This window comes from Ascaphus truei, chromosome 11, assembly GCF_040206685.1.
Source record: "Ascaphus truei isolate aAscTru1 chromosome 11, aAscTru1.hap1, whole genome shotgun sequence".
NCBI classification, from domain to species: domain Eukaryota; kingdom Metazoa; phylum Chordata; class Amphibia; order Anura; family Ascaphidae; genus Ascaphus; species Ascaphus truei.
The window spans coordinates 33,185,944-33,257,667 of NC_134493.1; the positions used below are offsets into that span (position 1 = coordinate 33,185,944).

The following is a 71,724-nucleotide window of genomic DNA, read 5'->3' on the forward strand; positions in this document are numbered from 1 at the left end:
CGCTGCATAATGGAAATGCAGCACTATATATCGAATACATACGAAGAGCTGGTCAAAACGTGCAATATTTGCCACATTATAGCTATTCAGGTAATGTTCATTCCTTTTGCCCCTTATAAATCGGAGATTAGATGCATTTGTTCTTTAAAGGAAACACTTTCAATTTTAATAGGATGCCTTTATTTTTAGGCAAAGAACATGTAAGGCTGCGCTTATAGTGCCGGCGACGCGACATCGCGTCAAAACAAATGCATTTCCGCCATCGTGTGCGCTTATAGTAAGCGTGGCGCGACAGCTTGGTCACAATCGCTGGAAGTCATCTCTATTTGATTTTTCCAGCAACCGTAGCCTGCTGTCGCCGCCACTATAAGCGTTGCCTAAGGCCCGGGCCATAGAAGGGTGAGGAGATCCGAGCCACGCTGACGCTGAGGCTCGCCTGCTGAAATCTGGGCGATTCCATGCCCATACAGGCGAGCCAGCGGGCGCGATCGGAGCCGGGGGGAGGTGGTTGGAGGCGAGGCAGTGACGTCGCTGGGCCAATCGCCTGCGACGCACTGACTTCGAGGTGCCGTGACGATGACACTGCTGTGCTGTGATTGGAGGTTTTCAGCCGACAGCGTGCTGAAAAACAGCTTGGCGCTCGGCTGAAAACTCCCAACTCGTCAGCACGCCTGCGGACGCTCGCGTGAGCCCCCTCTCAAGGCATCCTCATTGAGGATGCAGGGGCTCAGCGCTGAGCGTCCGCACGGCTCAGCGCGGCCTGTCCTTCTATGGACTCGGCCTAAGAGGTTAAATTGAAGTGGTACTTTGCCATTGGTTTGTATGTTGCTAAAACATTACAGCTGTTTCATTTTTAGTGAGAAATAAAATTGATACGCACTTAATATTATGATGTGAAGCAGACTTGCAAAATACAGTCAATCTGAATAATTCCATATTTCATTAGGGCACGATGGCAGTCGCAGTGTTTACGTGTTTCTTGTTTTAACCTGGTTAACCTTCTTTTTTTTTTTCTTTTCTTTTTTTTTTTTACATTTGGCACAAATAAGATAGATGGACAAAAATGTCTTATTTTTTCAACTTACTATTTCCTGACCTATGTTTACAGAGCCAGATGTGTGATACCTGTGGAATCCAATTGCACTTACGATGTGCTGGGAAATACTTTAAAGGACAAGCAGAGCCACATTGTCCTCATTGTAATGAGGTTTGGCCTTATGAAATTCTAAGTAAGTTGTGTTTCTGTGTGTTGTTATGTTCTAGTCCAGGGTTGCGCAAACTGGGGGACCCCACCAGAAGCCGACGGAGAACAGGTAAGGGGGGGAGAGCAGACGGGGGCACAGACTGAAAAGTTTGCGCACCCCTGTTCTAGTCTGATGGAATGTTTATCACTCTATTTATAACCAGGGCAATGCATTGCACTTCAGGTAATGTTTACAATGCAAATGTTGCCTCGGGTAACAAAACAATGGTGATGAGTCTTGTTTGTGGATGTAAAGGCAATATGAAGCAGGAATTTTCACAAATCAAACGTACAAGGATACCGACTGCTGTGGGTTCTGAAGTTAATTTTGTGTCTTATTAGAAGGCTACCAACTATGCCATGAAAGAAAATGCTGAGTAGGTGAACACGGCTGTTTTTTATCGCAAATGTTCCGTGTGTGGAGGAGGGCAGGAGTATTGTAGGTCTTGAGGAAGGTTTTGCTATAATGTTAGTGTCGAGCAGGCTGAAGATTACAAATGTTTAAATACTGTATGTCAGTGAGTTTACTTGGAAGTCTTTAATCGCTGAACAAGCTGCCTAATGCAGCAACTGGTAACTGTGGGGGAACCTCTGTAAAAGAGGGAAAGCAAAGTTTTAAATAGTATCTGATTTTTGAGACTGAAATAGGGTTGAGAGACTGGTATGAGACATGTGAATTCTTGGCGTTAACTGAAAGTGCCGAAGTAGCCGATTGCATTGCAGTCATCCAAAAAAAAATCAACTTGGATGATGTTTTTCTGCGATTTGGCTTGGTATACTAATTTTACACTTGGTATTTTCTTTTTCTTTGTCTTCAAGATGTTAATTCTGGAACTGTTCTCATTCACACAGATGTAACTCAGTCCAATTCGCAGAGACCCACGTCTTCTGAAAATGTGACACCCAGAATTCAACGAGAGCAAAGAGGATCTACAGCTATAAGAGTACCTAGGACACGACTGCATTAAGAAAATGTTTCATCCTCAGAACTTGTACATATAGTTCATTTTTCTTCAAATACCCTTTAGTCTTATCGACTTTATTTTTTGTGTACGAAGACATTTCTCCAGGCCTGTGTTGCCAAGAGGGTTAACGTATTTGTTTATAATTCAACCTTTTTTTTTTATTCCTTATTTTTGTTGTATGTTGTAACATACTATTTCCAAGAAATAATTTGTAATCAAACTAGTTCGATCTCTTTGATCATTTGTATACATGCTGCCCTACTTACAGTAGCAACATTTATTGGGGTTGCAATAAAAGGAAATGGGTTTACTTCTCTCACCTGGTGTAAATATGTTTAATATATTAGATTTAGTCCTGTAACTAGCACATCAAACACACATTTAGGGGAAATAAAATGGCCATATTTGTTTAACCCTCAGAGTAACACATGAAGTACGTCATAAGTGCCGGCAGCCTGCCTGCGACCACGCGATTGCTACAACAAGCAAAGACGTGGCTGGGCTCCGGAACACCAGTGGCATGTGACTGCAAGCCACGACACAGGATTAAAACGCAGTGACTATTGTTTCCTTTAAAAATGCTTTCAGAATGATCAAAAGGAAAAGTAATGTCCGTTTTGTAAATAAAATATTTTTGGACAAAGTCCGTCTATCCGTTTGTTCAGAAGGGTGAGGACAAGTACATTTAGACACCTATTCTAAATAAAGCAAATATCATCAACCAGTAACAGACAACGATATTTAGCTTGTCCGATCTACAGAAATTGAGTCATTTTGTTTTTTATTTCAGATAAGGTTTACAGTACTTTCTGTTTTCTATTTGCTAGGTGAATGCAGTCCTATTGCAAAGTAAATTCATGTTTGTTGGTACACTTCAACATGTCAATATAAAGAGGAAAAAATAAGGTACTGCATACAAAATTTTATCAATGTATAAAATAGCAGAGCGAGGTTACCCAGAGTAGGCAAGAATGTCACCTGTCACGTATTGCTAAATGCGTATAGAGCTTCAGGCATTCCCGATTTGTAATTCTTTATCGAAAAAGTGATTTATTCTACGTAGCAAAAACCCACGTTTCAGCCACAAAGGGCCTTCATCAGGGCTGGTTTGACACTTTAACATTTACATTGACCTTTCTTTGTTTGTAGAGTTTTATTGCTTTACATACATATCTTTTGATTAATTTAGCATTCATTATGCGTTAAAGCTGCCATAAACCCTCAATCGGCTGCTTTGTGATATTTTAAACCACCCCCTAAATTTGTGGGATTTCGCCGCCCCCCTCCCCCCCATCTTCAGTGTATTCTAGTTTTGATACTGTAATAATGAAATGTAAAAATAAGTGTTTATGACCCTTTGGAGTTGGCGCCAATGACCTGTAATTTCTAGGCGTGTATGTAGCAAGTAACTAGGTGTAATTTGAGTCTTTAATGTGTAATCACCCTTAAAGTAGCGGTCTATTGATGGCTAGCTGTTTGATTAATGATGCCACCAATTATTTTACGGACAAGACAAAGCACAGAGCACAGCAAACAATTTACCTTTAGGGACTGACAAAGTGTCTTATCACCCAAAGATGATAAAGATTGTAAAAACCCACCCAAAGTATTTTTTTAATTTTTTTATTACTCGTATGTTTTTTGACACATATTAAACATGCCCCTGTCCTTGGCTGTTTGATCCTCTGTGGGACTGCCCCCTTTAGCAATAAATCAGGCAGCCGTGCCTATTCTTGGGATCTAGTGACTCACACTGAGCTTTAATACCAGGTGACTGCACATAAATGGGAGGGAAAGATGACATTTTATTCATTACGTCATTTAAATAAAGCCACAGGGGACAGTCACAATAAAAGGGCAACTGGCACTGTTCAGCTGCTAACCATGGGGTGGACAACTCCAATCCTCAAGGGCCAACAGGTTAGGTTGTAAGGATATCCCTGCTTCAGCACAGGTGGCTGTTGGTGGCTCAGTCAAAGACTGAAAGTGCCAGTGAGCATTTTTGTACATTGAATTTTAGTTCTACGCAGCATCTTGTCTTCAATGTAATTTGCTTCTTATATAGCACTACAACGTATGCAGCACTGCACCCACAACTGCAGGCCGGACCTGAGTTTACAATCTAAATCTTGGTTTCTAAGACCCAAAGATCTGGCTCAGAGTCCAAGCAGCATTTTACTTCAAGCCTCTGAGAAATAAATACAGAGGCTGACCCACACAGAGACTAAACAGTGTTTGTTTCTCAAAGGGATTATCTTAATCCCAGGATTAAATCGTTGATATCGTAAATTTCTGCCCAGTCCCGTCACCTTGAGGCACAAGCGACATCACTGCTTTTTTTGCACCAACAAGACTTTCAAATTATTTTTTCATATAACTATAATATTTTAGGGTTACATATTGCTGTTGGTCTTTAAAGTGTGCTCATTACCTCTTTATAATAATCTTCACGTTTGCCTTTTGAACATTTGCTCAATGTTTTCGCTGAACGGAGGAGCGGTTAAAACAAAGCGAGATAAGGAACCTGCCAATGTGACCAAACTAGTGACCTGCCCCCAGAGAAGTTACAAAGTACTGTATTTCCCCATAATTCCTAGGAAGGGAAACAAGTTGAAAGATAGACATCTTGAGTGTATTAAAAGTCCAGCAGCTACTGCAGTAGTATTATTTATCATTGACTAAACTGCCAATCGGCTTCCGATAACATGCTTGCTTAATGGCAAGAAATTACTAAAAGATAATGGGATTCAGGAGGCACTTTTATTCAAGGTTCAAAAAAAAACAATTCGCATAAAATCAACCTGCATCAATTTTATTTGGGAGTGTTTTTAATGAAAAGTGAACATTTTTTGTACGGCTGGTGATAAATCCACAAAGAATGCAAATATAAAAATATCTAACGCAGGTTCTCATTCCCGTCTCGACTATTGTAACCTTCAAATGTCCGGCCTTCCTGTCTCTCACCTGTCTCCCCTACAATCTATCCTAAATGCTGCTGCTCAAATCACTTTACTCTGTCCTAAATCTGTCTCAGCGCCTCCCCTGCTGAAATCCCTCTCCGGGTTTCCTATCAAATCCCGTATCAGACACTCAATTCTCCTCACTTTTAAAGCTTTACACTCCTCTGCCCCTCCTTACATCTCAGCCCTAATTTCTCTCTATGCACCATCCCGACTCTTGCGTTCCGCTCAAGGATGTCTTCTGTCTACCCCTTTTGTATCTAAACCCCTCTCCAGCTCCGGAGACCCCCTGCTTCCCATCCCAGTAAATGGCGGCTCTGGTGCGGGGCACGGCTGCTTTTAATAACACAGCATTATTTCCCTATCCCTCTCCTCTGGCAAAAGCCGTATTTCAGGGTCCTAATAGGAATTAAGCAAAAATGTATCGGAAGATAACGCAATGTTATTCTACTGTACAATAACGGGATGGTCGCCATATTTATAGACATGCAGTACGGAGGGCTTTAGTTTTTCCATACAATAAACTTTGTGACTATGGTGTGAACTCAGGGAACATAACGTCCAGTTCTGTTTTAGGTAACGTCACGTTATGTTGCCTGATTTATTGGTACTTCGTGCATTGGATTTATTTGCCAGTGGTAAAGTTTTTAACCAGCTTTATAAACCTTACAAGTCTCTCACTGTGTCATGCGCAAAGTACATCTATGAAAAACTCAAAAATTAATTTATCCTCGGAGTGCACTTACAAGTACCTGTTGGGTCATTTCAAAAATGCTAGTTTGCCAAGAGCTAATCGGACCGGCGTCTCCAAGCTGAAATGGGCATTGGGTCACAGAGGGGCCCTCGGTTAGGGGAGGGGGTTAAGGATAATGGCTTCAGGGTGAGGGGTTAGGTTTTTAGCCTAGGAGATTAGAGTAAGGGGTTAAGGTTTTTAGGGTAGGAGGCAAGGAGTTAAGGTTTTTAGGGTAGGAGGTAAGGGGTTAAGGTTTCTAGGGTAGGAGGTAAGGGGTTAAGGTTTTTAGTGTAGGAGATTAGGGTAAAGGGTTAGGTTTTTAGGGTAGGGGTAACCTTAGTATTAGGGGTTAACATGAGAGGTTTTTAGGGTAAGGGGTAAGCTTAGGGATTTAGATTGGCGTCGAGCGGTCCCAGCAGCGAGGTGTGTAGGTGCTAAATGTCGGTGGAGATTTGGGCGCACCAAAACCGGCCGTGACCAAATGTCCTAGACGGCACCAAGAGGCTTCTGTTTACATCAGCCGGAGGAAGCCGGGATGGTCCCGGGTTCTCACCCAAAGCAACCACATGATGTGAAGGCTGGATGTCCAGTGGCACAGTATTCTGGGCCTCCGGCAGGAAAAACATGGCCCACATGAACATTTTATCAGGGAGATTTGAAAATGAAGGAAACCTCTTGATCTTCAGCATGAATTGAGATGAGGGATCTTTGTTCAGGTATACAATTGCATACATATATTTTATAGCAAATTACAGGGTCATCTTCTTCATATAATAATTATAAAACTTTATTTATATAGCACTTTTCTCCCGTTGGGACTCAAAGCACTTCACAGTTACAAAAAGGATAAAAGAAGAAAACAGTTAAGGTTATAAACGAGACCAAACACAAGGAAAGATTCAATACAGGATGGGGCGGTGCTGTAGCTATTAAATGCCGGATGGGTTGTGGATCATTAATTAAATGCCTGGGTAAACAGGTAAGTAATGAGCCTGTTTGTATAGATTCCCAGAGAGGGGGCGTCTCACACTGTATGAGGCAGACTGTTCCAGAGAGTGGGAGCAGCGCGGCTAAACGCTCGGGCCCCGAAGGATGTCACAGAGATTCTGGGAACTGTTAGGAGTCCTTCTTCTGCAGATGGAAGTGAGTGAATGGGAGTGTAGGGAACCTAGAAGCTCTGTCAGATAGCTGGGACCCGGGGCATGTAGGGCTTTGAATGTCAACAAGCCAATCTTTAAATAAATTGGCCACTTGAAGAGTTAGTCCACATGCTATCTGGTAACAACTACTACTGCGATTCATGATTTTTAGGTCCAATAATGTACATCGAACATTACCCACAATTTTGAAATACCTTCAACCCGCTCATCTGTTTGCTAACCAACCAGGATAATGGTTTAAAGCAGGGGTGCACAAACTGGGGGGCGCGAGATTTTCTGGAGGGGCGGCGCGGCAGTTACAGAGGCCCCGCTCTTCCCCGAAGGCATTTAAATTAAGTGCTGGGGATCGCGCGAGGCCTCTGTAACTTTCCTTACCTTAACTTTCCAGTGAGACGTCGCCAAGGCAACCCGGCTTCAAATGACCCCATGGCGTCATGTGATGTCCCGTTGCCATGGCAACGTGAATTCACATGACCCCACGGCGTCATTTGATGCCGGAGCCGAGCAGGGGGGGAGGGCGCGAGCAGGGGGGGAGGACAGGCAGGGGGTCCCAGGGAGAAGAGTTTGCACACCCATGGTTTAAGGCATAGTATTGTGCTTCGTTTACCATGTTTTATTTACTAAAAAAGTGTCCAGCCACTTAATTGCCAAAGTAGCCAGTAACACATTGCAAAGAGAAATGTATTCAGGAGTAACTATTTCAATGTAATGCAAAGTAAACAATATCTATTACATACATTACATTCAAATGCATGTCATTTAGATATAGAAGTGAGATTTGATAAAGTGTTTCGTTCGTGGCTTAAAATATTTAACCGATAGTGAAGATGTGTGTCTTTTTTTTGGTTTTAACCTCTGGCAGCTATGACAGTGCTACCTTCATATATGAATTCTTCTCGTTGTCAAGCATGTTATGCCAAAGTAAATGGCTAATTGTTTTGCTTGAATCCTTATTGGCATCGTTTACCAAGAACATGGTCTCTACATGTGGGGGGCAGGCAAAATATGACATATTTTCAAACTTCAATGGCTGGAAGTTTGGTGTGTTAAGAAAGTTAATGAATGAGAGGTCCTCCGGCGTGGAAGCAAATATTGCTTCTTTTGATGCTCTAAGTGGATTTGCTTTGCTTTTGCCGGACACAATGTTATCTCCATACATGTCTACGCAATTCTTCAACTGGTCAGATAAGTCGAATGTCAAAGCACAAGGAATACCGATTTTATCTTGATCACGCAGTGTTATGTTCATGTTATTTTGAATATTTGCTAGTGCTATGTTCTCACCTTTGTCATTTTGATAGGATGAGTCTTTAGCGAAGGATGGATGTTTTATTTCCATTGGTATACTATTACAGTCATCATCAGAACAGCTTTCAGTTAACGGGAAAGCTAGAGATCCCTGGAAAAGCTGACTTGCAAGATCCTCCTCCCAGTTTGTTTTTGTATCCCTGGTATCTCTCATAGTGCTGAACACATCTGCTGTGGGATCAGACTCTTCTATATTCTGCCTTAGAAGATTATCATAAGATGTATACCCTGATTCTAACATAGTGCAATCTGCCGTTCCAAGAGAATGACTCATTGATGGTTTCTCTTGTTGAATTGCTTTTTCAAAACATTGGTATTCAGAGAACCCACACATGGAGGTAGGATGTGTTTCTGCTTCGATACTTTGCACTCGGTGGTTATGTAACAAGTCGTTCTGGTTAAAGAATGAGAACCTGTCAGATTTGGGTGTTAAAGTAGCCAGAAAATCCACGTTATCAGAAGCAACATCGTACAAAGGCAAACATGGCTTTCTGTTGTAATAGGGGCTACCATTAGGGTACCTCTGTAGATGGCTGTTATTAATGCCAACAATTCTGCTCATTGAAAATCTATTAAAAGAAAGGGACAAAGCAGGTTCCTGGCATGTTACATTTCCAACAGTCCTCTCTGTTGAGCTAGATACAGCACTGGCAAAGCTGTTATAGCCAGAATCTAGGAATATGTCAGCTTTACTTGTGTCGTCTGCATAGTTCTCCATAAGGTAAGCTGCCTGGGTATTGGCTAGTGACTCCTGATGATTTTTAGACCATTGGTCAAAGTTAAAAATCTTGGACTGGTCGGAATGAGTTTGCAGCTCTGCTGGTGAATTGTCACAGTTATAGCTGTGATAACCAGATTCAAGGGAGTGTTCAAAATGTGTTGTCACTGACCCTTCTTCTTGACAAATTTCCCTGAGAAAAGAGAAAGTATCTAAATTACGACACGCAAGTTGATTGTTAATAAAAGGTGTTGGAGTATTTGAATGCTGTACATGATCCTTTTCAGAGTTCTCATCCGTCGTTGTGTCCACATTCAATGAGTGGCTTCCTAAAATGTCAAGGAACATTTCTCCGATGATAGAATCAAATTCCAATTTGTGAGCTGGATCCTCTTTGTCTTCATCGTCTTCGCTTACTTCAATGCTGGAGGGTTGGTGATCATCTTCGGCAGGGCATATTTCAACAAATCTTTCAACAAACGTAAACTCTGGTTCAAGAACCAATCGGGGAAGGTCCCCACTTTGTGGAAGGTTAAGGTAGCCATTGGTATTGTAGTTATCCAGCCTCTGGGTAGATTGGTTGCAGGTATCGTTGTAGTCATGGGCTCTGAAGATCAATTTTCTAAGCCAACTACCACTGCAGAGAAGGACAAAAAATAGCAAAGCATGATTATTTCCTAATGAAGGGCAGAAAAATGGTCCCCGCTGTGAGGAATGGGAGCTGGCACTTACCAGGGGCGGCTTTGGGTTTTTTCAGTTAGCGGTAACATGTCGGGGTTCACATCTGGTTTTAATACTGATCCCTAAAGAAAAATGAGCAACAATACAGCTGTAACAACCGTATCCATGTGAAAGCCAAGAAGTCTGTTTCCCATTTTGAATCCTCCAACTCTTATTGACACTTTCAAGGTGCATTTTTTTTCCAAAGTACTCTTAATGTAATGCCCTTTAACCCTTTGAATGCTCCATGACGTGAGCACTATGGCATCGGCCTGGCACTCCAGGGACCCAGTGACGCAGTGGCTGCATCATGGGCTTCCTTTCTTACTTTGTATTGGATCTAGCGTTCTACGCTCCTGCACAGTTCTTAACATGATCTACCAGGCAGAGGGGAAAGGGTTCAAGTGGATTTCCAACCTTGTATGCATGTATGTATATCTTTATATAGCGCCATCCAGGTACATAGCGCTTCACAGCAGTGATACACGTGACATAATATTAGGACACATAATGGGAATTGAGCTTCAGACATGAAAGCAACAATAGGAAATGGAGTTGCTGCCCTGAAGAGCTTACAATCTAACCTTATTTTTATTTGATTTTCCTGTTTTTGATTCAAATTTACAGCAGCAGTCTGCTCTGGCTGTTTGTTTTGTGTTGACGGATGGATTGGGGGTTAATGATTTTAACCTGAGTTGGTCTATGGCGGGACACCCCACATCCTGAGATATCGTTGCTTTTGTCCTGGGGAGGGGGGGGGAGGTGGAGGAGAATATTTCCTCCCGGGCAGAAAATAGCTTACTTGTCATGCTCCACCCAGGGGCAGCCAATAGAAAGCTGCAGCATCATTGCAACGCCATCTGGGGATGATGCAACTCTCTATTGGTGTCCTGGCAGCCATCTTTGTCTTGTTATGGGTCAAAACTAGGACAACAAATCTACAAATACCTTGGTTACCAGGGTGTGCAGAGGGTAACACACTGGAGATGTTTTTTTAGAAGCAATAAATTAGAAATACATTTATTGGCCAGCAGCTTTAAACAGGAAACAGCTTCATATCAGCCAAAAACAACCTCAACACAAGGGATTATTAGTAGGAAATATGAGAATATGGTTTGAACTTAATTACAGTATATACAACAATACAACATAGTAACATACAAAGTACAAATTAGTAAGTACTTTAGGCATCCACACATACACACGCATACACATCCATTAGCTGATTGCATTTTCCAAACCTTGTTGACTTGCTGCCTAAGGGTACTTGTGCTTTAGAAAACCTTTAACTGATATTCTGTATCCTATATTGTGTAGCCAGTATTTCGGAGAACGTACAATTTGAGCTGCCTCCTATCCACGCCATGGAAATAAACTTACGTGCAACCTTTGCAGTATCTCCGCAGCCAGGAGACTTTTTGCCGGATCTGGAATATTATTCCACTGACCTTTCTTATAACTGCAATGAAAAAGTAACATTTAGACTTGTAGACTTCAAGAGCGATCAGCTATGTCCAAGCAGAGTAACCAGGCAATGCGTTGTCAGGCCTATGCCAGAAAGTGGGTTAACAAACTCCTGTTTTAACTGGATTTGTATTTATTTTAACCAGTGCATCGGAAGTCACGAAAATCATTCCTTCATTTTCACACAAACAACATAAAACAACAAGTAATATAACCTGGCACATTGCCGAGCACTGGTGCATCAATGTGGCAAAATAAATAATAGCTAAGGATAGAAGTAGTTGTTTTACCTGCTGATAATGCAGAATATCACACCATAAACCGCCTGCGACAGCAAGCTCTAATTCCTATGTATGCAGCTATGTTACATAGTATACTCACATGGTAATGCAATAATAGCATAATAAAATCAATGCAACGACCAGTGCGCCGGAAAATGGAACAAATATCTTCAATAGTTCATAGATAGTGTAATCTAAAGACAGAAAAAATGTGTGAATTGCTGTAATAATGGCAAACAAACAGCCAGAATACAAAGGCATCGAACTTAATCCTCTTAACATCTTCAATCGCAAACGTCCCATGACAACAGCATCTCTTTGGCAACTACCCTTGACACATCTTGTGGCCAAATGCCACGTTTTCAGCACCAAAGGAAGTTGCATGTGGCCGCGAAACGCATGTCGGGCAACTAGCAAAGGGATGTCGCAGTTACAAGACTAAGATGCGAGGAATCGCCCCAAATACTTTGCACAGAGTTTCTTACACTGCTGTCACATCTGCAGCAACTCCGGTCAGAGACCGCCCCACTGACGCGTCACACGGCGGACCCATGCGCACACGCACGGCCAGGGCAGTACACGCACGCTCAGAAAGGAGCTGCCAGCGCCTCCCACAGGGAGGGAACTCGGCCCGCGTGACGTCAGCGCTCCGCGACGCGCATCGCGCACGCGCGCGGGTTGCTCGGCAACCAAGGCACTCACCAGGAAAGCCTGACCTGCAGGCTGTTTCAGATTACTGCCGCCCGGACATCATTGGAGGACCGGATCACACCCCTGCAAGGTAATTGGATCCTTCCCACATATATACCTGCTCCTGTCTGGCATTCCTTGCTGAGCATAAACTCCTGTTTATGCATTGTGCTCACCGCTGCTGTTTAGTTTGCTGGAACTTTGCTTGGTCTGACCTGTCTGTTCTCTGATATCCTGATCCTGGCTGTTCTTTGGATTCCTACACTCTCCTGCACTTTGACCCCGGCTTCGCCCTCGACCATTCTACCTTCTATTACCCTGGACCTTGGCTACGGAAATCTACCATCCTCTACTCTCCAACCCCGGAACACGGCAAGTACCCTGACTACCCTGACCTCTCCAACCCAACGACGCGGTACGACTTGGACTACGCATTCCGGACAGGACTGCGTGGTTGTGGGTCGGTGTCTTTCTATCCCCACCTCAGCCCCGCGGTCTTCCGTCCTGTTTGTGGTGAGCGCAGCGTGACAACTGCAGTGCTATGCACACCTATTATTATTTCCCTTACTGCTCTTGAAAGTTGGAATTGATCTTTTAGAAACAGAGTTAATGTCACCTAATTGGATAATGGTCATTTATTCTTCTCAAATCTTCAAGTCCTTCAATATGTTTATTGTGCAAAATAAAGATGAAAAGAAGCCTTGCTTCAACAATTCCTTTCTGATTATGTTTCACATTCTGTGGTGTAACTGTGCTTGTGAGAGGGGCTATTTAATTACAACAGGGGAATGGGTGGGTGTGTGGGGGGGAGGAGGGGAGGTCATGATTAAAATTTAAGGTGGAAATTCAAGAGGTTTGGGGAGAGGGGGTTATCCCCCTTTTTTTACGGGTTGGGAACTGGGTGTCTCAGGAGCTGATCTGTGCTATTATCAGCTCTGAGGTCCCCGATTACTTAGCGGTGATGTTACTGACGCTTCAGTCCCCTCGCGCCCCCCGCAGGAAACAAAATATCCTTTCGAATCTCTTGCGTCACTCAGGCCAGTAGGAAGTTGTGACGTGAACCGTTGCAGCTGCCTATTAGATGGCCTTTTAAATGCCCGCACCAAAACCAGTAAGTGATAGATCAGGAGTGGCCAACTCCAGTCCCCAAGGACCACCAAGGTTTTAAGAATATCCCTGCTTCAGCACAGGTGGTGCACTCAGAACGACTGAGCCACTGATTGAGCCACCTGTGCTGAAGCAGGGATATCCATAATACCTGAGCTGCTGGTGGCCCTTGAGGACAGGAGTTGGCCACCCCTGTGATAGAAGTACCTTCAACGGTAAGCATCTTGGAAACCTGGAAGTCCCCAGAGCTGATAATAGCACAGTTCAGCTCCACGGACCCCCCAGTTACCATCCTGTAAAAAAACTAAACGGATGGGGAGGGGGGTGCAAAAACAGCGGCATTGCTGCTTTAAGACTTCAGCAGTGAGATATCACCAGTTAGAAGTATGTATGTTGCTAGATCCTATAGAAACATTCTATCTTTCTGTCATCTATATGTAGCTGAAAGTTATGTGAAATTATCCCAATGTCTACGGCTGGGGTGCGCAAATTTACCTTCATGCGCCCCCCTTTCTCCTCTCCCCTCCGGCTCGCGCTCCCCTTCTCCTCCCCCCCCCCCCACGGCTCCGGCGTCAAATTACGTCACGGGGTCATGTGATGTCACGTGACCCTGCCGCGTCATTTGACACCGATTGCCATGGAGATGCGTCGCTGGAACCAAGGTAAGTTAAGAAGTTACAGAGGTCTCGTGCGATCCCCGGCATTTATTTTAAATGCCTTCGAGGAAGCGCGGGGCCTCTGTAACAGCTGCGCCCACCAACCCAACCCCCAGAAAATCTTGCGCCCCCCACTTTGCGCACCCTTGGGCTACAGTATGTGGAACTCCCTATAACATAAATCACCCAAGTAACAAAGTGGCAGCTTCCTGTTTCATTTGTTTTTTTTTTTTTAAATGTCTATAACTTCGCTAAACTTATTTTTTTTAATATATACAGTATATATATATATATATATATATATATATATATATATATATATATATATATAAAAATATATATATTCACTTGCTACACTTATTTAATCCTTTTTTCACACTAAACATATACAGAATTAATTTGCACATTTTAACACTACCATTCACTCACTAGCGCTACTAATTGTTTCTGTGTTTATATATATATATATATATATATATATATATATATATATATATATATATATATATATATATATATATATACCCCGTTAAAAAAGAAGAGAACATAAAAAATGTTTTGGGTGTACAAAAACCTTACCATTATGCCACTCAACTTCCGGACTCCAGTCACTCCAGGTTCCGTGATAATAAGCTTTCTCGCTTGGTTTTGATCTGACTTTTACAATATAATCATTTCCTGGTTTTAATAGCGAATTATAGATTTTTAATTCGGGTTCCATTTGGGAGAGTGAAGTATTGTTTACCTAGTAGGGTCAAATAAACATGCGTGTAAATAATATATATAGTGTCATGTATCTTGCCCGTGAGCACTTACGGATGGGAAACTTGGACCCTAAATGCGAAGATAATTCAAAAGATTCAGACAGCGCAAAGAAGTATGGAGAGATGCATGCTGGGTATTACCCAAACACACAGGAAAAGAATGAATGCGATTGAGAGCAAACGCGAGGGAAGAAATTAAAATGGCGGATGGGCCGGACACATCACAAGAAGAAATTACCATTGTTGGACAAACACGGTACTCAACTGGATTCCAAAAGATACCAAAAGACCAAGAAAAATACCAAAAATAAGATGGGAGCAAATTTGTTGGAGCGACGTGCAAAGGAGAGGCTTGAAACTGCTATATAAACAGGAAACAAAACATTGTTATCTAAATATTGTGACAGCCCCACAAAAATGTTCTATATAAATAATGATATCACTATGTGTGTTCACACGTTATGTGTTAAAGTTCCCGGGAGTGGAGCATTTGGAGAGCAGGGTGGGCCGCTGCTACACACCACAGTGTTTGTGTGTATAAAGGCCAGGGTTTGTGCTGAGCTGTGGTCTCTCTCACCTGGTCTGATCATTAGAGAGATCAGTATTGAAAGCGTCCTGCTGCTGTCTCAGAGGAGCTCTTTCTACCCTAAGAGCTTGGAGGCTGGGCTGATGTCAGGGAGGTTCAAGGGGGGGTCTTGGGGGAGACTCGAGGGAGGCTCAGAGACTCAGAGGGAGGCTTGGAGGGAGGATCGGGAGGAGAGTCGGGGGAGGCTCAGAGATTCGGAGGGAGGCTTGGAGGGAGGATCAGGGGGAGACTCGGGGGAGGCTCAGAGACTCGGAGGGAGGCTTGGAGGGAGGATCAGGGGGAGACTCGGGGGAGGCTCAGAGACTCAGAGGGAGGTTTGGAGGGAGGCTCGGAGGCAGGATTGGAGGGAGGATCAGGGTGAGACTCGGGGGAGGCTCAGAGACTCAGAGGGAGGCTCAGAGGGAGGATTGGAGGGAGGCTCAGAGACTCAGAGGGAGGCTCGGAGGGAGGATTGGAGGGAGGCTCAGGGGAGGCTCGGAGGGAGGATCAGGGTGAGACTCGAGGGAGGCTCAGAGACTCGGAGGGAGGCTTGGAGGGAGGATTGGTGGGAGGATTGGAGGGAGGCTCGGGGGAGGTTCGGAGGGAGGATCAGGGGGAGACTCGGGGGAGGCTCAGAGACTCGGAGGGATGCTTGGAGGGAGGCTCGGAGGGAGGATTGGAGGGAGGCTCGGGGGAGGCTCGGAGGGAGGTTCGGAGGGTGGATCAGGGAGAGACTCGATGGAGGCTCAGAGACTCGGAGGGAGGCTTGGAGGGAGGATCGGAGGGAGGATCGGGGGAGAGTCGGGGGAGGCTCAGAGATTCGGAGGGAGGCTTGGAGGGAGGCTTGGAGGGAGGCTCAGAGGGAGGATTGGAGGGAGGATCAGGGGGAGACTCGGGGGAGGCTCAGGGACTCAGAGGGAGGATTGGAGGGAGGCTCAGGGGAGGCTCGGAGGGAGGTTCGGAGGGAGGATCAGGGGGAGACTCAAGGGAGGCTCAGAGGCTTGGAGGGAGGCTTGGAGGGAGGCTTGGAGGGAGGCTTGGAGGGAGGCTCGGAGAGAGGCTCGGAGGGAGGATTGGAGGGAGGCTCAGGGGAGGCTCGGAGGGAGGTTCAGAGGGAGGATCAGGGGAGACTCGAGGGAGGCTCAGAGACTCGGAGGGAGGCTTGGAGGGAGGCTTGGAGTGAGGATCAGAGGGAGGCTTGGAGGGAGGCTCAGAGGGAGGATCAGGGGGAGACTCGAGAGAGGCTCAGAGACTCGGAGGGAGGCTTGGAGGGAGGCTTGGAGTGAGGATCGGAGGGAGGCTTGGAGGGAGGCTCGGAGGGAGGATTGGAGGGAGGCTCGAAGGGAGGCTCGGAGGGAGGTTCGGAGGGAGGATCAGGGGGAGACTCGAGGGAGGCTCAGAAACTCGGAGGGAGGATTGGAGAGAGGATCGAGGAGAGGCTCGGAGGGAGGATTGAAGAGAGGATCGGGGAGAGGCTCGGAGGGAGGATTGGAGAGAGGATCGGGGAGAGGCTTGGAGGGAGGATCGGAGGGAGGATCGGGGGAGAGTCGGGGGAGGCTCAGAGATTCGGAGGGAGGCTTGGAGGGAGGCTTGGAGGGAGGCTCAGAGGGAGGATTGGAGGGAGGATCAGGGGGAGACTCGGGGGAGGCTCAGAGACTCAGAGGGAGGATTGGAGGGAGGCTCAGGGGAGGCTCGGAGGGAGGTTCGGAGGGAGGATCAGGGGGAGACTCAAGGGAGGCTCAGAGGCTTGGAGGGAGGCTTGGAGGGAGGCTTGGAGGGAGGCTTGGAGGGAGGCTCGGAGAGAGGCTCGGAGGGAGGATTGGAGGGAGGCTCAGGGGAGGCTCGGAGGGAGGTTCAGAGGGAGGATCAGGGGAGACTCGAGGGAGGCTCAGAGACTCGGAGGGAGGCTTGGAGGGAGGCTTGGAGTGAGGATCAGAGGGAGGCTTGGAGGGAGGCTCAGAGGGAGGATCAGGGGGAGACTCGAGGGAGGCTCAGAGACTCGGAGGGAGGCTTGGAGGGAGGCTTGGAGTGAGGATCGGAGGGAGGCTTGGAGGGAGGCTCGGAGGGAGGATTGGAGGGAGGCTCGAAGGGAGGCTTGGAGGGAAGTTCGGAGGGAGGATCAGGGGGAGACTCGAGGGAGGCTCAGAAACTCGGAGGGAGGATTGGAGAGAGGATCGAGGAGAGGCTCGGAGGGAGGATTGAAGAGAGGATCGGGGAGAGGCTCGGAGGGAGGATTGGAGAGAGGATCGGGGAGAGGCTTGGAGGGAGGCTCAGGGAGAGACTCGGGGGGTTACCTTTTTCTTACTCCATACCATGTTTATTTAATTGGTAAGCGGGCTAGCCACCCAACTGCAGATAGGTTAGGAACAGCATAGTTACAGCTCAGTTGAGTGCAGGTTGTTTTATTTCTGTTCTATTTCATGTTATGCTGCAATCCCCCTCTGTGGGAAAATCAAAGCACACAAAAGCCTGGGAACCTAGAAACCTGGTTTCTCGTCTCTATTATTGCCCTGGAAGACCATGTGTTATAACAGGCCCGCACAAAAGTCACAACGCCCCAAAGGACTTTTGTCCCAATACATTATTGGCCATAGATAGGAGGTGCAAGCTCACTAGAACCGGGGCTAGAAGGCTGCGGGAAGACCTTTGCTTCATAAAGTAAATTTCACTTGGAAGTACGTTACCTCTTCTGGGTTTTGCTTGTTGGAACGGTGAACTTCAAAGATCAAGTTGGGCTCCAGATTGTTCTCGGTCGGATACCCTTTGTGCCAGCGCACCATCACACCGTCTTTTTCGAGGTCAACTGTCACGTTTGTTGGAGGTTTGGGTTTAACTGTGTGAAATGCACATTACAAGCAAAAGGTCAATGTTTTGGCAATCACAAGCATCGCGACATGCCAAACAGACAGAAGAGAAAATATGCTGCAGAACTTGAAACTGACTCCAGCCTGGGAGCACGTGGGAGCCCGGCCAAGGAAAAGTACTGCAAAGAACTGCAGGAAACGGAAACAAACATGCGTAATAATGCATACGTGTCCTTCCTATATAGAGAACAAATGTTACCTGTGGCGCTTATACCCAATAAAGTGCAGTAATAAGGGTCCTACAAACTAGGATCTTAAATGGAGTCCAATGGACCTATTAATCACATATAAACTAGGTGATACAAGCTTACAGTGACATGTGTCCTTCCTATAGCCACAAAATCCCTACAGTGCAGGTTTTATATACTAAAACGGACACATTCAGTGGTGTTACGGGCTCTGGAGAACGGCAGATACATAATAAGTTGCGATCCTTTTTTTTCAACTTCAATTTGTATGGTTATTTTGATATAAACATTACACATGTGGGGGGAGGGGGAGGAGAGGGGTAGAAAATAGGGGAGGGGGGAGGAAGCTTTTACATCACAGGGGAAATACATTATGTAGGGAACGTGTTTATACTTTTTAGTTAATGGTAATCAAATCAGGAGACAGCCACTTAGTCAGGGAGAGAGATCGGCCCATAGGTGTGGCTCCTTTCTTTTCTCTCTCCATTGTGATCCCCTATTTTAAATCTCTTATGTAAATGTTGAGGGGGGAAAAAACTGGATATGGGGGGGGGGGGGGGAGGCTCTTAAAAGGATTGAATTGAAGTTTACATGTGAGGTACCCGCGTAAGAGAGCCAAGGTTGCCACGTTTTTGTATATTGATGGCAGGTATCGTTTAGGAAGCTAGTCAGCTTTCCCATGTTTCCAGATGTGCCACATTTTGTTCCTAATGCCAGAAACAGATGGGATTTTGTTTTGCTTCCAGACTCTGGCAATTCCACATCTTGTAGCTGCGGCTGTATCTGTGATCAGCTTGTTTTCAGCTCGTGATCTGTTTTGGATGGGTTTTTTAAAGAGGAATATGCCAGGGATCCATGGGTATATGCAGGGTATGCCAGGTGTCCAGTATTGAACCAGACTGTCCTGTATTTGGACACACTGTCCAGTAAAAAATGAGAGGTAATACTGGACATGTATGTGTATACCGGTATTACCTCTCTGAACAAGTATGTATACGGTCTTACTTCTCTGGACATGTATGTGTATACCGGTATTACCTCTCTGAACAAGTATGTATACGGTATTACTTCTCTGGACATGTATGTGTATACCGGTATTTCCTCTCTGAACAAGTATGTATACGGTATTACTTCTCTGGACATGTATGTGTATACCGGTATTTCCTCTCTGGACATAGTAACCTGACCGGCTTGGGGGGCCGCAGAGCAGGGCTGTTGCTTGGAGTCTGGGCAGCTGCCTCCATCCTGATTGACTGCTGCTGGGTAATGTAGCCAATCAGGAGGATGTGTCAGGAGCCTGGGGACGGGGCCAAGGTGAGGAGGAAACAACATGGAGCAGAGAGAAGTGAGAGGGGTGTGTGCATGTGTGTGTTTGTGTCTTGAGCGCATCACACCTTTCACCACTGTGTCCAGTATTTTTGTTGAAGCCATCTGGCAACCCTAGACCATATATGTAGTTGTAGGATTATTGGGATCCAGGTTTTTACCTGCCTCCATAGCTTTGAGATTTGGGGGCATGTCCACCACATGGATGAATGAGGCTGATTGCTGACAACCCTTGGGGCAGAGGGGGGAATACCCCGGGATGTATTTTGAGATGGCTAGTTGAGTTTTATACCAATGCATCATTACTTTGTAAGCAATCACTTTGGTTGATGGGCATATTGAACAGCTGGATACCGCATTGAAAATATCGTCCCAGTTGTCTCTTTCTAACTCTTCCCTTAGATCTGATTCTCATATTCTAATATGCTTTGTGCATTTATTTGCATATTTTTGCTCCCGTTTAGATTTGAATCAGCGGCTGGACACGCCCAAAAGAATCCAGTTGGCTCCAGGAGTGGGTAAGATATTTGGAAGATTTATTTAATCTATATGGACTGCCTTCATTACTACAGAATTTGGTGAGTTTTGGACTCTTAATATGCAGCTATCTCCAATGAGGTGCAGCAAAGTGAGTATGTCATCATCTTTTCTGTTACCTTCAGGAGGGTTATGCAATATTGAATTTGTTCACTCACCTAGTAGTACAGCCACGCCATAGTTGAGCTACATCTGCATTTATCCTTTACGGATAGAAGATAACATTCCAGGACTGTTGGGGCCCCATTATCCTCATATGCTGAACTCTCATTTGAAGGAAGATACATATTTATCTGGATGCTAGGATTTTATCTGTTGCTAATTGGTCAAATTGTTTCATTTTTAAGTCAGCGCTGACATCTAGAAGTCTAGTGATTTGGGCTTCATCCCAGTTCGCAAAGGCCTGGTTATCTACGCCTGGGGGAAAGTCTACTTCCAAATATAGGGGCCACTAGGGAATCTTTTGCATGATATTTACATTTGCATTTCTCCGATAGTGTCAGAGAATGGCTAGCATAGATTTGTAGTTGTCCTTTCTGGTTTGATCTACAGTAGGAGCCAAAGGATCCTCTCTATACCTGGGGGATGCCTAGAGAGCTACCCTTCTTCTGAGGGATAGGTTTGCTTGCCAAGCTACCCACTGGCTTGATTGGGCTGCTCTATAATTTGACAGCAAACAGGGAATGCCAAACCCTCCTGCTCTACTGGGGAAGTTGTGATACTTTGTAATGGACTAACAAAATAATGTTTCAGCGACGTGCTCGTTTTACAGACCTCACAGATAATAACTTCTTGGTGAGCACTTCATCAACTTGGAGTTTGCTTTTGGAGAGATCTGGGAGGGTATGTATCAAGGCGTCCCAGCTAGGGAACGGGTGCAATAAAACAGCACTTAATGTATCGAAGGGAAAACAAAAATGTTTCACTGCATTTGTCCTTTTGATAGATCTGTGACATTTGTGGATCCAGCGAAGGCAGCCGTGGCACTTTCCCCCTAACCTGTATAAATAAACCCTGTAAACGTGTCCACACCGTGTGAGTTTTAACTTTGGCTTGTGGTGTATTTTCTTTCCTCTTTCCCTGGCGGGCGCTGCAGGGACAAGAGCGGCCCCTCGATGGGGCCGGGCCCACTACCAGGGTTGGCCGACGCGTTGCGCGGCCAGATTTTTCTGAAGACAGAAAAACTGTGTTCAGATCTGGCGACGGAGCGCTGGCCACGCCCTCCGGCGGTTCAGCCAATGAGGGCCAACCTGCCGGGTGACTTCATGGCCGCACCCCCCGCTATGCCCTCTCTTCCTTGGTTTCCCCCCTGCAGCTCTACACAGGCCAGGGAATAGAGCTGCACGCGCCGCCAGCCTGGCAGACGCGCGTGCAGCGCCGACACCGGGGACGAAGCATAAAGCTCACAACATGTTGTCACACGTATTACTGCGGTAACGTGCAATGTATATGGATGGCACTGTACAAATAAAGATATACATACCTGTCTGTGAAGGTTTGACAGTGATGTTCTGAACTAATGTCCCATTAGACTCAATCTCTATAGTGTATGTATCAGGTTGTAAGAAAAAGGGAACTTCAATCCAGCAGACACATTTATCAGGCAAAACAGCACCACCAAGATTCATGTTCTCAGGAACACAAACTTCCGCTCTGAAATGAGAGCCGAGAAGAGATGCCTCAATCAGACTAATATCTATTTACTTTGTTTCTGACCAAATTACAACTCGTTGGATATCACAGTTTCAATGCTATGTAAATTTGGCACTTTATTCATTTCTGGACCGCTTGTATATAACTTAATCTGCAAAGCACTGTTGTGTCTGCCGTCAACCCTTTGTTCTAGTACAGCTACTACCGCACATTAAATAAGTTATGGAGGATAAAAAAGAAGTGTGACACAAGCACTGCACCGTACATAGTGTACAGCGGATTAACATCATACGTGTGAGCACATTCACGTCTCAGCCAATTCTACAACCCTACTCTTCCCCATTATCTTGTAGTATACAATGCTTCCCCTGCAGCCAGGGATTCTGGCAAATGACATGCAAATGAGCGCACGGTGTCACCTTTTGCTTCTTACCCACTTTAACAGCTACTAGAAATCTAACTCCAAGCAGCCTACAGTATGTACTAAGATTATATATTTTTTAAATTGTGAGTCACAAAAATGTACGTGCCAAAAACGAACCCAACCTTCATGACGTATGTTGTATGTTTGAAGACTTTTATACATATAACATATCATTTGGGGTTTTAAATCATTTTTGACACATCGCGTCCTTAAATGCCGGATAAATCCAAAACAAAATTCTTTTAAAAACATTTTTTTTTTTTTTTTTAGAACTGGTGTTTGTAAATATAAAATGATTAGTGTAACATTATTTAGAACAGCCATACTGTGAAAATATGAAGAACAAGGTGGTTCTGGCGCAGCAGCCAAAAAGTGGATCCCAAACAATGAATATTAAAAATAATTCTTTATTGATCCATCTAAAAAAGTGGAGGCACTAACCCTCCTACGCGTTTCGTGTTCCAAAAAAACACTTTATCCTTGATAAAGTGTTTTTTTGGAACACGAAACGCGTAGGAGGGTTAGGTGACTTGCCCAAGGTCACAAGGAGCTAACACCGGGAATTGAAGCAGGCTCCCCTGCTCAGTGCTAGTCAGTGTCGTTACTCACTGAGCCGCTCCCTCTCCTTATTTAATAAAATATCAGTGCTGCGTCAAATACACTTTTGAGTTGCTACATAAACATTTAATCCTGCGGTAACACTATTAACAGCCTTTGTAGGGTTTACACCAAGTTGAACTTGCCTCACTATTTTAACAGACTCTTTTGGCGCACGGAATCGCTTTTTTGGGGGGTTCATACTTTTAAGATCTGTACTGTAACGCAGTCCATCTTTGTGTGCCGATTGACGAATATCAGATTAGTACGCAGGTGCAATTTTACGTGCAATTTCCCTGCACCAATTCTGAGCCAAAAACGTTTGTGGTGCTTAGTAAATAGGCTCCTGAGTTGGTATATATGTATGTATATATATATATATATATATATATATATATATATATATATATATATATATATATATATATATATATACACAGTGGTTGACAAATCACCAAAAAATCTACTCGCCACACAAAAAAATCTACTCGCCACCTAGTACAAAACGTGTGCTGCTTGGGCCAATATTTACTCGCCCGGGGGTTAAATCCACTCGCCCGGGGCGAGCAAATGTATAGGTTTGTCGAACACTGTATATATATATATATATATATATATATACACACATATATATATATATATACACACAATTCCAGCAAGCTCAAACGCCCACACCCACCTAATCTTGACTATATGTAATGTCACATAGAGTGCCACTGGGCTGTGGCAAGTGAATATAACAAACAACAGGGGGTGAATATAACAAGTGAATATAACAAACAAAGGGGGTGCCCAGTGCTACATCCAAATGACAAAACATACATGGTAATAATTACAAGAAATAATGCTTCAGTACTAATAATAATGCTAATACTAATAATAATAAAATATGGGTTTTTAGTTAGATATTTTGGCCAAAGCATCATAAGCCTGCACACCAAATCGTCAAGGTAAACAAGGTAAACAATAATAAGTGCAAGTCCTACACACACACACACATATATATATATATATATATATATATATATATATATATATATATATATATATATACATTTAAACACCACAGATAGCCTTAGCTAAGACAGGGCTTCTTGACGCTTGATCATAAGGCACTTTTCATAACCAGCTTCGAAAAATAGAACTTACTTAGAAGGCTCCCTCGCGTACATCACCTGGAAATCAGAGCTGCAGTCATTTTTGACGTTCATTCTTTCCCAAGAACAAAACATTTCGGTGTCATAGTCATTAAAACATTCCAAGTTGCTTATGAGACGGTCACTCTGAGCTAAAAAAGGTAGAAACAATAGCTTATTTGCAATGAAAAATTCACGGTTTCACACAAAATTATTAGTTAGACGAACTGTAAGCTCTTGGGTGCCAAATAAACATACAGGACCCATATAAGCTCATATTGAACCCCCAAAATAACTACAACATATATATATATATATATATATGCGCATAAGTGTCAAGGAGGAGTGCTACTGAGTATGGCAATATATATTTAAAACCAGAGACAGAACATGAAACACAGACAGAGCTCAATGCTACATCCAAAGATGCTCTGTCTGTGTTTCATGTTCTGTATGTTTTGTTATTCTTGTTCAGCTGGTCCTGGCTGATTTGGAGGGTGGCTTCTCCTTCCCTAGTTTGAAGCTCACCCCCTCCCACTTTTAAATAGTTAAAGCTTACTCCATTCCACTTTCCACACTTATGGGAACTTGCGTGCAGTTTGATTGCGACAAATCTAATACAGAGTGCTTTTCCTGGTATTATACAGGTTAATAAGAGCTTCAATCAGACTTAGAACTATGCAACTAATTTTGACAGATTTATTATAAATCATTCTTCCTGGTAATGTACAGGTTATTAGGAATTTACATTAGTGTTAGGACCCTTGAGACGTGGTCTGCCGTGTAGTGGCTCAAGGGCTTATAACACTTTGGCCAAAGAGTTAAACTAAAAGACCATTTTATTCAAAAGATATATATATATATATATATATATATATATATATATATAAATATTATATATATATATATATATATATATATATATATATATATATATATATATATATATATATATAGGCACTGTACTGTGTATTTGTGTCTTTGGATGTAGCACTGGGCTCTGTCTGTGTTTCATGTTCTGTCTCTGGTTTTAAATGCCAAATAAACATTACGAATAAGAAAAGGAAAAACCAAAATGTTTTTATAGTCACTTTAAGGTAAAAGAACACTCTTTGACAAAGCGCCCAGAACGTGCGAAACGCGTCAGAGTATTGTTTGCCGATATCCCTGATCCATGATGTCACCCATTGAATAAATTTTTTTAAATCAATTTTTGTTGTTTTGAGCCCAATCCTTCCTGTTGCTTTGCCCTCTGCCTTGAGACCATACATTTGTCATCAATTTGCTGGAAGGGCGCTATGGAGCCAAGGAGCTGCTTTATCTAGGTGAGTGCTACCCAATTGGGGTTGTTTTTCTTTCAACACACCGTGATCTTGGACATTTATTCAATCAATGCGCTAGTGGTCACAACTTACTAGTGGGGAGAAGAACCGGTCAGACCAGCTTCATAGGCTCTATGTGTCACTATCCATTTATCCCCACCTGCAGTAAGACTTTTCTCCATTTATTATTGAGTGGTAACACTGATTTATGTTACATAGGCATTACAAGATCATGTGGATACAAGAATTACTTAAACACCCCTACAAGCATCACTTTGACTTGACTCTCAACCATTGACTTTATATATTCCTTAGGCTGCGTCGCCGCTGGCGCTGAGCGCGCGGTGCTTGACGCTTTTAATGACATAAGTGTATATGTGCAAGTCCCCGCTAACGGGCACGCACGCTCACTCAAGCTTGGCGCTTGAGTAAACAAAAAAATGTAACTTGGAAGCGCGCTCAACTTGCCCGCAACGCCCCCCACCCCCCCTGCGCACGCTTGCGAAATAGCCAGGATTTCCGGCGCTCATGGTTGGAGAGCTGGTGACGTCACCGCTCTCGAGCTTGAGCGTGGTCAGCGCCAGCGGGGCCGCGGCCTTAAACAAACTCTGTAGCATCGGTTTCCAGACCTTCGTTCTACATTTACCTAAGGTAAAAGTTGCGGGCTAACCGAGCAAGCGGGAAAGTTTGAAAATGTTATTTACAAAAGCGCAGAGCGTGTGTGCCCGCGCAAGTGCGCATCGCGTGAGCCGGAACTTGCATATATATATATATATATATATACATGTAGAGGTATCAGTACCGTGTTAGCCGAGCTTCAATAATCAAAAAAATAAATAGATGATACCGTTCTGTGGCTAACGAAATGCTTTTATTTGTGCGAGCTTTCGAGATACACTGATCTCTTCTTCCGGCGATGTTACAATGAATGAAGCAAAAGGTAAACTTAAAAACAGTGTCTCTTGGAATGTTATCTGTGCTGTTCCTTCCCCTGGTGTGGATGTGTTTTATGGCTAGAGGTGTCAAAAGGTTACTGTGAAAGCAAGTTAAGAAAGAGTGTGTATGTGTATCAGTGTGAATAAAAATGAATGGAGAGACCACAGTATATACAGTGCTTTACACAAGGTGTGTGTGGAGTGGGACTGGATATAAATGGTGTGGGTGGGTGTGGAAATGTGAGAGTTAGTAGCACAACTAAAAGTGTGTGTGGATACTTAGTGGTCCCTATTGGTGTATAGGGATGGAAAAACAAGGAGTATTAGTATGTGTGAGAGACAGCTGTGTGTGCAAACATATAGCACAGTATGTACAGACATGGCCTTTAGCGCTTATGGGACGAGCGTTCACTACTGTGCACCAGGAACTCAGAAAGATTAAGGAACCATCTGATCAGCATCTGTTACAGCAACAGGAGAAAGACAAAAGAGATGATAGACTGCATTCTGGAGACAGGAGAAATACACACAGACACATGGAGAGGACTCCAAACATTCCATGAAAAACTCCTGAAGGGTCTTATTAGCAATAAGGAAAAGAAACTGCACAGACTGAGGCTAAGAATGAGATACTCTGCAGCAGCCAGCACAACGACTAATAATACAAACATTGACAGTCACCAAGAGCAGGACTGCACTGTTAACCTCTCAGGTTACACACCTAATCAAGCAGAGTCCTCAGTATTATCAAAGGGTCTCACATTCTGCCCTACCAAACCTATGGACAAGATTGAGCTGTGCAGTGACCTGGAAGAATTCTTCAGAAGGCTGCGTCTTAAGGAGTTCTTCCACAACAGACACAACCAAGATTATGCCAACACTGCAGAAGGAGAGCCGCTGCACATGAGTAGGGAGAAGCAAAAATCCAACTGGATCCCACAAACTGGGCGCAACCCCACATTGGACCGGTACATTGAAAGCTTCAGACACAGCGCCAAAACCACCATCCTGGACAAAGTAAGGAAACAAACATATAATCTGACACTGATGGAGAGGAGAGCCATAGAATCGCTAAAGGCCAACCGCAACATAACAATCAAACCTGCAGACAAGGGAGGAGCAGTGGTCATAATGAACACCACAGACTACCTGCGGGAAGCACACAGGCAACTCTCTGATTCAAAGTACTACACCCAACTGCAGGAGGATCCAACTAAAAAATACATGCGAGAACTCAACAGGATCATTAAAACACTCCCGATCCGCACAAGAGAACAAATTCTGGACCTGATACCAGCTAACCCAAAACCTGGCACATTCTACATGCTCCCTAAAATTCACAAAGAGGGCAACCCTGGGCGCCCTATTATCTCTGGATCTGGCACACTTACCGAGAATATTTCTGGCTGGGTGGAGGGCATTCTAAAACCACTTGTCAGGAACACACCCAGCTATATCCAGGATACCACCGACCTACTAAACAAACTGAATGCTATTGGCCCCCTCCCAACAGGAACACTACTAGCAACCATGGATGTAGAGTCACTTTATACCAGCATCCCCCACGAGGATGGGATTTCAGCCTGCAGATACTTTCTGGGACCGCAGGAGCCACTCACAGAGACAGTGACTAAATGCATCGAATTTATTCTGACCCATAACTACTTCACATTTGGAAATGACACATACCTTCAGACAACCGGGACCGCTATGGGTACTCGGATGGCGCCACAGTATGCCAATCTGTTCTGCGCAAAACTGGAAAGTGACTTTCTGTCCACCTGTCACTTGAAACCCCTTACATACCTTCGCTACATCGATGACATCCTCCTGATTTGGACCTCTGGCGAACAGGACCTCCTACAGTTCTATGACAACTTCAATACTTTCCACCCGACCATCAACCTCAAACTCACCCATTCCCCGGATGAAGTACATTTCCTAGACACCACCATTACTATAAAGAACAACCAACTACAGACCTCTGTATACCGCAAACCTACAGACAGAGCCAGCTATTTGAGGGACAACAGCTTCCACCCGACACACACCAAACATGCAACCATCTACAGTCAAGCCATACGATACAACCGGATATGCTCCGACACAGCAGACAGAGACCAGCGGATTAAAGCCTTGCGATCAGACTTTATAAACCGTGGATATAATCACAGAATTGTAGACCAGCAAATTCACAAAGCCACCAGAATACCAAGAAGTGATCTCCTTGAATACAAACAGAAGGAGACAAGCGACAGGGTACCTTTGGTGGTCACATATAACCCACACCTAGGAGCCCTACGCAAGATCGCCAGGAAACTACAACCCATCCTCCAGGAAGATACAAGACTGCAACAGGTCTTCCCTGAAGCACCCTTATTATCATACAGACAAGCCCATAATCTCAAGAATATTATGGTGAGGAGTAAAGTATTCAGCAGTACAACTGAATGCGGGACAAAACCATGCCAGGACCCAAGATGCAAAACCTGCGCAATGCTCTACACAGCGGACACAATACAAATACCACACAGGAATCGGGAATACAAAATCAGAGGAAGGTTCACCTGTTCTTCCAGCAATGTCGTGTACCTCATCATGTGCATGAAATGCCCAGGGGGCTGCTACTACATAGGTGAGACAGGGCAGGGGCTAAACAAGAGAATGAACCTGCATCGCCACAGCATCACACGCGGTACAAGAGACAGTCCTGTTGGCGAACATTTCTCTGCCTCTGGCCATCAGATGAACGATCTGAGGGTTGCCATACTCAAAGGTAATCTTAAAACCCCGAAAGAGAGACGGTTGCATGAATACAAATTTATGCAACTGTTCGGGACACTTAGCAGTGGCCTAAACAGAGATCGAAATTTTATGAGTCATTACTGACAGTAGTGAACGCTCGTCCCATAAGCGCTAAAGGCCATGTCTGTACATACTGTGCTATATGTTTGCACACACAGCTGTCTCTCACACATACTAATACTCCTTGTTTTTCCATCCCTATACACCAATAGGGACCACTAAGTATCCACACACACTTTTAGTTGTGCTACTAACTCTCACATTTCCACACCCACCCACACCATTTATATCCAGTCCCACTCCACACACACCTTGTGTAAAGCACTGTATATACTGTGGTCTCTCCATTCATTTTTATTCACACTGATACACATACACACTCTTTCTTAACTTGCTTTCACAGTAACCTTTTGACACCTCTAGCCATAAAACACATCCACACCAGGGGAAGGAACAGCACAGATAACATTCCAAGAGACACTGTTTTTAAGTTTAGCTTTTGCTTCATTCATTGTAACATCGCCGGAAGAAGAGATCAGTGTATCTCGAAAGCTCGCACAAATAAAAGCATTTCGTTAGCCACAGAACGGTATCATCTATTTATTTTTTTGATTATATATATATATATATATATATATATATATATATATATATATATATATATACAAGTTACCGCGCCAAGCGCTGCCAGCTCAGCGAGCTCAGCGTCAGCGGGGACTCAGCCTTAGACAGTTGTATGAAGGGAACCATTTTTTTTAAATCCAAAAATGTAGACGTTCTGCTGATGTCCATGTGAAGAAACAGCTACATGGATGTCAGTAACGCAATGACATTAACTGCAGTCACCTCTGCTGGCAGAACGGAAACCCACACACATTGCTAAAGGCGCGATTCACCGTCACTAACCCCCAATTTTTTGCAGGATTGGAAGCGAGTGTTTCCCGGGCCTGAAGCGCGCTATTTTCAGCTCTGGGGACCCACAAGTTGCCGGGATGCTTGCTGGTGAAGTTGCCGGGATTACTTCCTGGTGTCTAAAGGGGATTTAAATTGCCGTCCAACAGGACGTCACGACCGATGGTGTTGCAGTTTCTCATTGAGCTGAGATTTGACAGCCATTTTGTTTCCCCTAAGGGAGATTTAAACCCGCTAACTTCACCAGAAAGTATCTCGGGAACCAGGAAGTGATTAGAATGATGACCCTGGACTCAGGAGGACCGCTGGTTCCCACCATGTACAAAATTGGGTGGCCCTGAAAGCTTGCACACTTTTTAACCACACGTTATCTATTAAAGATATCACTTCTAACGTAGTTAGTCTGTGTTTAACCGAGTAAGCATGGTACTGCCATCAGTTCACTACCATCCCTAAGCGACTGCTCCTTAAGCCTGCTCTCTAAGACTGCTCTCTAAGCCTGTTCTCTAAGACTGCTCTCTAAGCCTGCACTCTTAGACTACTGTCTAAGCCTGCTCTCTAAGCCTGCTCTCTAAGCTTGCTCCCTTAGGCTGCTCCCTTAGACTGCTCTCTAGTATCCTTCTCTTTTTTCTGTTCTTAGAGACGAGTATAACACTTACCGTCACTGAGTGCTTCAAAGAATAAAAGGAGCCACAGAAAGCGAATCACTGGTCCCCGCTTTACTCCCATCCGGAATGTTCCACGTGTCTTCATTTCAACCCAGGACGGGATCTCAGTAAAACCTGTGGGTTACACTGAAGTGTTATCCAAGGGCCACCAACAGGTCAGGTTTTCAGGCTATCCCTGCTTCAGCACAGGTGAGCCACCTGTGCTGAAGCAGGGATATCCTGAAAACCTGACCTGCTGGTGGCCCTTGAAGACTGGAGTTGGCCGCCCCTGCTCTAGAGGAACAGCCTTTCTATCATGAACATAAACAATGGCAGTAAACTTACATTAAATAGCCCCCCACCAGTCACAGTGGCCATGTGGATCTGGAGAGGGAGGTGAGCGCCTCATGTCCCTGCGTGACTACAAACACGTTCTTTCTATTTCAGCAACACATATTTCCTCTTTAGCTCTGACAGAGACTCTAGCTCAGCCCCTTTGGCAAAGCCGTCTGTGTTTTCCTGTACAGTAAGTTCTCATGACGTTCCCAGCAGTGACACGGTGTGCGGGGAGGGACGGTACCAAAGCTGCCGTCCCACTCACTTTATTCTCTCTTTCTTTTTGCCCGTTCCTTTTATTGTTTTTATAGGTTTTTTTTTTTCAACCTGATTTGTCTCTTGCAATAATAAGTCCTGCACTAGTATACATATATATATATATATATATATATATATATATATATATATATATATATATATATATATATATATATATTAAGGTCGAAACAGCTGTCTGTGGGTGGTTTTCTGGGTATGCACCTTAGCCCTGGCTGTGCTCAAAGCTGTGACCATGCAGCAAGCTTAAGCCTATAGGGAACCATGTTAAAAATGTTTTTTGAAGCAAAAAGTGGCACTGAGTGCTCATTTGCATGTCATTTCCCAGAATCCCTTGCTGCAGTGGAAGTGCTGTATGCTGGGTGATAATGGGGAAAGGTGGGGTTGCAGACCTGCCTAAGACATGCAGATGAGCATACAGTTGTATTTGCATATATATTTATATATATATATATATATATATATATATATATATATATATAGCAAATGTGAAGAGGAAAATGGGGAAAGGGGCATTTCTGCGCTAACTGGAACTGCACAGTGAGAGGAATGACAATTGAACAGTAATGTTGTGAAACACAGAGGGGTGCACCATATACTAATTGTGAACAAATACGAACTAATACATGTTAAAACATATGATAACATGCAACACAAACGTTTGGAAGGGGGGGGGGGGGGGGGAACGGGAAGGATGGGGTGGAACAGGGGGGAAAAGGATAAAAAGCCCCTAGAGACAGGAGAAAAAATATAAAAGTGTCTTGATACTGCTGCTGGGTTCCGCTGCCGGTCTCCAGGACAAACCACCTTCCCCTCAATCTGTGAAACAAAAAGAGAGCAGCGCGGCTCCCATAGCGTAAAATTGTAATTTAATATTAAAAATGTCGTGTAGATGAATCACGGACACTTACAATGTGCAGGTAAAAGTGGGGAAGGAGCTAGTATTGGACTTATTATATCCATTTACCATTCATGAACTATCTATGAACTTTGTAGTTTATTAGTCATCAGTTATACGATTCCATTTGGAGCCGGCGTTTGGACTATTCCATGGTGACGCGGGAAATCTGACCTCTGTGTCAGCATCCTGTCACGGGGAGGGGACCCACACTCTCGCGAGATCTATTCCCAGGAGGAGACTAGGTGCGCGCGCACCCACCTGGCGTTTGTAGCAAGAGTGTGTAGGACATCCCAGCACCATCTCTCCACAGAGGCACCATCGTGGTGACTACAAACGACCTCATATTCATGTCTTTATTTTACCTGCACATTGTAAGTGTCCGTGATTCATCTACACGACATTTTTTATATTAAATTACAATTTTACGCTATGGGAGCCGCGCTGTTCTCTTTTTGTTTCATATATATATATATATAGCAAATATTACTGTATGCTCATTTGCATGTCTTAGGCAAGTCTGCAACCCGCCTTTCACCATTATCACCCAGCACACAGCACTTCCACTGCAGCAAGGGATTCTGGGAAATGACATGCAAATGGGCACACAGTGTCACCTTTTGCTTCAAAACCATTTTTAACATGGTTCCCTATATATATATATATATATATATATATATATATATATATATATATATATATATATATATATATATATATGTTGTCCTTTTGTTTTCACACCCTGTTAAAAAAACAGAGCCACCATGGTGAATTGTATTCAATCTGTTTTACCTGTGGACCCTGATCGCTGAAGCTTTGGAATTGCAACCACGTTCTTTAAACAAAACGTCCTGACTTTGTCAATCATGACTTACATTAACAAGCTAATAATCATACATTATAATATATTTACTTATACAGCACTAATGGTTTACTCAGCGCTGTACAGAGGCACAGTGAGCTCCAACGTGCTTACCATCTAATGTTGGTGTCTGCGGCATGGGTCTCCCTTTATTCCATTTAGATTGTAAGCTCTGTAGGGCAGGGACTCTTTAAATCCTTCTGATTAACGTCTGGTCTATCTTTGTATGTTATCCCCCTGTATGGCAAAGCGCTGTGCGCATTGGTGGCGCTATACAAACCTATCCATACATTATTATTAATAGATTTTATTTGGATGGCGCCAACATATTCCGCAGCGCAGTATGACGTGGGAGGGAGGACAATAGACAGTACAAACTGAGGACAAACTGAGACAGTAGACAGGTGCTGATGTCCCCAAGGAGCTTACATAGCGGGGTATGGTGACTTCCCCCAGGAGCTTACATAGTGGGGTACGGTGACTTCCCCAAGGAGCTTACATTGCGGGGTACGGTGACTTCCCCCAGGAGCTTACATAGTGGGGTACGGTGACTTCCCCAAGGAGCTTACATTGCGGGGTAGGGTGACTTCCCCCAGGAGCTTACATAGCGGGGTACGGTGACTTCCCAGGAGCTTACATAGTGGGGTACGGTGACTTCCCCCAGGAGCTTACATAGCGGGGTACGGTGACTTCCTCAAGGAGCTTACATAGCGGGGTATGGTGACTTCCCCAGGAGCTTACATAGTGGGGTACGGTGACTTCCCCCAGGAGCTTACATAGCGGGGTACGGTGACTTCCTCAAGGAGCTTACATAGCGGGGTACGGTGACTTCCCCAGGAGCTTACATAGTGGGGTACGGTGACTTCCCCAGGAGCTTACATAGCGGGGTACGGTGACTTCCCCAGGAGCTTACATAGTGGGGTACGGTGACTTCCCCAGGAGCTTACATAGTGGGGTACGGTGACTTGTCCCAGGAGCTTACATAGTGGGGTACGGTGACTTGTCCCAGGAGCTTACATAGCGGGGTACGGTGACTTCCCCAGGAGCTTACATAGTGGGGTACGGTGACTTCCCCAGGAGCTTACATAGCGGGGTACGGTGACTTCCCCAGGAGCTTACATAGCGGGGTACGGTGACTTGTCCCAGGAGCTTACATAGCAGGGTACGGTGACTTGTCCCAGGAGCTTACATAGTGGGGTACGGTGACTTGTCCCAGGAGCTTACATAGCGGGGTACGGTGACTTCCCAGGAGCTTACATAGTGGGGTACGGTGACTTCCCAGGAGCTTACATAGTGGGGTACGGTGACTTCCCCAGGAGCTTACATAGTGGGGTACGGTGACTTCCCCAGGAGCTTACATAGCGGGGTACGGTGATTTGTCCCAGGAGCTTACATAGTGGGGTACGGTCACTTCCCCAGGAGCTTACATAGCGGGGTACGGTGACTTGTCCCAGGAGCTTACATAGTGGGGTACGGTGACTTCCCCAGGAGCTTACATAGTGGGGTACGGTGACTTCCCCAGGAGCTTACATAGTGGGGTACGGTGACTTGTCCCAGGAGCTTACATAGCGGGGTACGGTGACTTCCCCAAGGAGCTTACATAGCGGGGTACGGTGACTTCCCCAGGAGCTTACATAGCGGGGTACGGTGACTTCCCCAGGAGCTTACATAGCGGGGTACGGTGACTTGTCCCAGGAGCTTACATAGTGGGGTACGGTGACTTGTCCCAGGAGCTTACATAGCGGGGTACGGTGACTTGTCCCAGGAGCTTACATAGTGGGGTACGGTGACTTCCCCAGGAGCTTACATAGCAGGGTACGGTGACTTGTCCCAGGAGCTTACATAGCGGGGTACGGTGACTTCCCAGGAGCTTACATAGTGGGGTACGGTGACTTCCCAGGAGCTTACATAGTGGGGTACGGTGACTTCCCCAGGAGCTTACATAGTGGGGTACGGTGACTTCCCCAGGAGCTTACATAGCGGGGTACGGTGACTTGTCCCAGGAGCTTACATAGTGGGGTACGGTGACTTCTCCAGGAGCTTACATAGCGGGGTACGGTGACTTGTCCCAGGAGCTTACATAGTGGGGTACGGTGACTTCCCCAGGAGCTTACATAGTGGGGTACGGTGACTTCCCAGGAGCTTACATAGTGGGGTACGGTGACTTGTCCCAGGAGCTTACATAGCGGGGTACGGTGAATTCCCCAAGGAGCTTACATAGCGGGGTACAGTGACTTCCCCAGGAGCTTACATAGCGGGGTATGGTGACTTCCCCAGGAGCTTACATAGCGGGGTACGGTGACTTGTCCCAGGAGCTTACATAGTGGGGTACGGTGACTTGTCCCAGGAGCTTACATAGCGGGGTACAGTGACTTGTCCCAGGAGCTTACATAGTGGGGTACGGTGACTTGTCCCAGGAGCTTACATAGCGGGGTACGGTGACTTCCCAGGAGCTTACATAGTGGGGTACGGTGACTTCCCAGGAGCTTACATAGTGGGGTACGGTGACTTCCCCAGGAGCTTACATAGTGGGGTACGGTGACTTCCCCAGGAGCTTACATAGCGGGGTACGGTGACTTGTCCCAGGAGCTTACATAGTGGGGTACGGTGACTTCCCCAGGAGCTTACATAGCAGGGTACGGTGACTTGTCCCAGGAGCTTACATAGTGGGGTACGGTGACTTCCCCAGGAGCTTACATAGCAGGGTACGGTGACTTGTCCCAGGAGCTTACATAGCGGGGTACGGTGACTTTCCAGGAGCTTACATAGTGGGGTACGGTGACTTCCCAGGAGCTTACATAGTGGGGTACGGTGACTTCCCCAGGAGCTTACATAGTGGGGTACGGTGACTTCCCCAGGAGCTTACATAGCGGGGTACGGTGACTTGTCCCAGGAGCTTACATAGTGGGGTACGGTGACTTCCCCAGGAGCTTACATAGCGGGGTACGGTGACTTGTCCCAGGAGCTTACATAGTGGGGTACGGTGACTTCCCCAGGAGCTTACATAGTGGGGTACGGTGACTTCCCCAGGAGCTTACATAGTGGGGTACGGTGACTTGTCCCAGGAGCTTACATAGCGGGGTACGGTGACTTCCCCAAGGAGCTTACATAGCGGGGTACGGTGACTTCCCCAGGAGCTTACATAGCGGGGTACGGTGACTTCCCCAGGAGCTTACATAGCGGGGTACGGTGACTTGTCCCAGGAGCTTACATAGTGGGGTACGGTGACTTGTCCCAGGAGCTTACATAGTGGGGTACGGTTACTTGTCCCAGGAGCTTACATAGCGGGGTACGGTGACTTCCCAGGAGCTTACATAGTGGGGTATGGTGACTTCCCAGGAGCTTACATAGTGGGGTACGGTGACTTCCCCAGGAGCTTACATAGTGGGGTACGGTGACTTCCCCAGGAGCTTACATAGCGGGGTACGGTGACTTGTCCCAGGAGCTTACATAGTGGGGTACGGTGACTTCCCCAGGAGCTTACATAGCAGGGTACGGTGACTTGTCCCAGGAGCTTACATAGTGGGGTATGGTGACTTCCCCAGGAGCTTACATAGTGGGGTACGGTGACTTCCCCAGGAGCTTACATAGTGGGGTACGGTGACTTGTCCCAGGAGCTTACATAGCGGGGTACGGTGACTTCCCCAAGGAGCTTACATAGCGGGGTACGGTGACTTCCCAGGAGCTTACATAGTGGGGTACGACGACTTCCCAGGAGCTTACATAGCGGGGTACGGTGACTTCCCAGGAGCTTACATAGCGGGGTACGGTGACTTCCCAGGAGCTTACATAGCGGGGTACGGTGACTTCCCCGAGGTCACAAAGAGAACTGATTGCTGGTACACCCACTTCAAAGGCAGCATTCTTGCCACTAAAATTCTCCTTCAACCCCAACTATACTACAAACAAACAAACACACAAACAAACAAACAAACAAACAAACAAACAAACCACATTGGTACAGTACAGTAGTTCCAGTATAAAGCTGAGTGCTTATATTAATACGCTCTCAGCTTTAACCATAGTTTGCACTAGGAACTTTATCTGATTAAAAGCAAATATCTGATCCCAGGTAATAAAGGAACTGGTTTAACTTGTTACAACCTGACTGCGGATCGCGCCGATGTTTCCCTCTGGAACAGGCCCCCCCCCTGACTGCGGATCGCGCCGATGTTTCCCTCTGGAACAGGCCCCCCCCCTGACTGCGGATCGCGCCGATGTTTCCCTCTGGAACAGGCCCCCCCCCTGACTGCGGATCGCGCCGATGTTTCCCTCTGGAACAGGCCCCCCCCCTGACTGCGGATCGCGCCGATGTTTCCCTCTGGAACAGGCCCCCCCCCTGACTGCGGATCGCGCCGATGTTTCCCTCTGGAACAGGCCCCCCCCCTGACTGCGGATCGCGCCGATGTTTCCCTCTGGAACAGCCCCCCCCCCCCGCCCCTGACTGCGGATCGCGCCGATGTTTCCCTCTGGAACAGCCCCCCCCCCCCCTGACTGCGGATCGCGCCGATGTTTCCCTCTGGAACAGCCCCCCCCCCCCCCTGACTGCGGATCGCGCCGATGTTTCCCTCTGGAACAGCCCCCCGACCCCCTGACTGCGGATCGCGCCGATGTTTCCCTCTGGAACAGCCCCCCCCCCCATGCCTGCGGATGTGTTCTCTGCTAGAGAACTCTACAGTATGAAGGAGCAATCCACCCAAACTAACCTTTTTACTTCTTAATTCACGGGGGGGGGGGGAGGGGGGCAGGAGTGTGTGTGTGTATTTGGGGGGGTAGTGTGTGTATTTGGGGGGGTAGTGTGTGTATTTGGGGGGGTAGTGTGTGTGTTTGGGGGGGTAGTGTGTGTATTTGGGGGGGGGGTAGTGTGTGTATTTGAAAATGACAAACTGTTTTGCACGGAAAAACAATGAAAAAAACTAAATAAAGGGACTTATTATTGTGAGATGCATTTTAGTCCCCCACATATTTTGTAGTGTGTTAATGCTTGTACAGTATATACCTATTAGTGTGTGTACAGTATATGTGTTTGTGGGGGTGTAATATTCATGTATGTGTTGTATGTTAATGCTTATACAGTATATACCTATTAGCGTGTGTACAGTATATGTGTTTGTGGGGGTGTAATATACATGCATGTGCTGTATGTTAATGCTTATACAGTATATACCTATTAGCGTGTGTACAGTATATGTGTTTGTGTGGGTGTAATATTCATGCATGTGCTGTATGTTAATGCTTGCACAGTATATACCTATTAGTGTGTACAGTATATGTGTTTGTGGGGGTGTAATATTCATGCATGTGCTGTATGTTAATGCTTGTACAGTATATACCTATTAGTGTGTGTACAGTATATGTGTTTGTGGGGGTGTAATATTCATGCATGTGCTGTATGATAATGCTTGTACAGTATATACCTATTAGTGTGTGTACAGTATATGTGTTTGTGGGGGTGTAATATTCATGCATGTGCTGTATGTTAATGCTTGTACAGTATATACCTATTAGTGTGTGTACAGTATATGTGTTTGTGGGGGTGTAATATTCATGCATGTGCTGTATGTTAATGCTTGTACAGTATATACCTATCAGTGTGTGTACAGTATATGTGTGTGTAGGGGTGTAATATTCATGCATGTGCTGTATGTTAATGCTTGTACAGTATATACCTATTAGTGTGTGTACAGTATATGTGTGTGTAGGGGTGTAATATTCATGCATGTGCTGTATGTTAATGCTTGTACAGTATATACCTATTAGTGTGTGTACAGTATATGTGTTTGTGTGGGTGTAATATTCATGCATGTGCTGTATGTTAATGCTTGCACAGTATATACCTATTAGTGTGTACAGTATATGTGTTTGTGGGGGTGTAATATTCATGCATGTGCTGTATGTTAATGCTTGCACAGTATATAGCTATTAGTGTGTGTACAGTATATGTGTTTGTGGGGGTGTAATATTCATGCATGTGCTGTATGTTAATGCTTGTACAGTATATACCTATTAGTGTGTGTACAGTATATGTGTGTGTAGGGGTGTAATATTCATGCATGTGCTGTATGTTAATGCTTGTACAGTATATACCTATTAGTGTGTGTACAGTATATGTGTTTGTGGAGGTGTAATATTCATGCATGTGCTGTATGTTAATGCTTGTACAGTATATACCTATCAGTGTGTGTACAGTATGTGTGTGTGTGGGGGTGTAATATTCATGCATGTGCTGTATGTTAATGCTTGTACAGTACAGTATATACCTATCAGTGTGTGTACAGTATGTGTGTGTGTGTGGGGGTGTAATATTCATGCATGTGCTGTATGTTAATGCTTGTACAGTATATACCTATTAGTGTGTGTACAGTATATGTGTTTGTGGAGGTGTAATATTCATGCATGTGCTGTATGTTAATGCTTGTACAGTATATACCTATCAGTGTGTGTACAGTATGTGTGTGTGTGGGGGTGTAATATTCATGCATGTGCTGTATGTTAATGCTTGTACAGTATATACCTATCAGTGTGTGTACAGTATGTGTGTGTGTGGGGGTGTAATATTCATGCATGTGCTGTATGTTAATGCTTGTACAGTATATACCTATCAGTGTGTGTACAGTATGTGTGTGTGTGGGGGTGTAATATTCATGCATGTGCTGTATGTTAATGCTTGTACAGTATATACCTATCAGTGTGTGTACAGTATGTGTGTGTGTGGGGGTGTAATATTCATGCATGTGCTGTATGTTAATGCTTGTACAGTATATACCTATCAGTGTGTGTACAGTATGTGTGTGTGTGGGGGTGTAATATTCATGCATGTGCTGTATGTTAATGCTTGTACAGTATATACCTATTAGTGTGTATAGTACAGTATGTGTGTGTGGGGGTGTAATATTCATGCATGTGCTGTATGTTAATGCTTGTACAGTATATACCTATCAGTGTGTGTACAGTATATGTGTTTGTGGGGGTGTAATATTCATGCATGTGCTGTATGTTAATGCTTGTACAGTATATACCTATCACTGTGTGTACAGTATATGTGTTTGTGGGGGTGTAATATTCATGCATGTGCTGTATGTTAATGCTTGTACAGTATATACCTATCAGTGTGTGTACAGTATATGTGTTTGTGGGGGTGTAATATTCATGCATGTGCTGTATGTTAATGCTTGTACAGTATATACCTATCAGTGTGTGTACAGTATATGTGTTTGTGGGGGTGTAATATTCATGCATGTGCTGTATGTTAATGCTTGTACAGTATATACCTATTAGTGTGTATAGTACAGTATGTGTGTGTGTGGGGGTGTAATATTCATGCATGTGCTGTATGTTAATGCTTGTACAGTATATACCTATTAGTGTGTATAGTACAGTATGTGTGTGTGTGGGGGTGTAATATTCATGCATGTGCTGTATGTTAATGCTTGTACAGTATATACCTATTAGTGTGTATAGTACAGTATGTGTGTGTGTGGGGGTGTAATATTCATGCATGTGCTGTATGTTAATGCTTGTACAGTATATACCTATTAGTGTGTATAGTACAGTATGTGTGTTTGTGGGGGTGTAATATTCATGCATGTGCTGTATGTTAATGCTTGTACAGTATATACCTATTAGTGTGTATAGTACAGTATGTGTGTGTGTGGGGGTGTAATATTCATGCATGTGCTGCGGTTCTCGGAATATTTTGGACAATTACATTTTTTATAAAATGGTTCTCCTTCCCTGAGAGGCTGCAGACCCCGGCCCTAGGGATAAATAGAAAACGTCGGTCTTTCTGACACAGAATCTGTTTTGCTAATTCATAAAACAAAATTGTGCATAACAAGGAGAGGTTCTCTGGCTGCCATTCTCTCATCTGACCTGGTTCAGGATTAATCTGTGTTCCCGTATGGAAAAAGAAGCAAAGAAAAAACCCAACCCCCCCCCCCCCCAATAAATAAGTAAGACAAAAATAGGTCTCTTTAAGTAAGTTAATGACAATCCGTGCAGCCACTGCTTTAAAAGGGTCCTGATCTGAATGATTTGCTGTTTGTATTCGGGGAGAAGGTAGAGTAGCTATTCCAGTGCAGCAAGAATGTGCCATTTGCATAGGCTGGGCTTCCCGGGGGAGTGCCTTTGTAAGCATGTCAGAAACCCAGTAGGAATATGAACGTAGTCATTTCATTTTGGCCAACGCTCAACTTGTTGAACTTCGGATATCCACCTATTTGCCAAACAAAGCACAAACGCAGAGCCCCGTATCAGGCGTATTTAGCCTGCTTTGCTTTGGGATTTGAGCGTATGAAAGAGTTGCATGACGGGATGTATTATATGTCACTTTTGGAACCATTCTTGTTTTGAGAAGTCCCATGCTAGTATAAAAAAATATATATCTATGTAATATATTTTGCTTTTTTTTTCCGCGCCCTGTTAAAAATCGCCACCATTGTGAACTTTCTTAAGTCTGTTTTACAAGTGAACCCTGATCACTGCTGCATTGGAGTTGCAGCAACGTTTAAAAACAAATGTCCCGGAGAAGTGACTAATGTGAGCGGTTCGTCCAATGTCACTTAGACAGAGCTTTGTGGATCTGGGCATTAGATTGTAAGCTCTATGAGATAGGTGCTCCCCCTTCCATGTGTTTACCTGTCATTAAAGATGCTTGTCTTTGGATTAATTTACATAGTCTTTCGCTCACTCGGGTACCAGATGGGTCAATTCAGTCGCTGGGCTGCCTGGCAGGCAAGGAGTTCATTATGTCTGAATTATAAAGCGAAGTACACATGGGGGGTCTATCAAGGCAAAAGTGGAGCAATTCTGGGACACAATAACAGCACTGCATGTATCAAAGAAAAAGGTCCCATTAAAATCAATAGGATTTTTTTCTTCAAGACATTTTTTTTTGCCCCAGAATTGCTGCACTTTTGCCTTGTTACAAACAGTAAACCCCATGGCTGTAATTGTGTAGAAATCCAATAGTAATTTCTAATATTATTATTCCAATTCTCCTCCTCACTTTTAAAGCTTTACACTCTTCTGCCCCTCCTTACATCTCAGCCCTAATTTCTCACTATAAACCATCCGACTCTTGCGTTCCGCTCAAGGATGTCTTCTCTCTACCCCCTTTGTATATAAAGCCCTCTCCCACCTTAAACCTTTCTCACTGACTGCCCCACACCTCTGGAATGCCCTTCCCCTCAATACCCGACTAGCACCCTTTCTATCCACCTTTAAGACCCATCTTCAAACACACTTCCTTAAAGCTGCAGTTCAAGCTCCCGTTTTTTTATTTATTATTTATTTCTTTACTTCAATAGTTTCATGTGGGCAATCTGTACTTACCTAAAGAACTGTATAGCTGTCGGTCAATTAGTTCTAAGAACAAGCATGCTTGTTAAAATAGAATACAAGAAAATTGGTCTTTCAAAGTTGTTGTTTTTTTTTTTAAAACAGAAAATGCTAAAAGTATTTTTTCTTACTACAGAACTGATTTATTAAAAAGAACACACATGCAGGATATAGACTGAACTGCAGCTTTAACAAAGCATATGAGTAGCTCTGTGGCTGATACTTCACACCTCATACATCAACCGTGACCACGCACTTGCAGACGCACTTACCAGAACGCCCCCCTACTGTCTCTCTACGTTCTTCCTACCTACCAATTAGATTGTAAGCTCTTCAGAGCAGGGACCCCTTTTCCTAAATGTCACTTTTATGTCTGAAGCACTTCTTTCCATTATGTGTTATTTTTTAATTATTTGTTATTTATATGATTATGTCACGTGTATTACTGCTATGAATGTCCATTAAAAGGCGCTATATAAATAAAGATATACATACATACATACATAATTATTTTATTTATTTACACTATGTTTTTTATTACTAGGTATTTAAACAGTGCACACGGCCATTTAAGTGTCTGAAGTCTTTTATAATTTTTTTCTGTGAGCAATTAGGGTGTGAGTTAAAATGTAGCCCTATTCCTCAGAAAGCAGAACTTTCGCCACAATGCCCTCTGCTTCTGTTATCTCTGCCTACGCATATCTGCAGCCTGTGTCTCTGCATCCCGTGGTCTGTAATGGTTTAAAGTGAATATTCTCTCGTCATACACTTGCAGAGTACAGAGCAGGGGAGCTGAACTCCAGGCCTCAAGACCCCCCAATAGGTCAGGATTTCAGGATATACCTGCTTCAGCACAGGCAGCTCAATCAGTCCCTGCTTCAACACAGGTGGCTCAATCATTCCATGCTTCAGCACAGGTGGCTCAATCAGAGGTTCAGTCTTCGCCTGGTTGAGCCACCTGTGCTGAAGCAGGGATATTCTGAAAAGCTGACCTGTTGGGTGAGGGGGGGGGGGGGGGCTTGAGAACTGGAGTTGAGTGCCCCTGCTATAATGTACAATTCCCTTTGCAGTTGTTAAAGCGATAAATCCCCCAACTCGTGTTTATTTTTACCCCCATTTTTAAAAAAAAAACAAGCATGGAACCAGGAGTTCTCCAGAGCTGAACCGCGTCATGTTATTCACCGGGGACCCCTTGGATTGAGGAATACTTACCGGGGAAGAAACCGGGGTTTGTTCTCAGGGGAAACTAAATAGCTGTCAAATCCAGGGCCAGCAGGAAGCTGGTTCAAAGGGGTAGAGGACCTCACTGCAAAACCCCAAAAGTTGTTTGTTGAGGGGGAAATATCCGAAGGTAATGGGGGTTGTACCAGAGGGGACAAGAGAAACAGAGATCCAAAAAAGATGGTGCACACCTCCTCATAAATAATAGAGATGATGACAAATAAAGACAATATTTGAATGGGTATAATTAAAATAGAATAAGACACACAATAGTTTGTGTAGTGTTGGCGAAATTTTAAAAAAGGGGGTGGGGGAGTTACCCTCCTGTTGGCCAGTAACACCGATGATGTGCTCTGCCACTGTCCTTTCATCAAATAGAGGGATAGGTAGGCATACATAGCTCTATTCTCTCTCAGTTATACAGCCAGAGTGGCTTATTGTCTCAGGACATCTGCCTTTAAACCTGGCGACACCGTTGCAGTTGACAATATACTGCACTGTATATCAGGAAGCCGGGTAATAAGTAACTCATTCTCTGAACAACACAGGTGGCAACTATGTTGCCAAGAGGGAGGATTAATCTACGCAATGTAATAGCAGCAACAATGTTATTAAGTAGGGCGTTTTCATTGTATACTAGCTGAGAGACCCGGCGTTGCCCGTGAGTTAAATTTCCCGCTAGGAAAGGGGGGGGAGAGGGGGGGACAGTGGACAGGAGGGGGGAACAGTGGAGGGGGGGGGACAGTGGACAGGAGGGTGGGGGGGCAGTGGACAGGAGGGGGGGAGAGACAGTGGACAGGAGGGGGGGAGACAGTGGACAGGAGGGGGGGGGAGACAGTGGACAGGAGGGGGGGGAGACAGTGGACAGGAGGGGACGGGACAGTGGACAGGAGGGGACAGGACAGTGGACAGGAGGGGACAGGACAGTGGACAGGAGGGGACAGGACAGTGGACAGGAGGGGACAGGGACAGTGGACAGGAGGGGACGGGGACAGTGGACAGGAGGGGACGGGGACAGTGGACAGGAGGGGACGGGGACAGGGGACAGGAGGGGAAGGGGACAGGGGACAGGAGGGGAAGGGGACAGGGGACAGGAGGGGACAGGGACAGTGGACAGGAGGGGACAGGGACAGTGGACAGGAGGGGACAGGGACAGTGGACAGGAGGGGATGGGACAGTGGAGAGGAGGGGACGGGACAGTGGAGAGGAGGGGACGGGACAGTGGACAGTGGACAGGAGGGGGATGGGACAGTGGACAGGTGGGGGACGGGACAGTGGACAGGAGGGGGACGGGACAGTGGACAGGAGGGCGACGGGACAGTGGACAGGAGGGGTACGGGACAGTGGACAGGAGGGGTACGGGACAGTGGACAGGAGGGGGACGGGACAGTGGACAGGAGGGGGACGACAGTGGACAGGAGGGGGGGACAGTGGACAGGAGGGGGGGACAGGGGACAGGAGGGGGGGACGGGACAGGAGGAGGGGCAGGGGACAGTGGACAGGAGGGGACGGGTACAGTGGACAGGAGGGGACGGGACGACAGTGGACAGGAGGGGGACAGTGGACAGGAGGGGGACGGGACAGTGGACAGGAGGGGACGGGCAGTGGACAGGAGGGGACGGGACGACAGTGGACAGGAGTGGATAGTGGACAGGAGGAGACGGGACGACAGTGGACAGGAGGGGAGGGGACGACAGTGGACAGGAGGGGACAGAACGACAGTGGACTGGAGGGGACGGGATGACAGTGGACAGGAGGGGACGGGACGACAGTGGACAGGAGGTGACGGGATGACAGTGGACAGGAGGGGGACGGGACAGTGGACAGGAGAGGGACGGGACGACAGTGGACAGGAGGGGGACGAGACAGTGGACAGGAGGGGGATGGGACAGTGGACAGGAGGGGACGGGACAGTGGACAGGAGGGGACGGGACGACAGTGGACAGGAGTGGATAGTGGACAGGAGGGGACGGGACGACAGTGGACAGGAGGGGAGGGGACGACACTGGACACGAGGGGACGGAACGACAGTGGACAGGAGGTGACGGGACGACAGTGGACAGGAGGGGGACGGGACAGTGGACAGGAGGGGGATGGGACAGTGAACAGGAGGGGGACGGGACAGTGGACAGGAGGGGGACGGGACAGTGGACAGGAGGGGGATGGGACAGTGAACAGGAGGGGGGGTGACAGTGGACAGGAGGGGGGTGACAGTGGACAGGAGGGGGGTGACAGTGGACAGAAGGGGGAGTGGACAGTGGACAGGAGGGGGGGTGACAGTGGACAGGAGGGGGAGTGGACAGTGGACAGGAGGGGGAGTGGACAGTGGACAGGAGGGGGAGTGGACAGTGGACAGGAGGGGGAGGGGACAGTGGACAGGAGGGGGTTGAAAGTGGACAGTAGGGGGGGTGACAGTGGACAGGAGGGGGGGGACAGTGGACAGGAGGGGGGGCAGTGGACAGGAGGGGGGGTGGGTTGCTTAAAATTTCCGGGTCCCTCCTCTTCACTCCCCCTGTATGTTTCTCGGCTCCCCCTCTCTCTACGCTCCTGACCCCCCCCCCCGTAGCTCCGGTCCCCACCCTACAGTGCCTGACACACACACAGTGACACACACACACACACACACACACAGTGTCCCACAGAAAAAACTGGCCGGAGATCGTTGGAGAATCTGACTCAAGCTTCACACGGAAGACATCGGAACCCCCCCTAACCCAGAAGACAGCACACCTGCCTTTTGAATTTGCTGGGACTCGCGACGGCCCCAAAAGTCTGCAGTCTAACCGGATGGTGTTACCAGCCCTGGGAATCTGCTGTGACGTTGCTCCCTTACCAACGGAGCCGGGGACTGCCCCAAGAGTCTAGAGAAAAACCGGATGGTGGTGATTATTATATATCACATATGCTTGATTTTATTGCATTTTTGTAAGTGCGTTTTTTACCCCCCTCTCTCCCCCCTCCCCCTCATTAAATACTTTTATACGCTATGGGCGTGCGCTCTCTCCTCTTTTTTCCTTTTTTTTATCTTGTGGACGTGGTTGGTCCATATTGAGAGCTGCCGGAGACCCTGCATACCAGCACCTATACCATTCATTGGACTATTTGAGGACTGGTTTATCCTTTTTTGCCTTTTTTATATATACTATTGTTCATGTTTTTGTGGGCCTGATACTATTATAGGTCCACAATACCATATATGTGTATATATTGCCTATATAATTAAGATATTCTTCTATATTTACATCATATTGTTATAGCATATATATATATATTTATTGTATATGTTCTTTAGAGGCGCAGCTTTTTTCTTTGATGTATATGTATATATATATATATATATATATATATATATATATATATATATATATATATATATATATATATATGCAAATATAACTGTATGCTCATCTGCATGTCTTAGGCAGGTCTGCAACCCCGCCTTTCCCCATTATCACCCAGCATACAGCACTTCCACTGCAGCAAGGGATTCTGGGAAATGACATGCAAATGAGCACACAGTGTCACTTTTTGCCTCAATAACCATTTTTAACATGGTTCCCTATAGGCTTAAGCTTGCTGCATGGTCACAGCTTTGAGCACAGCCAGGGTTAAGGTGCATACCCAGAATATATATATATATATATATATATATGTGTGTTACAAAGAAATAATACATTGAGTGTTACCTCTCGTTTTCAAGTATGTCCTGGGCATAGAGTTAAGATGACAAATAATACATGTTTACAAATACATAGTTACATAAGTGAACAGGGTACACATTATATACAAGACATTGCATGCACAGTTAGAGATAATATATATTATAGTCGCATGTAACAGTTACAGACCAGGTTAAAATGTGAGACAGCTTTAGTTTTGAAAGAACTTAGACTGGCGGTAGCTGCGAGAGTCTCCGGTAGATTGTTCGAGTTCTGGGGTGCACGGTAAGAGAAGGAGGAGCGGCTGGATACTTTGCTGAACCTTGGGACCATGAACAGTCATTAGGAGTCAGATCTCAGATGATAAGTGCTGCATGTGGTCGGGATGAGGAGCTTGTTCAGGTAGACTAGCCCAGAAAGTATTTGAAGGCAAGACAGGAGAGATGACCAATCTAGTTCTTTGAGCATTTCGCAGTGATGTATGTTGTAGTTGCATTGGAGAACAAAACGGCATATTGAATTGTAGAGGGTATCAAGTTTGCTAAGGTGGGGTTGGGGTGCCGAGCCGTATACTATGTCTCCATAGTCGATAATTGGCATTAGCATCTGCTGTGCGATACGCTTTCTGACCAGCAGACTTATGGAGGATTTGTTCCTATAAAGTACACCCAGTTTGGCATAGGTTTTATATGTCAGGGTATCAATGTGCATCCCAAATGTTCAATGGAAGTCAAACCATATGCCCAATTATTTGAAACTAGTAACCGGAGTTAGGGTGGTATTAGCGTTGGTTCTGATCTGGAGCTCAGTCATTGGAAGCTTTAAAATGTTAGCCTTGGTTCCAAATACCATTGTTACAGTATTGTCAGTGTTTAAAAACAGTTTGTTTTGGGAAATTCAATTTTCAAGTCTCAAAAATTCAGATTGAAGTATGTGTTCAAGGTCGGAGAGGGTAGCACTGTCTGCATATAAGATTGTGTCATCTGCATATGTGTATTGAAGCTCCCTTACAAGCTGTAGGAAGATCATTGATGAAAACATAGAAGAGTAGGGGCCCCAGGACAGAGCCTTGCGGGACACCACAGGTGATATCCAGGGGGTTGGAGTTAAAGCCTGAGATTGACACATGTTGGGATCTACCTGATAGGTAGGAATGAAACCAGTTTAAAGCATGCTTCCCTATTCCAGAGCACTTGAGTTTGTAAAGCAAGATAACATGATCAACCGTATCGAAAGCCTTTGCAAAATCTAGGAATATTGCACCAGTGAGTAGTCCCCGTTCCATTCCACACTGGAACTGTAGTTACCGTGGAGTGTTTGGGGCGAAAGCCAGATTAGAATTGGCTGGGGAAATTTGTCTTGGTATATTAAGCGCTTAATTGGGAGTGGACACATTTTTCCATGACTTTGCATAGTATTGGGAGAAGAGAGATTGGCCTGTAGTTTGAGACAGTGTTTTTGTCCCCACTTTTGAAGATTGGGACAACTCTGGCAGTTTTCCAGGTCTTAGGGATATGGCCTGCAGACAGAGTAGAGTTGACTATGGAAGCAATTGGTTTGGCAATGGCTAGGGCAACAAGTCTTAGAAAATTACATTGCTGTAAATCAGGTCCACATTGGCTGCTTAGTTTTAGTTTGAGGAGCACTTGTGTAATTTCCTCTTCAAATACTGGGACAAATTGAAAATTGTGAGCAGTGTTGGGAGAGGTTGGGGCTATAGGGGTACTCTCAGAATTAGGTTCTTCATGTTTGTAGTTTGGGTTGCGTTTCGCTAATAAGTTTGTAGCGCACCACACAGAGTGTATATATATATATATGTGTATATATATATATATATATATATATATATATATAAAATAAAAAATGACTAGACGGTACAGTTCTGTGGCTAACAAAATGCTTTTATTTGTGCGAGCTTTCAAGATACACTGATCTCTTCTTCTGGCGATGTTACATTGAATAAAGTAGGCAAGGGGTTTAGTCAAAAACAGAGCATCTTGGAATGTGACAATAGCCCATCCTTCCCCCTGTGCAGTGTGTGATTTATGACTTGAGGTGTTAAATAGTCCCTGAATGTGAGAGATGTAAGAGTGTGTGTGCCCACAGTGTATAAAGCGCATTGGGCTATGGGCATGGGTTATATAAGGACTGTAAGATTTCTGTGAAAATACATTCATATCATCAATGTGAAATAAATAGCTTTTTAACATTTGTATACGCCCAATTCATAAAAGAACAAACTTTTTGACATCTGTATGTGCGTTTACTATAATGGCATGTATTCGTTATGGGTTAATACAAATGTCCATTGTTTTCTCAGCTGTTTTGGTTTTAAATATGTAGTGAGGAGGGAGCACACAATTGTGGGTTCTGTTAGAGCCCCTTATATGTTTTACTCCTTCTCCTTTGTGTTACACGAGGACGTATTGTGTCCCTCATTCCATAGTGAACCATTGCAATTTATTATTACGGTATTTAAATTCCCTCCACTTCTCTTCCCAGCCTGATGTCACATCTCTGTCTTTAGTGGAGAAGTGGATGTCATCACAGCAGTGTTCAAAGCCTTAACCCACTCAACCTTCAACCTCACTGTTTGCGCCATACATTTCCTTCCCACTGCTTCGTGAAAGTTTGTTTATTCACGATTAACCCCCTGCCAGAGGCTTTCTTGGAAAAACATCGTTTTGAATCTTCCTATTCCGTACGTGACATTTCCTAGCAAGCTAATAAAATTGGTTGCAAACCGTTGAGGCTGTTGCAAATGATGCAAAGTCCCAGTTGGTTGACTCTTATATTCCGGGATTGGCACCGTGGATTCCTGAGGTGCCAGCGACACATTGCTTTGCAAAGCCTTGCTAACCCCTCTGAAAACCAGCGGGTTAATCCTTGCCCTATGAGTGTAGGCTTATGTCCTACATAGTGGTATTTTGCATCTAGGACTTCTTAGCCTCTTTTTTAGTATATGCCCCTCAGTAAACTTGGGTGGAGTATCAGAGATAGAACATCAGCACTTTTCCCATTTAAATGCCTTTGATATTGTCCCAGACCGCCCTCATTTGGAAACTAGTCTCTTCAGGTCCTTGTGAGAGGAGCGTAAAGTAGAACATTTAGAGTTTAACTACAACAACTGAATAAAACAAAAGTAGATATAGAGATCGGTAAATGTACACACTTGTGGGAACTTCTACTTCTTTTGTTAGTGCAGTTGTCATGGATCTTGTATCGGTCAGGACACACAATAACACATGTCTTTCTTACTTTAACATTTTAAAGTAACTTTATATAGCAATTTCCCTGTTGCAGACACCTCTAGTACTGTCCTTCTGCACAACTGGTAATTACCAACCACCATGGGCAAGAGATCACCTACAAATTAAATGTGCACTGTGGCAGTTAGGTTGAGATAAAGTCTATTTGTATGGACATCAATGTTGTGTTGGTATGCCTAGTGGTACTCACTTGACAATGTATTTAAATGTAACAGAGCAAGTGCCACGTTTGCTGAAGACTTGTAATTATTTCTGCCTCTGAAAATAGCTACATGCCCTTTGCAAAAATCTTGTTTAAACATGTCATTTTAATTTGCGACTGTTTCTAGTCTGATGCTAAACAGAAATAATATTCATGTACTGACAGCGCGCATGAAGAATAGTGTTATGCTTACATAGCTACGCTTTGTATATTACTGCAAAAGTGTTCAGCTGCTTACTAGTGATTCCCTCGTAATATTATGAAACAGCAGCATGGACAATATTTATAGAACTGGACAAACTATATATGGAAAACTCCCACTTCATTGGCATACCTCCAAAAAAAATTGGCGTTATGGGTGTTTGTTATAGAATACAGTCCCTTGTGTTTAAAGCAGCAAAACATCTAAAATCTTATTTAAAATAAAATCTGCTCTGTAGTATTAGATAAGTGTGTTGTTTTTATTCAACACGTAATGCCTTTTTAATGCATCCATTGATTTCTATAGCAGGTTTTAACCCACCTACCAAGCAGTGCAAGATCTTTGCAACACTTTCGTTTGAGATAATGTGTTGCAAATGTTCCCAGCAGTTTGAGTTGCAATCTGTAATAGATAATGCTGTTACTTTAGTTATATAAGGATATATTGTAGCTGCCGAATAGCAGTGACTGAAGCAACCATTATGCTAGTCACACAAACTGGATTTGTGATTTAACGATGAGCAAAAAGCAGGGAATGTTACAGGGCAGGAAGAACTCTGACAAAGGTTCCATTGCAGCATAATACACACACACACACACACACACACACACACACGATTCAACTATTCCTTAGCTGGACTATTCACAGGAGGCATTCAGAGTATCTGTTTGAACTAAAGTAAGATTTGGGAATTTAGCTCAGTCTGCACCAACGTACTGCAGGACGCTGGGCATGAGATGCTGAATAAGAGGAATTGCAAGTAAATGGGAATGCTTGTTTAATGGGCGACAGCTGTGCAGAGGGAACTGGACATGGCCTTGTAGTTGCGGTGGCAGCTACGTATCAGTGTCTTGCTTGGACAGGTCCAGTATGAAGTGTGTATCATGTCTCGTTGAATATGGATGTACTTCTAGAAGTAAAACATGTTTGATGCTAGCATCAATTGGCTTCTTCCTGACTTACAGTTGAGGTACAGGGGAGGCTCTCTGTTGCTATTAAAAATGTAACATATGTAGAAAAAGACAAGACTTTAGGTTTATAAAATGAATATTTATTCCAACTTTAAAAAACCCATCCGTAGCCTAATGTGTACAGGTATGAAGCAATGGACACAAGTATAAAATACAATGCGAGGCGATGAGAGGAACCAGGAATAATTGCCAAGTTTCAACGCAACTACATAGTAGATTGATACGGAAAGTTGTAAAATTCCCAGAGAGCGTTTGTGGCATTTAAAAAAAACCCCCATAAATAAAAAACACCAGTTATAGGAACGAGAGCACTTCTGGAACTAAAATACTTTACACATAGTAAACAGAATTCCCCCTTCAGGATTTGGTGAATGGCTTGAAAAGACTTCATTTCCCCGTGGCTTTTATTGTCTTGAGTTGAAATCTCTTGTATTCCTCCCTGCTGGCAGTGAGAGCGCAAGCAAGTTCCTGGGCTTCTTCCTGAGGGCTAAGAAAAAGAGATTTTACTTTTCAGCCTCACTTCGACCTTTAAAACATTAGGCTTCCTTCCTGTGTAAATTAACAAGTATACAGAGTGTGACAAGCTGTTATCTTATCGGATGCCCAGTAATAATTACAGCTTCTCAAACTCACTGCACACCAACACCCCTTATTGTTAATAAAAAGACAACGTTGAACACAATACTAGAATACAAAAAAACCCCATTCACGGCTAGAGGGGTGTGTAAAGCAATGTGTTGACTATGGTAGCAAAGCATTTAATATTCCTTGTTTAAAAGCAGCAACAAAAAAAAAAAGTGAAAATCCTGAATAGCGATTTTTTTTCTCTCTCACTGAATCAGTACAGTAGTATTAGATAATACTTTGCATTTTAATGATTTTTTTAAAATGTACTTTGGTTGCTACAGCAACCTTTTAGAAAGTCACATGCACTTCCTCTTGAAACAGGCTCTGACATACACTTTTTGACCTGTGCCCTTTGGCAACAAAGTATCACAAACAGATCTGTTGCCATGTTCCAAAACAGCAGACTGTCTATTACTCTGAAAGCTGTAACAATAAATGTGTTACACTTTGTAATATAATGTTATATATTAGCTGCATTTCACAGACAGCAGAACAGAGTTAGAAGGCGGCCATTTCGTTAGTCACACAATCAGGATGTTACAGATTTATAACAGGAGCACCAAACGATTGCCAGCTTAGGTAAGAATGTAGAATTATACATTGCCGCACGCTTTACATATACAAATAAGAAAATCAGGGGGATGTAGTATTGCTGCTTTAATCCCTATAAAAGGCATAGGAAGGACCTCAGTACTGACGTGGTTAATATTAAACTCGGGTGAGGAGAGGGAAGTAATTTGAAAAGGAAAAGGCCAAGTGCTGGACTAAATGATTACAGGTCCTATACTACAGTATTTTAGTTTGCCTTAAAATAACATACCTAAAAGTTGGCTGTATTCCTGCATCCAATAAAGACAGTTCCAAGGCCCTCTGCAGTGCTTCATCCTCAGGCTTACCAGAGACAACAAGGAGACAATGTAGATTAAATCACTGGCTCATCTAAGCGCTATGTACATTAATGGCGCTATACTATATATAAAGACATACAATACAATCTACACACATTAAGGATTTCATACAATTTAATGCAAAGTAATAGAGTACGTCAGTGTTAGGCGATACCTTTTTTACTTGGACTAAATTGATTTTAGGAAAAGTTTGAGCGTTCTCTTCCACAGGTCAAGCAAAAATTATATTATATTTTATCTTCACCTGAGGGGGCGTAGAAATCTTGAAAGTGTGTCCTAAAACATCAATTGTAAGTAGCACATCATACGGATGTTTAAAAAAAATCAAGGTTTAAAGAAGTATTTTATACAAGTGTTTCCACATATTGTTCATTTGCTAAGGCAGCTAGTTAAAAGCGCCTTCCTAAAGGTGGCCAGGCACATAAATAAACGGCTGCGATACCTGCAGGTGATCTTTACATGGTCAATATTAGATTTTGAAAGATGAAGCAGAATCCTGCCCATTCCACCTTAAAAATAATAAGAAAACAATGCTGCGCTCCACGTTTCCCCTAAATCTCTCAATAGAAGCAAAAGGCGACCCCCTCAAGTTTTAGAAACATCTTTTCTTACCAATCCATTTTGCAGGGCAACTGCACAAGAAACTCTGGCTCCTTCAGGGACAGGCTGATTATTGCTTCAAGAGAGAACATAGAATTATTATATATTAATATATTATTATTATTAATTAGTTTACGGATACATTCCGACCGCCATAGTTTCTTGTTACAGTTTTTGAAGACCAGGTATTCCCACCAGCTTACACCCCCACAAATACCTTTTCTGCTGAGGTTTCCAATCTCTGCAGCGTTCTGCGTTTGCCGGCCCCGAGACTCCATCGCCAGTAGATGCATCTTGTTTAGAAGCCTCTTGAGCTCTGCACAGAGCAGCAAGTCTACAAACAAGGAAACAATACAACAACGTTCAGAAAACTGCCCTCAGTGCAGGAAGAAAAAAAGGACAGATTAATGAACCGTGGATAAAATCATCTGCAATTAACCATTTAAGTGCCAAACTCTGAAGCGATCACTGTCACGGATGACAAAATGGAAGAGGATGACGCCGCTTCTGAGCAGAACGCGCACTCTCCTTGTGACAGGGTGAAGTCAGGAACTGATAACTATGCCTGGGAAACATACATCCGAGTCCTTCATCCAGCACTCAGAAGGTTAAACCAGTAAGAATACTTGGGCAATCAGGAAGTAAGCTGAGACAGCTGACAACCAGCTTGATAAGGAGGCTACTGGCTGTCTCAGAATACAGAGCTGTCCTGTGCAAGCTGCTATCCAGAAATATTTCCTAAACCCTCTCTAGGGACAGAGATTCCCAAACAAAGATACAGTAAGGACTTTAATATTGTTCAATAACTGTTGTGGTATATGTTTAGGGATTGGGAACTGGACAAAACCAGCCAGCCTGATAGATAGGGAGATCTTGCTAACCATTCCAGGCCCTATGGGGAGTAGGCGTTCTTTTTATGAGTTTTGTCTAAAAGGAACAGTGTGCCCAAATGTTTGTGTTGTGGAGAAATAAAACCACTCAACATTTAGTTTACCCTGAAAATGCACGTGTGGACTATTGTCTGACCCCCCCACTCAAAAAAAAACAAATATATAGGGCCACTGGAGGACAAGACCATGACATATGTCAAACAGCGCCCAAAAGGTGACGAAAGGTCCTGACACTATGTTCAATGTTCCTTGAATAAAACTACTTTTGGAAGTGAAACTTCATTTTGCCTACAGATTACCGCTGTCGTTTTGATTTTCATATTTGGGAAGTCCCATACACAAAAGTAGTTGGTTCTAGATTTGCTGCTGTATATGGATTTTTCGGGTGTCCTATGAAAAACACCAAATGACTGCGTAGGCAACTACAGAGACTGACACATGTATAGTGGCCTTTAATTGTTAACTACATTCTCTTCCGTACAAAACCTGCAGTTCACTATATTTAAAGAGAAACGGAGCACAGACATGCCAGAAGAATAAATGCATTACCCGGTTTTAGAGATTGTTCGAGGGCCGGTCTTACAGTTGTGATCTAAGGGATGTCGGTGCGATAGGCAGAAGTTATTGTGACACTGGTCGCATTCGATCTTTAGAAGCTCTTTCTTTTTGCATCCCGCTTTTAAACATTTATTAGTGAATATCTGGGCGAGGGAGGCAAATAATTTCATGAATGTTAACAATGCAAATAACACAATAAATCACCCCCCCCCCCTCTATACACACACACACACGTAAATGGTTCAGCAAACCGCAAATTAACTTATTTAATTAAAATCTTTCAGTTTGGTTGAACATGCAACAGCAAAAATAATGTAAATTTACAGACACTTTATGGAGCAGTAAAGTTTTTAATTAAACATTTCATTCAATATCCTGTGGCGTTTTTTTTAAAATTTTTATAAATCAGCCGTGTAGCCGTGGAGTCGTGCAGCTCCCCCCTCTCTATGCCCCTTGTAATTATGGTAAATGTATTAAGCTTCCTTGGGTTCCCTTGCTTATTATTTAGAAAGCCATAGCACTTCCGCTTTTGAAATAGGCGGCCATATTGTGTGCCATGGGAAGCAGGATCTTCCCCGATCGATCACGGGAGAATGAGATGATCAGCAGCTTGGATAAATTGTATTGCTGTAATGTAAGGAACTTACGCTTTTATCAGAACAAAAACAAACACAAAAAGCACACGAGGAAACGCTGCTTTAAAAACAGCAAAACGTGAACTTTGTGTTTTTTTTGCTTAGTCAGTTCTGTAGTATTAGATAATACTGCCTGCATTGGTTTTTTTTCTTTTTTAACTCCCGACATTTTTTATATATTTTTTTTAATGTACTGATCATCCTTTGGTTGCTACAGTAACCATTTAGAAAGTTATATCCACTTCCTCTTATGAAAACAGGCTCCGACACACCTTTTTGAGCTCTGCCCTTTGGCAACAAAGTATCACACACAGATTTGTTGCTGTGTTCCAAACACCAGACTGTCTACTACTCTGGAAGTTGTAACAATAATGTGTTACACTTAGTAATATAATGTTACATATCAGCTGCAGCATTTCACAGACTGCAGCACAAAGTTAGAAGACGCTCATTTCGTTAGGCACACAATAAGGATTGTTACAGATTTATAACAAGAGCACCAAACGATTGCCAGCTTGGGGAAGAATGTAGAATTATACAGTGTCACGCGCTTTCCATATAAAAGAAAAAGAAAGGCTATATTCAGTACCTTCTGCTTACGTTTATAAGGATCATTACAATTCCTGTCCATGTGTGCTCCAACAGCAACGTCTGGCATCTCCCCCCTCTTTACTGGAACAGGAGAGCTGCATAGAGGACAGACAGGAACCTGGACATCCTAATGGAAAACAAATACCCGCACATTGTTAAGACCAAAGTATTTGAAGCTGTTACTTAGCAACGCCCATTTATGTTTATATTTCCACAGCTTGTAAATCTAGTGATAGGCCACGTTAACAGACACAAACAATTCAAGTATTTGCAATTTTAAACATGAAGATTCCAACATTATAGGTTTTTACAGCAACCTAGATCAAAATACCTTCTTGTAGGCAGCGGCACACCTGTGCTGATCGGAAGTGATGTGGTTCTTGCAGAAAACGTCATTACAGGCATCACATTTCAACGAAAGGAAATCTGCAATTAAAAAAAAATAAAAGAAAAAAAAAAAGGGGAAGAAGAGGCTTTAATTGATTGATTTATTTTTAAGTACAATTGTATGGTTCTGATATTGGAATTTAAGGATTTAAATGTTTGACTCCAAGTCAAAACATACATCCAGTTTATTGATTATAAATTGAGGTTTGTGTGTCCAATGTTGCAATCCCATTTAAACCCCCAAATGTTTGAAATAACAGTTAACATACCCAATTGTTTGCATGTGGCTTCAGAGCAATGCTGTCCTAAATCAGGAAATTCCATTGTGTAAAGCACTGGGTCAAAGCTCTTCTGTGTTCAATAACCAAAAAAAAACAAACAAAAAAACCCCACATTATTATTATTAAAGAGATTAGGCAAAGATTTTACACTTGGCGCAAGCAGAATAGAACATTTGGTTGCGGCTGTTTCGCCGCAGACTGATCCGCCGCTGGAATCCCCACTGCTGGCTGCTTCTAATGGTAAGTTTTATTACTGGTGAGGGGCTTACGGGGTTTAAAAGCACTTATTTTAGCAGCCGGCGGTAGGTTCCGGTGGAGGGTTGAGTCGCTGCGAAGCACCGGCGGCCATTTTGTCTCCGCGAAACGGTCTTGTGACCGTGGCACAAGAACCATGAATATCAAATGTAAACATATTTTAAAAAGCAGCTTTGTTTCATGTATTTCTGAATGGAAATCCATGCCTCAGAGATACCATATTAGCCAACGTAATAAATATTACCAAATAATAATTACTATAGACAAAAGTTAAAAGTCCCTTTTTATAAAGCAGTCATATTTAACCGTTAATTTCATACTGGTTTTAATACTTCCCGATAGTGATTAAAGATGGGAACAAATACTTTATCGCTATCCCGTAAATAAAACAAAGACAGACATATACACACACACAGCTGGAAAAAAAAATAGCCTCTGTAAACACAACAATATTTATCAAGAGAATTGTGTGCAGTTCTGCGTTTTTATAATACTTTTAAACAACGGATTAATTATTGCGTTCCTGTTTTGTAAGCTTTCCATGGTTCTGTGCAGTACATCACAAAACATAACTTCCTTCCAAGCAGTGATTTCTCACCCAAGGAATTCAATAAATAGTCTTCACAAAAGGAAATGAGTAATATATTCTGTCCGTTCTCGTGACACAGACAGGGGGCTGGGCAACACGCTAACGGATGTTCAATCACATTCTAAAAAGGGTGTTGACAATCTAATGTTTTTGACATTTTATTACAAGTATCTAGGACAACGGTGTCCAATACATTGGCCACTAGCCACACGTGGCGAATAGGATGCTGCGTTGTGGCGAACGGGGGCATAGGCAGGGAGGAGAGCCGGGACATCTGCAGGGGGGGGGGGGGGCTTCACTGGCGGTGGGGGGGGTTTAACTGTCCGGCACCTTCATTTGCAGAACCGGAGTCCTCACCCCAGGTTAGCTGTAGGGGGGGAGGGGGCGGTGTATTTGGAGTGAGGGGGTAGGTTTGTGTGTGTTGTGTGGGGGTGGAAAAGAGAGAGGGTCCCAGGAAAACTGTCTGCGGCCCTGGGGACAGACACAATGAGGCGGGCGACGTAACGCTACTGTGCCTGATACAAGAATGTGGCGGATATGGAGAAAATGGCAAAAACAACCACAAGTGTGGCTAGCGTTTAATCCCTATTGGACACCGCTGATCTAGGATATTTCATGAGTCTGGCTCTTTACACAGTTGCACAAAATTAATTCCTATATTCAATAGAAGCCAGCATCTCTGGTTAAAATATTCTTCTTCCCTGTGTGGCCCTTTCTTAGCCTGGGTAAAAAAAAAAAAAAATGAGTAGCCATTGTACCCTTTTCCATCCCATATCAGCAGACCTATAACTGCTGGCATTTCCTGCCCATCCTGGGTAAGCATATTACGCCGTTAGTGGCCCTTTCTCATCTCCAGATCTTACTCACCTTCCCAGGTCTCACTCTGCCCCAGGTCTGCTCTCTGCTTACACCGCTCCTCCTCCTCTTTATGTATCCCTCTCCCATGCTGAGTCACGGTCCCGTGTCGCTGAGTCACTCTCCGGTGTCGCTGAGTCACTCTCCGGTGTCCCCAGAACCTTCCAGTTTTCTCTTCTGCTCAGTCACCGTCCCTCATTGATGACGACACGGGCGCGTGGCCAACAGGAAGAGTCACCATGGTGATGAGCACATGGGGTTTGTTATGGTCGTCCGTGTGTCCGTGAAATCCAGGAGTGTGTTAATTAATTATTAATTGTATTAAGTATATATAATACAATTTAATATATTATATTCGTGTGTGTATAACCAAATATTAATGATTAGTTATTGAAAAATATTAATAATAATACAATCTCATTCATGTGTAAAATAATATTTTTCCTCTTTATATTCAATATTTTTATGTTTTGTTATAGATGATAGCTTTTGTGATGAAACGTTTATTTTGGAGAAATATCAACATGTTAGAGGTATTTGTGGAGTGATGTAGCTATGTCTGCAGTGTGATGAAGGGAGTGCTCTGCTGAGGCCTGTGTTTATCTTCTACCTGTTTTTCCTGTTGATACAAATGTGAGGGTTCATGCCATGTCATGCTGATGTCAATGTCCTGCTCCTCATTGCTTGTACTGGTCACACTGACTGTGTTACTTTAAACAAATGTTACCATCATCACCAAACCAATGGTTTACAGTGGTGGTTCACAACCTTTTTACAGTGTGCACCCCCTGCTAGAAAATATTTGTTCTGTTTGTAATTAATAAATCTTTTTGCCAACTCATGAGACTATTGCTAACAAACTGTCCTTGTTGGACACACACACACACACACACACACACACACACACACACACACACACACACACACACACACACACACACACACACACACACACACACACACACACGCGCGCGCTTAATAAGGCTCCAAACTGCCCCTCAGTGTGTGCAGATAACATAGGTAGTATAGCTGTCAATTACTACTGGATCCTCCAAAGTCACGCCCCACAATGCCTTGCCACTGTGGATGCAAATCATTGTAGGGAGCGACTTTGGAAGCTCCTGCAGTATATGACAGCTCTACCACCCATGCTAAGGTGCAGTTTGAGGCCTTACTAAATGCACAAGCTTGGGAACCCTCTATTCTGTCAAAACAATAACTAATATATATATATATATATATATATATATATATATATATATATATATATCTCCAGATGTTCCTTTTTTTTGTCCTCTGTCCAGGTATCCTGAAATGTATCCAAATGTCCCAGTTTTCGGTTGGCGCTAGGCGTTTGCGCATGCACAACAAACAAATACAAACCGGCGCCTAAAAATGTCCAAAGATAGTCTATTGGGGATCCAATTGGACCGGAACACACAGATCCACCTCCAGTCTTGTACTTCCAAAGTTGTGACCATGACCAGATGTGACGTAATATGTGGAATCAAGCAAAAAAATAAATCATAGTGCAAACTGCTACTGAAAGGGACATACAGTACAAACACTAGACAAACAACAAAGACAGATACAGGCAAGGCTGACTTAAATGAAAGAGCTAATTTTAATACAACAAGTGATTACAAAATACAGTTGAGAACACAATAGCAGGCAGCTGGTCCGGTTGATCTAAAACCAAAATCCTACTCACGACAAATCAGAAGTAAATGCGCGATGGATTGTGGACATAGGTATGTAGCAGCTTGTCCACCAGTGGCGTCGGGCTGATTTGAAAAACGCTCCGGCGCTGCAACACCTCCTGGTTCGATCGTCCGTCGCTGGAGGGGTGCTTGGGGGCAAATCCTTTTCTTACTGCTACAAAACGGATAAGCGTGACACGCAGCCTGCAAGTGTTCGTGACGGAAGCTCAGGAAGTAAAATCGAACGCGTTTCGTGCGCATGCGCACTGATCTACTGCCGGGATCACAAGCCTAGGTTTGGATCACGCATGCGCAGAAGCCTGCATGTGCTACCAATGCCATCCTCGTGGTCACAACTTTGGAAGTACAAGACTGGAGGTGGATCTGTGTGTTCCGGTCCAATTGGATCCCCAATAGACTATCTTTGGACATTTTTAGGTGCTGGTTTGTATTTGTTTTTTTATGTATTATAACTGACTTTGTTTTTGGGTCAGCATCTCTTGGCAGCCTTGCCTTATTATTTTAAGGGATCTAAGTGTTTATATTGTTGTACACTAATAATTATTGTTTAGTTCTTAGCGCTATTATCACAATTTTTTTTTCTCTTTTGTACTGTTTGCGCATGCACGACATGTTTCCCAGTTTGTCCCAGTGGTCACCCTATATGCACGCGCAGTGCGATTAAATTGACGTGCCTCTATGATGATGTCTTTAGAGCACGTGACCAGAAGCGCGGTGCTCGCAATGCGCAAGGAAACAAATACATTTGTTTCTTCGCGCAACGGCCGAGTCACGTGAGCGGTTCGCCCAATGAGGGCGAACAAGCTCTGTGATGTCACGGCCACACCCACGACACGCCCCCCTGACGCGTCTAACTACAGGGCACACATCGCTCCAGCTATTGCCAAGCGTGAAGCCCCTCGCACGGTCGCGCATGGACCCACCAAGGACCCAGCCTTAGAGCCAAAATGTTGACCTGTGTAATAAACTCTTTTAGTTTTTTTCACAAGACCTGAAGTGCCTGCTACTATGCTTATATATATATACACTGCTAAGGTGTAGAACAATCAAATATATATATATATATATATATATATATATATATATATATATATATATATATATATGCAAATATAGCTGTATGCTCATCTGCATGTCTTAGGCAGGTCTGCAACCCCGATGAGCATACAGCTATATTTGCATATTTGCTTTCCTGTGGAGGGTTTTTGTCACTTTTTTTACTCACCATAACTTAACTCAGTATTATGGTTTATATATATACTAGCTGAGAGACCCGGCGTTGCCCGGGATGTAAATGCGTAATAGGTAGTATTATTTATAAATCGTGGAACAATAGGTGACTGTTTGTTGTAAAGGTTGGATAATAATATTGAAAAGAAAGATGGAAGAAAATGTAATACGATGTTGTATAAAAATGGTTTATTGTAACCACACCACAGTACAATGTATATTTTGGTGCCATAAGTGATGTAAAAATCTGAGTCGTGTGTCCTGCTAGGGTGGAGGAGGAGGGGGAAGGTGGTGGAAAGGGAGAGAAGGGGGGATGTGGTGGGAAGGGGGAGGAGGGGGAAGGTGGTGGGAACGGTGAGGAGGGGGAAGGTGGTGGGAGGGGGGAGGTGGTGGGAAGGGGGGGAAGGTGGTGGGAAGGGGGAGGAGGGGGGAGGAGGGGGGAGGTGGTGGGAAGGGGGGGGAGGTGGTGGGAAGGGGGGGAGGTGGTGGAAAGGGGGGGGGGAGGGGTGAGGTGGTGGGAAGGGGGAGGAGGTGGGAAGGGGGAGGCGGAGGGAAGGCGGGGGGTGGGAGGCGGTGGGAAGGCGGGGGGTGGGAGGCGGTGGGGCGGGGGGCGGTGGGAAGGCGGGGGGTGGGAGGCGGTGGGAAGGGGGGTGGGAGGCGGTGGGAAGGGGGGGGGAGGCGGTGGGAAGGGGGGGGGGGAGGCGGTGGGAAGGGGGGGTGGGAGGCGGTGGGAAGGGGGGGAGGGAGGCGGTGGGAAGGGGGGGGAGGCGGTGGGAAGGGGGGGTGGGAGGCGGTGGGAAGGGGGGGTGGGAGGCGGTGGGAAGGGGGGTGGGAGGCGGTGGGAAGGGGGGGTGGGAGGCGGTGGGAAGGGGGGGTGGGAGGCGGTGTGAAGGGGGGTGGGAGGCGGTGGGAAGGGGGGGGTGGGAGGCGGTGGGAAGGGGGGGAGGGAGGCGGTGGGAAGGGGGGGTGGGAGGCGGTGGGAAGGGGGGGTGGGAGGCGGTGGGAGGCGGTGTGAAGGGGGGGAGGCGGTGTGAAGGGGGGGAGGCGGTGTGAAGGGGGGGAGGCGGTGGGAAGGGGGGGGAGGCGGTGGGAAGGGGGGGAGGCGGTGGGAAAGGGGGGAGGCGGTGGGAAGGGGGGGGAGGCGGTGGGAAGGGGGGGGAGGCGGTGGGGAAGGGGGGGGGGCGGTGGGAAGGGGGGGGAGGCGGTGGGAAGGGGGGGGGCGGTGGGAAGGGGGGGTGGAGGGGAGGTGAAGGGGTGAAGGGGGGGGGGGTGGAGGGGGGGTGGAGGGGAGGTGAAGGGGGGGGGAGTGGAAGGGAGGTGAAGGGGGGGGTGGAAGGGAGGGGGGGTGGAAGGGAGGGGGGGTGGAGGGGAGGTGAAGGGGGGGGTGGAGGGGAGGTGAAGGTGGGGTGGAGGGGTGGGAGGTAAATGGGGAGGTGAAGGGGGGTGGAAGGGAGAAGTGGAGTGAGGGGAGGTGAAAGGGGGTGAGGGGAGGTGATGGGGGTGAGGGGAGGTGATGGGGGGTGAGGGGTGGTGAAGGCCGCTCACTCACCCGTCCGGCAGGTCCCACGTGGATCTGAGGCGGGAGGCAGCGTGTTGTGGCCGCTCTCCCGCTGTGTCCCGGGCGCTCGCTCGCTCCCCCGCTGACTGTAGCGGCGCCGGGGGGGGGGGGTATCGGGGAGACACTGACACTGGAGGGGAGGGGGGGTGGAGGGGAGGTGAAGGGGGGGTGGAGGGGAGGTGAAGGCCGCTCACTCACCCATCCGGCAGGTCCCACGTGGATCTGAGGCGGGAGGCAGCGTGTTGTGGCCGCTCCCCCGCTGTGTCCCGGGCGCCGCCATCTTGGGCACTCGGCGCCGCGAGGCAGCCTGCCTGGCCACTGGCTGTTCCCCCGCCGGGGAGGGGGTGAGTTGTAGCGCCGGTGAGGGGGGGGCATGTATATGTGTGGGGGGGGGAGAGGTGGGAGATATAGAGGGGGGGTCTCGCACGGCCGCTGACACTGGGTGGGGGGGGGGGGCGCTGAAGGGGTAATAATAGTGTGTGTGTCCCGCTGACTGTAGCAGCGCCGGGGGAGGGGGGGGGGGGGGCGCTGAAGGGGTAATAATAGTGTGTGTGTCCCCCGCTGAATGTAGCTGCGCCGGGGGAGGGGGGGTCGGGGTGAAAACGCGGGAGACACGGGGAGAGGAGGAGGTGCGCGCGGGTGCTGCTAACTGTGAGCCCCGCTAATGTAGGTAACAGTGTGTGTGTGTGTGTGTCTGTCATTGTGTGTGTGTGTGTGTCCCTGTGTGTGTGTGTCCCTGTGTGTGTGTGTCCCTGTGTGTGTGTGTCCCTGTGTGTCCTTTGGCCCGTCACTCCGCCTCAGGCCAATGAGAGGTGTGCGGGGGCGGGCCAAGGGACCAATCAGATTTCCCCTAGGGACACCGGACATCCAGCAGGCATGCATGCATGCAGGCAGGCAAACATACAGTGCTTTCACTAATATAGTATAAGATACATATACATATACATATACACACACACACACACACACAGTTAGGTCTGGAAATAATTGGACACTGATACAAGTTTTGTTATTTCGGCTGTGTACCAAAATAAATTCAAGTTACAGTTAAATAATGAATATGGGCTTAAAGTGCAGTCTATCAGCTTTAATTTGAGGGAATTACATCTCTTTAATATGTAGCCCCCTCTTTTTCAAGGGACCAAAAGTAATTGGACAATTGACTCAAAAGCTGTTTCATGGACAGGTGTGGGCTATTCCTTCGTTATTTCATCATCAATTAAGCAGGTAAAAGGTCTGGAGTTGATTCCAGGTGTGGCATTCACATTTGGAAGCTGTTGCTGTAAACCCACAACATGTGGTCAAAGGAGCTCTCAATGCAAGTGAAACAGGGCATCCTTAGGCTGCAAAAAAAAGAAAATCCATCAGAGAGATAGCAGGAACATTAGGAGTGGCCAAATCAACAGTTTGGTACATTCTGAAAAAAAAAACGCACTGGTGAGCTCTGTAACACAAAAAGGCCTGGACGTCCACGGAAGACAACAGTGGTGGATGATCGTAGGATCCTTTCCATGGTAAAGAAAGACCCCTTCACAACATCCAGCCAAGTGAAGAACACTCTCCAGGAGGTAGGCATATCATTATCCAAGTCTACCATAAAGAGAAGACTTCACGAGAGCAAATACAGAGGGTTCACCACAAGGTGCAAACCATTCATAAACCTCAAGAATAGAAATGCCAGATTAAACTTTGCCAAACAATATCTAAAAAAGCCAGCCAAGTTCTGGAACAGCATTCTCTGGACAGATGAAACTAAGATCAACCTGTACCAGAATGTAAGGATCCGCGCTGTGGGTATACCCGCGTTCAGCGCATCCTTACCTTTTTCTCGGGCAATTCAGGCTCCCCGGTGGCAGTCCCCGCTCCTGGCAGCTTCCCCTGCACCTCCTACTCACGCGCGTCAGCCCTATGGGCGCTATTGGTTGGCGCCTGACTCCGCTGACCCGGCACCCGCTCCTTGCGTGTCGCCGTTCGCGTCCCGTCAGCTCCGCCTCTCCGCTTCCCCTTCTGTACCTGTCCCTTCCCCTGTCCGTCCCTCTGCTCCTCCCCTTCTCTCTGTTCCTGGATCCTACGGTACGCCCCTTTCCCATCTGCCTTGCCTCCCAGATCCTCCTTCCCTTTCTGTCCTTCCCTTGTCCGTCCCTCCGTTCGTCCCCCTACTCTGACCACTCCCTTTGCCTCTAGCAATACTCACTCCTCTGTTCCTCCCCTCACTCCCATTGGTTCCAAACTTCCACACTCTGCTCTCCTATTAGGTTCCTCTTTGGGCCGCTCCTCCGTCACTCCCCTTTCTCTGGTTGGTCCCAGCCCCCTATATAATCCCTCTTCACCATTTCCTCTTTGCTCTGCATAGCTTCTGTACCTTGGTGCTGTCTGCTCTTGCTTGGCGTCTCTTGTCTTTTCAGTTCTGCTCCTGTCCCTGGAATCTTTGCTGACCTCCCTGGATTTGACCTTTGCTTTGGACTGTACTACGCTGCTCTCTGGAACCCTTTGGACCTTGCTTTGAACTTCTACGCTGCAGACCTCTACAACCCTTGGACACGGCACACGGACAAACTACTACCCTGCTCTCGCCACTCCACAACCCAGGCTTACGGACAATCGATTATGCTACCCTCTCCAACCCACGAACCTTGGCATACGAACTTAACCCTTCTACGTCGGAGCTGTCAAGTACGGTAACATTTACATTCTGTTTACCCGGACCACCTACGCTACTACCACACTCCGGCCGTGCTCCCGTTTGCTGCTAGGTGTGTGGTTTTACCCTTTCCACCTCAGTCCCGGGGTCTCATCAGGCTTGTGGGCAGGCCGAGCGTTACACAGAATGATGGGAAGAAAAAAGTATGGAGAAGGCTTGGAACGGCTCATAATCCGAAGCATACGACATCATCTGTAAAACACGGTGGAGGCAGTGTGATGGCATGGGCATGCATGGCTTACAATGGCACTGGGTCACTAGTGTTTATTGATGATGTGACAGAAGACAGAAGCAGCCGGATGAATTCTGAAGTGTATAGGGATATATTGTCTGCTCAGATTCAGCGAAGTTGATTGGATGGCGCTTCACTTTACAGATGGACAATGATCCAAAACATACTGCGAAAGCAACCCAGGAGTTTTTTAAGGCAAAGAAGTGGAATATTCTTCAATGGCCGAATCAATCACCTGATCTCAACCCAATCGAGCAGGCATTTCACTTGCTGAAGACAAAACTTAAGGCAGAAAGACCCACAAACAAATAACAACTGAAGACAGCAGCAGTAAAGGCCTGGCAAAGCATCACAAACAAGGAAACCCAGCGTTTGGTGATGTTCATGTGTTCCAGACTTCTAGCAGTCATTGCCTGCTGTTACGCCGGTGCTGCCCGCAGACCAGACCCGTCCCCTGTGCTGAGGTGGGACGTAGGGATACACGCACCCGCAGCAAAGGGAGCGCGTCCGGGAGTGCGGTGTTAGTGTTGCCAGGCCAGGTATAGTAAGGAAGACAATACTTGCCGGTACCGGTAGTAGAGGAGGAGTAGTTATTGCCGTTGTCAAGATCAGGGATTGGAGAGTTGCGGATGGTCGAAGGTATAAGCCGTGTTACTGGGATGCCAGAAGTCACGAAGTCCAGGTAGAGCCGAAGTCGAGAGCCAGAGGGGGTAGTCGTCCAATCCGCATCAATACCTGAGGAGTCACTGAGAGAGTAGTCAAATGCTTCCATACAGAACTATGTCGAGCGATGAGTGATGGGAAGCACAGGCATAATAAAGCTGGGCAGGCCAATGGGAAAAGGGGGCAGGCCTGGAGGACTGCAAGGAGTCCTCCCTGATAGGAGGGAGGTGTTACAGCCCAGCTGAGTGTAATCATTGATTTGCATGGAACTGTGTGATGCTTGGGGGCGACGCCTCACTGCAGGAGCAGTGGTTAAAAGTGCTCTGTTAGGTGTGTGCTCTGTAAGCTGGGAATGCATGCACATAATGTCTGAGGCTGGCGTGCGTGTAGGTGTGCGTGCAGGAGGGCGTGGGCGCGCCCGGCGCTGAGCAGAGGAATCGCCGAGGGGAGTGATCCCGCGACCGCGGCAGGGGCGAGGAGCCGTGGAGGCCGGTAAGGCAGGATTGTTTTGTGTGTCCAGGGGCTCCCTGCGGAGAGGGAGTGCTCTGTGTGGGAAGCGAGGAGAACGCCGATTCCTGACAGTACCCCCCTCTTCAGGAACGGCCTCAGGACGGTCATAGAATGGTTTCTCTGGAAACTTTTTCCTGAAGGACTTAAGAAGGGCCGGGGCATGAATGTCCTTTGAAGGTACCCAGGATTTCTCTTCAGGGCCAAAGCCCTTCAACTGCACCAAGAACTGGAGCTGACCCCTGGATAGGCGAGAATCCAAAAGAGAGTGAACTTCGTATTCCTCGTTATATCCTGGACCATGCAGTTTGGGGGGAAGAAATGCTTTCATCTACGGCTGGTACTCCAGAAGGAATGTTGGGGATGGGAAGACAGGGAGGGTGGAACCCATAATTTATAAAGAAGGGTGACTCCCGGGTGGACTCGTTTTTTTTGCAGATTTGACGGCATACTCTGCCCAAGAGAGGAGTTGAGCCCAATCATCCTGGAAATCAGATATAAAACATCTCAGGTACTTCTCCAGGGATTGATTGATTCTCTCCGTTTGTCCATTGGACTGAGGATGATAGGCGGAAGAAAAGGAAGAAGAGATGCCCAATCTCTTCGTGAAAGCTCTCCAAAATTTGGATACGAACTGAGAACCTCTGTCAGAAACAATGGACGAAGGGATCCCATGAATCCGGAAAATCTGCTCCGTAAAGATATCAGCAAGGGCGGGGGAGGTGGGTAATCCTTTAAGTGGAATGAAATGGTACATCTTCGAGAACCTGTCCACGACCACCAAGATAGTGTTCATTCCTCTGGACCTGGGCACCTCCACGATGAAGTCCATAGAAATGTGGGACCAGGGGCGGTCGGGAACTGGAAGGGGTAACAGAAAACCCTGAGGCTTTTGACGGAGAGTCTTGCTTTGAGCGCACGTGGGGCATGCGTGGGTAAACTCCAGAATATCTTGAGACATCCTTGGCCACCAGAAATTCCGACGAATGAGATCAGTAGTCTTCTTAAAACCTTGATGACCTGCAGATTTAGAGGAGTGACCCCAAGACAGGACCTCTGGAACAAATTTGGATGGTACAAAGAGTTTGTTGTCGGGAACGACCAAGTCCTTGGGAATGCGTCTCTGGGAGTGCAAAATCTTGTCAAGATTCTTGAAAGTAGACGTGGCGAGAATCCTCTCATGTGGAAGGATAGTCTCCAACGATTCCTCTGGCCTCTCTTCAGAAGAATGTATACGAGAGAGTGCGTCTGCCTTTACGTTCTTGGTCCCGGGGATATAGGACAGGTGAAAATCGAATCGAGAAAAAAAAAGAGCCCAACGAGCCTGTCGTGGACCAAGGCGTCGAGCGTTCTCTATGTAAAGAAGGTTCTTGTGGTCCATGAGAATAGTAAACGGCTCTTTTGACCCCTCCAACAGGTGTCTCCACTCTTGAAGAGCCATCTTCACGGCCAGAAGTTCCCTGTTACTCACGTCATAGTTCCTCTCGGCAGACGAGAATTTCTTGGAAAAATATGCACAGGGATGTAACTTATCTTGGGGCGTGGGTCTCTGGGAAAGAACGGCACCAGCGCCGCAATCAGAAGCGTCGACCTCCAGGACGAAGGGAAGTTCGATGTTGGGATGACGGAGAATAGGTGCGGATATAAAGGCTTCCTTGAGTGTCTCGAAGGCGGAGATGGCCTCGGATGACCAAGCAGAAGGATCAGCTCCTTTTTTGGTGAGCGCAATGAGGGGTGCCACAATGGTGGAAAAACTCCGTATAAACTTACGATAGTAATTAGCGAACCCTAAAAAACGTTGTATGGCCTTGAGAGAGTTGGGTCTTGGCCATTCAGTGACTGCTTGACGTTTACCGGAGTCCATCATAAACCCCTCATCGAAAATGATATACCCCAGGAACGGAGTAGAGGTCTGGTGAAAGGTGCACTTCTCCAGTTTGGCGTACAAATGGTGTTCACGGAGACGAGAGAGGACGTAGGAGGTGTGGCGTATATGGTCCTAGAGATCTTTGGAAAAAATCAGGATATCATCCAAGTATACAATAACAAAAATATTGAGTACCTTTACGAAAGACGTCGTTGATGAAATCCTGGAAGACAGCGGGAGCATTACATAAGCCGAAAGGCATTACCAGATATTCGTAGTGTCCACTACGCGTGTTGAAGGCTGTCTTCCATTCATCCCCCTTCCTGATGCGCACCAGGTTATAGGCACCATGTAGATCCAACTTGGAAAAAATCTTGGCCCCCTGTAATTTATCAAACAGTTCGGTAATAAGGGGAAGGGGTTAACGATTTTCAATAGTGATGTGGTTTAAACCCCTGTAGTCGATGCAAGGCCTCAACGACCCGTCCTTTTTCTTGACGAAGAAAAACCCAGCCCCTGCTGGGGAATTGGAGTGACGAATAAAGCCTTTCTTGAGATTCTCCTGGATATATTCATCCATAGCGTGAGATTCTGGTAACGACAAGGGGTAGGTCTTGGACTTGGGTAGGGAGTGACCTGGAACTAGATCGATCGGACAATCGTAAGTCCTGTGTGGCGGCAAGAGGTCTGACTGTACCTTATTGAAAACGGCCCGGAATTGATGGTAAACGGAAGGTAGAATAACTTCGGGAATAGAGGTATTGGCCAGCAGTTGATGAGTCTCGCCTGACCTCGGCCTCCAGGAAATGGGAGCAGAGGAAGTCCAGTCAATGAGAGGATTGTTAAGCTGTAGCCAAGGAAGACCAAGGGTGATGGGTATCCCAGGAGCGTGAATGGCATCGAGAACTAAGATCTCCTTGTGCAGATGTGAGAACAGAAGCAAGGGAGCTGTCTCTAAGGAGATGTGGGCCGGGGTAAGAGGACGTCCATCGATACCGACGAGTGCGATGGGAACCTTCTTTCTCACGAGTGGTATGCGGTTTAACCTGGCGAATTCAAGATCCACGAAGTTTCCTCCAGCTCCTGAGTCAATGAAAGCGGCGGTAGAAGTCTTGAACTTATCACCTGAAAGGGAGACTGGAAATGTAAGTTTCTTAGGGAGTTCACCTTTAGAAAGGGGACGTGGAGACATTACACCCAGTGAGAGCCCCTCTGTACTCACTGGGTGTTCCCGTTTCCCGGACGCAGTGGACACTCCCGAACCAGATGTTCCATGGATCCGCAGTAGAAACACAATCCCCCGGCGTGGCGGAACTGCCGTATCGGTGTGCGGATGCGTTGTACCCCCAATTGCATTGGCTCTGGCAACTCCAGTGCAGGAGTGTTGCTGGGGAGTACTGGAGAACGGAACTTGAAAGTTATGACGCGAGTGCGCTGACGCTCTGAGCGGCGTACCTGGATACGTTGATCCACTCGGACAGCCAAGTCAATGAGGACCTCCAATTGATCCGGCCTGGATTGGCGAGAGAGTTCATCCTTGATGGGATCTGCCAGGCCTTGCCAGAACACGGAGATGAGAGCCTCTTGTCCCCAGTTAGTCTCGGCTGCTAGAGTCCGGAATTCCACAGCATACTGCGTCACCATTCGCTGTCCCTGAGTGATCTGGAGGAGAGAAACAGATGCAATCTCCTGACGAGCGGAGAATCGAATACTTGTTGAAGCTCGGCTTTAAATGCCGAGTAATCTTGGGTAAGGTCAGAACGTCGCTCCCAAACCGGGGAAGCCCAAGCCAGGCGCTGCCAGTGAGGAGGTTATAAATGTAGGCTACCTTCTTGCGATCAGTATTGTAGAGATGGGGGGCCATTTCAAACTGCACCTCACACTGGTTTAGGAAACCCTACAATCTGCGGTTCACCTGCATAAGGCTTGGGGGGAGGAATCCTTACATCTGAGCTGCTAACTGTGCTTGCGGATTGGGGCTTACATCTGGCGGGGTCGCGGTCGGTACCCTGTCTGAGAGTACTGCGACCTGGCGTGTAAGTGTCACAATTTGATCCGCCATGGCCTGGTTTTGCTGAGCAGATTGGAGAGAAACTGTTGAAGTTCGGTCTGGTCTGCGTCTTGTGGGCTCGACATAATGTTACGCCGGTGCTG

At 45.7% G+C, this 71,724-nt stretch overlaps 3 protein-coding genes across 11 annotated transcripts in view; 1 reads left to right on the forward strand and 2 right to left on the reverse strand.

Moving 5' to 3' along the window:
- NSMCE1 (NSE1 component of SMC5/6 complex) overlaps nt 1–2,851 on the forward strand; it is an 8,494-nt gene extending 5,643 nt beyond the window's left edge. For 5 of the 6 annotated variants that reach the window (XM_075565555.1, XM_075565553.1, XM_075565552.1 and 2 more), the window contains exons 6-8: nt 1–90; nt 1,109–1,229; nt 2,096–2,851. The exon at nt 1–90 is cut by the window's left edge and continues 27 nt beyond it. In XM_075565555.1, coding sequence (XP_075421670.1) covers nt 1–90; nt 1,109–1,229; nt 2,096–2,211 — 327 coding nt within the window. In that variant the 3' untranslated portion in view covers nt 2,212–2,851. The remainder of the gene's footprint in view (nt 91–1,108; nt 1,230–2,095) is intronic. The other variant, XM_075565551.1, reaches the window with a different exon arrangement.
- A 3,812-nt stretch (nt 2,852–6,663) lies between these two features.
- On the reverse strand, nt 6,664–31,173 carry IL4R (interleukin 4 receptor). 3 transcript variants are annotated; one of them, XM_075565557.1, is made up of 10 exons: nt 31,026–31,173; nt 30,693–30,815; nt 24,073–24,211; nt 21,733–21,902; nt 18,019–18,167; nt 14,585–14,750; nt 11,653–11,746; nt 11,188–11,266; nt 9,820–9,890; nt 6,664–9,724 (listed from the first exon to the last, which is right to left on the reverse strand). In XM_075565557.1, the coding sequence occupies exons 2-10, from the start codon at nt 30,784–30,786 to the stop codon at nt 7,924–7,926; spliced, it is 2,763 nt and encodes a 920-aa protein (XP_075421672.1). In that variant the 5' UTR covers nt 30,787–30,815; nt 31,026–31,173; the 3' UTR covers nt 6,664–7,923. The 3 variants fall into 3 exon arrangements, with proteins under 3 accessions (XP_075421672.1, XP_075421673.1, XP_075421674.1); XM_075565558.1 differs by having other exon boundaries at nt 30,693–30,827; XM_075565559.1 differs by lacking the exon at nt 31,026–31,173 and adding an exon at nt 25,475–25,541 and having other exon boundaries at nt 30,693–30,789.
- Nucleotides 31,174–51,979: 20,806 nt separating this feature from the next.
- ZFAND2A (zinc finger AN1-type containing 2A) lies at nt 51,980–59,301 on the reverse strand. Of its 2 annotated transcripts, none has more exons than XM_075565561.1 (9): nt 59,104–59,301; nt 57,381–57,459; nt 57,056–57,150; nt 56,723–56,851; nt 55,490–55,641; nt 54,268–54,384; nt 54,063–54,126; nt 53,363–53,433; nt 51,980–52,402 (listed from the first exon to the last, which is right to left on the reverse strand). In XM_075565561.1, the coding sequence occupies exons 1-9, from the start codon at nt 59,179–59,181 to the stop codon at nt 52,303–52,305; spliced, it is 885 nt and encodes a 294-aa protein (XP_075421676.1). In that variant the 5' UTR covers nt 59,182–59,301; the 3' UTR covers nt 51,980–52,302. The 2 variants fall into 2 exon arrangements, with proteins under 2 accessions (XP_075421676.1, XP_075421675.1); XM_075565560.1 differs by having other exon boundaries at nt 57,381–57,462.
- Between the last annotated feature and the right edge of the window lie 12,423 nt (nt 59,302–71,724).

Bases quoted from the DNA above. Each gene is read 5' to 3' on its own strand.
- IL4R (XM_075565557.1), bottom strand. From the start codon at position 30,786: ATGAAGACACGTGGAACATTCCGGATGGGAGTAAAGCGGGGACCAGTG. The intron at 21,903-24,072 runs GTAAGTTCTATT...CTCTCATTTCAG, and splicing joins TACGCGAGGGAGCCTTCTAA to AGCGGAAGTTTGTGTTCCTG. The intron at 18,168-21,732 runs GTATGTATATCT...CATTTCACACAG, and splicing joins TGTCAAACCTTCACAGACAG to TTAAACCCAAACCTCCAACA.
- ZFAND2A (XM_075565560.1), bottom strand. From the start codon at position 59,181: ATGGGAGAGGGATACATAAAGAGGAGGAGGAGCGGTGTAAGCAGAGAG. The intron at 54,127-54,267 runs GTATTTGTGGGG...TCTCTCTTGAAG, and splicing joins TGGAAACCTCAGCAGAAAAG to CAATAATCAGCCTGTCCCTG. The intron at 52,403-53,362 runs GTATGTTATTTT...TCTTTTTCTTAG, and splicing joins GGAATACAGCCAACTTTTAG to CCCTCAGGAAGAAGCCCAGG.